Source organism: Pyrgilauda ruficollis, unplaced genomic scaffold, assembly GCF_017590135.1.
Source record: "Pyrgilauda ruficollis isolate IOZ18807 unplaced genomic scaffold, ASM1759013v1 scaffold84, whole genome shotgun sequence".
NCBI lineage: Eukaryota > Metazoa > Chordata > Aves > Passeriformes > Passeridae > Pyrgilauda > Pyrgilauda ruficollis.
Window position 1 is genome coordinate 1123 of NW_024530377.1, and position 71155 is coordinate 72277.

The following is a 71155-nucleotide window of genomic DNA, read 5'->3' on the forward strand; positions in this document are numbered from 1 at the left end:
ACAGCAGCAGCTTCTCCTGCCTTGGCTGAGCAGGTGAAGGCAGCAGGGGCACAGAGCCAGGGCCCTGCCCTGCACAGCCCCTGCTGCCCCGCAGGCCCCTCAGCTCCCCAGGCGGGAGCCCAGGCCCTGAGGGAGCAGCCGGCTCCCCCCAGGAAACGCCGGGCCCGCTGCAGGCGGGCGCTGCGGGCGCTGCTCTGCTGGCGCTGCCTGAGGGCACAGCCGGACAATCGGGGCCCGGAGCCTGCCCGCTGTCACACGGGCTGCCTCTGATGGCCAGGGGTCGGGGACATCAGTTCCTTGTCGGGAGAATGGCCTGGCTGAGGCCTGGGGCTTGAGAGGCACCAGCGATGTCAGAGCCCGGGGCAGGTGCACAAAGCCCGGGGAGAAGGAGCTCCTGCTCAGAGGGGACACCAAGGATGCAGGAGTGACAGCCACAAGGACACTCGGCACGACTTCCCAGATAAGGACAAAACTCATAAAGCTGCCTCAGCAACTGTGCTGAAATCAGCCACAGCTGGGGAAAAGGTGCTTCTGGCACAGGGAGATGGCGACCACCAACTCCTGGCCCAGTGACCCCAGAAACCCAGCGAGAAAAAAGAAGAGATAGACTGAGCACAGAGAAAGACTAGTTAGCATAAGAAGCAAGGAAATCTTTAAACCAGTAGAAGAAAAGTATCAATACTGAGATATTAATGCCAAGATACTAATATTAATTATTAAGTTATTGCAAATTAATATTATTCGATAATAAGATAAAATATTACATCAGTATTTAATACATACAGAAACAAAATACCATTATAAAATACAAATACTGATATTGTATAATATATAATATTTATAATGTCTATATATAATAAATATTGAGAAATAATTTATTTTGAATATCGTAGGATAATATCATATATGTAATACATTATATAGAACATAATAGTTACATACAATATAAATGTAACATCTAAATATTTAGATATGATGCTAAAATGATAATAGTTCATGATAAAATGAAAATAATTTAAACAAAAAATAATATATTCATTTAATAAGAGAGCCATATAACTGGTAGCCAATGAACACGAATGCCTTTGTTCACTAAAATATATAAATAGTGAAAAGTTTTGATAGTCTCTGTGCTGCCTTTGTGGATTTGCCACCCAGCAGCTCCTTCTGTGCAGAACTGTAAATAAAGGAAACAGCTGAACTCTGGGTGGGGATTGGTTTCTTGCACAGGGGTGAAAGGATCCGTTTGGGACAGCAGCTTTGCCATGGCCACACTGATAAAAGATGCTGCTTTTCCAGGCAGGCTCAGCTGTGCCTGGCCCATCTCGGGAGCCAGACGGGCGCAGGCAAAGCAGCAGAGATCTGAAACCCGGCGGCTGCGCTGTCGCTGTGGCCGAGACAATCCCACATCAGCCACGAGAGCCCCTCTGGGAACGAGCACCAAATCCCAGAGGGCACCTCTGCCAGCCGGCTCCCCGAGTCCCTGTGCTCCTGTTGTCATCCAGGTGTTCAGGGAATCTCCTGGGGCTGTTTGGACCAGCTGTGTGGTGTTCCCAGTGAACACCTGGCAAGCTGAATTCTCCCACAGGGATAAGGGTGGCTGATTTGGAGGTGTCCCCTCGGTTCCTTGAAGAATCATTTGTTGGGGTCAACCTCCTGGCTGGGTGGCCAAGAGCAGCCTCCCACAATGATAATGCACAATATTCTCTAACAGTAAGTTAGAGTCACAGTACAATCACTTCAGGTAAAGAAGTGTCACTTTTGGACAAAGTGATTTTGATGCAATATTCCATGCTGAATTGACATATGAGAGATGTTATACACTTTACTTTTTCTTCATCATCTCTAGAACATCCATTACTTTGAAGGCTCAGGATGTCAGATTTACTACAGATAAAAATCCCAACTGAGAAAACCAGGTGGGCTTTCTTCTTCACAGCCAAACATGGACCCAGCTCAGCTATGGAGAGGGCACATGGTCCAGTGGCTGCCCTTATTGCTGTGATCCTGAGAGGCAGCACTACAGAGCACACAACTTCCTCCCTTTCTCCTTTCTCTTCCCACCATCCTCCCACCCACTCCTGGGACAGACGGTTTTAGATGATATTAGAACCTCTACTATCTCTGTTGAGGATGCTCTTAAGTTAACTGTTGATATGAACACAACATCCATCTACTGGATATGATTACATGGAACAGATGAATCTTCCAGGGCAGGAGCACCTTTACATTTCCTGCTTTCTGTACAAGATCATTGATTTTTTGAAATGACCCAAAAACCTGAACTCATGACCAGAGCAATTGCCATGTAAATATCTGTAGTTTGATGCAATTCTCCAGACAGTGTTGTAAAGCTGTCAGAGGTGCAAACTGAACTGCTAGGAGGTTAATTAAAATTCTGCTTGTGAAGCCTGTAATTCTTCTTTGTTTGTTTGTCCTTCAGTCCTTCCCCAAGGTCTCTCTGGTGCCATCACCAACAGCAGCTCTGGACATTCCCACACCTCCAGTACATCCAAAGCTGACAGCAGTGTCTTGCACGCTCGCACACAACCCTCACAGTGACACACTGTGCACTTATGTCTGAGCAGGGACAAGGAACATTTCTGCTGCTGCCAGAAATTGTGAACTTCAGCAACTTCCCTCAAGGGTGTCCTCCTCCACTGCTCCACCCAGCACAGCCCCTGCAATCCTTCCACCTCAGTTTCAGGCTCTCACCTCTGCTGATATCCCATTTTCCCTCCTTAAAAGGGAGCAGTCTGCACACTTCTTCCTGCAATTCCTTGGACGTGCCACCAGGACCACCACACACCTCCCCCAGGGAAGGAGCCCAGAGCCCTGGGAGAGGCTCGGACACAGCCTTCCCCTGCCCAAACCCTGTCTAGGCTGTCACCAGCGTGGTGCCAGGGGAAATTTCTCCCGGGTGCTGGAGATCAGGCCCAGTGGTTCATCAGCCTTGGTGTTGCACAGTTGCCACTGCTTGGAGGAGACTTTCTGCCATTCCCCAGCACCCACACAAATTACCAACAACTCTGCTTGCTCTGCTCCCATCTCCCAGTGGGAGAGGCATCCTGACAGAGCAGACAAAGCCCAGTGGTCCCTACCAGCAGGCAGATAATTACTTAACATTCAGCTAATGCAGCTTTTTGAAATAAAAAAATCAAGAAAGCTTTTTTTTTTTTTTTTTTTTTTAATGCAGCTTTTTTAAATCAAAAAACCTGTCAATCAGGAAGTGGCTGGTGGGACACAGCAGCTGCAGAATCCTCCTAGAAGCTTCCAGAATCAAATGGAAAGACACAAATAGTAAATTAAAAGTACAGAGCAAGGCAGAGCTGCACAAAGTGTTGCACAAGCACTGAATTCCACTGACAGATGGTTTTCTCTCTTTGTGCAGGTGAATAAAGCTGCTCTGAAACTTTTTTCCCTGAGGGCCAGGGTCTCTCATACTTTGGCAATTTTGGTATGAATATTAACGGGCCTGGAGCCTTAGGTAGAGAGTTGCCAGCCAGTAGCAGTTTGCTTTTGAAGTGAAACAACAAGGTTGGGCCCATTGGGGATGAGATATTGTACTGGTATTGCTGAAACAGGACTGACATTTCCTAGCTCTTCACCTCAGAGCAAGAAATCAATATTAAATTTTTAGTTTAGCAGAAAGAGGAAGAAATTTTAACAATTTCCATTTCTCTACAACTCAGATTTCCAACAAAAATGTATCTTGAAGTTTGTAAGTTAATGATAAAAATTAATTAAGAGAAAGTGGAGATTGGGAAACCAGTCATATGAAATAGAGTTTATTACTTCTTCCTTGCAATTTTTTCTGCTGTCAGAAATTTCATAGTGATAAAATTCCCATACAATCTTTCTTGTCCTATCTTACATTTTGTTTGCAATTTCTTGTCACACAGATGTCCCCCAATGCTTACCCCAGTGAGCATTTTTAGATGAATTATCTTTTCCTATTTTTTGCTTTTTTTAGATGAAGAGTTGTGCTGCATTTCCTTATTACTGTAGCTAGATCAAAGCTAACTTGGTCTGCTAATGTTGTGGGGAGGGGTTTAGTCTTTTTATAAGAAAATTAAGATAATTAGTTTACTTGCTACTTTTGTTATAGTCTGCTGTAAATGTGAGGAATATCTGCCCAACGTAATTCCAAACTCACTTCCATTTTAACATCATCTTCAAGTCAAGCTGAGTTCATTCTTGGATAGTTTAAATTACTTTTTTCCCCTGCAGCACTGTGTGTTAGTACATGAGTGACCTCCAGTGGTATTCCTGAAAAAATAAAAAAGCCTCCTGCCTGGAATACAATCACAGAAAGCTGAGAACATCTGCAAATCTCTAGTGTGTTACAGGTTGCTCCTGAGAACAGGACTTGCTCCTTTTGGAGATCCCCCGTAAGTAAAAAAGATGTTAAAAAATCCACTCAACTGACCTGTAACTTAAAATTGTGCAAAGAATAGACATATCTACTTCTCTGACTCAGCAGAACTGTGCATATTCCTTGCACCATGCCAGCAGTATTAATTCAGGCACAAGGAAAAAAGCTTTGGAAAAATCAGGATCAGAGCATTCATAGCATGTTTTATCTCACTTTTCAGAAGAATTTGTCTCAGATGTCTTTCCAAGCTCCTCTGCCTAAAAGTAGTCCCAAACAATACAATTTTTGATGTTAATATCCTTTCAAAGGGTATGGAAGAAGCATTGTTGTTAAAAAAAAATTGCTGCTCTTCCTTCTCATCCCTCAATCACACCAGACTTTATTTAGCCCTATAAATCTGAGGTTGTTTTCCCACAAGGGGTCACCATAGATTAGCCTCACTGCAGGTCTTCATCAAAAGAATTTGTGTTCTCACATTTTAAGATACAAAGAAAACATTCAGATTCTCAAGGCAGTACCAAAAGCATCTATTGAAGCACATAACTTTATAATAAAATGGATCCAGTGAAAGAAAATTGCAATGGAGCAAAGCAACAACTAATTTTAGAAGTTGCATAAAAAACTCAAACCAAACAAATAAACAAAAACAAAAAAAAAATCCCACAAAAAATCACAAAAATCCCCCCAAGAAACTGGAAAATAATTTCCTATTTCCTTTGCTTACCACAAAAATAACTTGGAAGATTCCAAGGACATTTTCTTCATTTCACCTGTGTTTAGTGATTAGTCTTATGCTGTGTACACACCACATTAGGAATTCTCTCTCTCTCCCAAGCACCAGATTGTACAACCAAGAAACCTTGTATGTTAAGGGCATCATTTCAGCTCTGATTTTAAAAAGTGTTTAAAGCTGAATCTATGCTCATGGGGTCCCAGGAATGCCAAAAGCAGGGTCCTTGTGAGTAGAAGAGCTTGTCCTTGCCCTTCCATTATTAAGACTGAGATAGTTTCAATGGGTTCCTGAGTGTGCTGCCTGTTCTTTCTGTTCGTGTTCTTTCTGTTCAATTGACTCAAACGGCAGACATGGAGAAGTCTCTACAACTTTAGTACAGTATTTTGTGACTAAGCATTTGTCCTCACCACAAAAGAAAACTTAAGTTCTCAAACCCTCTTTTAAACATACTCTGAAGTTTAATTCATTGCTTTCACTGAAGAAAAATGCATTGGAGTGCATCTGTATAGAGAATAAAAGAAAAGCACAGTGGCATTCTGGTTCGAGTGCTTTAGCAATCTGCCTGTAAGTACATTCAGTTTGTCAATAGTGTTGTCCATGCACTGTGGGCATCTGATTAGATGCCAAGACTGGGTGGAGTAGTAAAATCCATCCCCTGTAAGAGACAGACAGACAGACAGACACTTCCCCCAGCCACATCCTTCTCCCCTCCTGTCACCTGCCTCTAGGGAGCTGCACACATTCATTAAGGATAGGAGGTGGATGGATAATAACAGGATTAGAGTGCCATTAACTGGCTCTCATTAACATTATTTCTGAAGACCAGAAGGTTAAAAAAGAAAAAGAAGTTTCATTGTTATGTTATACACAGTGGCAGTAGCATAGGAAAGCTGTTAAAGAAAGAAGATGATGCTGTTAAAGAAATGAGATGATGCTGTTCTTACAGGTTATTTGTCACCACAGACTCACCCTGACAATACATCTGATGCCATTGGGTGAAGGGAGAGATTGCACTTGGTATTTTATTTTAGTATTTTAAAGGAATACACAAATTCTTAAACCAAAGTGGTCTTTTCAGCCCAATCTAGGATTAATGTATAACAACATTATGGAAAAAAAACCTTGTTATCTCCAGAAAGGTAGAAGCAAATTTGTAATTTAATATCACTAATACATTAAAAATGACCAGTCTTTTAAGTCACTTTGCTGATTTTCTTGTACAATACAGCCCTTTCTCAGCCAGACCTGTGAACCACTGCCCTCCCTGCTGACCACAGAGGAACCAGGCCACCACCTTTAGAGGTCAGGGCAAAACCATCCCTCACCAAACCCGCCTCTCTTGGCTGGTAGCAAGTGTGTCCTGGGCTGAGACGTGGAGAAGTAGCCAAGCCACAGTCCTCTCAGCACTGCAGTGGCATCCTGCTTCCCCTGAATAAGAAAATGTTGTGGGGACCTTTGGTGTTTTAATCTTTTTCTAGGACTGCAGCTGCAGCCACCCATCTCCTGAGCTTGAGTCCTGTGCCCTTGCTCATTAAAGACCTCCTGTCTTAGCTCTGGGACATTTGACTTCCACTTTAAAATTGTAGCATTGTCAGAAAAATGAGAGTTCAAGCAACTCCACCAGAGCTGGAAAGTCAGAATGAATCATTGCAGCTGCACAGATGAGATAACAAAATATCAACACCCAAAGATAAAGGTGTCTGTCAGACTCTTCTCGGCCAAAAAATGCAATGTTGGATGGGCTCCTCTGCATGCCCCAACGGCTAATGGCATGCAGGGAGATGTCACATAGGAGCAGGTAGTGAAAAGTGAAAGTGAAAACATTTTTAGATATGCTCTGAGAGAAATATTTTCATTTTTTCCTTTAATAAATGAAACACTTGTACTTTCCTGGAGGCAGTTATCTGATAAAAAGAAAGAAAAGCAGGAGAAAAATGGACAGTGGAAAGGCATGTTCCTGTTTCTGCATAAAATTTCAAGGCTACGTTCTGTTAATTAGACAATATACTGGTTTTAGGCCTACAAAGCATTTTCCAATGTCTTTAGTTTGTACGAATCAGCAAATAGCAAGAAGCTGAGATCAGCAATTTCATCCCCTTTCCAGGTGTTCCTTGGCTTCCTGTCCTTTTGGTGCTCGTCTGGAGGGAGGCTTTACCCTGGTACCTGCTACCTGATTTTGTTAAGTGCATCAAGCTTTTTATTATACAGCAGCAATTAGTGGCTTTGTTGCAATATCTCTTAGCTTTACCATAACTTTTTCTATTTTAGTCTAAGTATCAGTCCTTTTGTTACTTCATCTCTTTTACTCTTCTAGGCATCTTTTATTTCAATGCTTTATTTTGCTATTGGGTCAGAAGTTCCAAGCTGCAGCTGGGACCACACCTGATGTCCCCCAGGCCTGTCCTCTGGGCTGGAGCCCAGCGGGACAGCTCCACCATGAACAATTGTTTTTCCTATTGCAGGAGTCTCCTTTGGTGTGGAAAAGACTGAAAGGAGAATTCCTGCCTTCCCCTCTCTCAGGGCTGCAGAAGTCCTCAAGTTTCGCTGCTGCTCGTCTTACAGAGAGGAACGCTGGCCTAGGGACTCTCTGCTTTTGGATATTTGGCACGGGAGGAGGTGGACACTTGCCTGTCCCTGTGGACAGGAGAAATGGGTGAACATCCAGTTCCAAATAGTCATGTGAGATTTGTCATCCTTCAGTGATTCTTATTTGGTTTTGGAAGGCAGAGAGGTTAATTGGTTGCCCGCAATTAAGGGGCAAATGAGTATATTGCTTTCAGTATCACTTCTTTTAAAAGAATCTCTATGTTCTTGGCTTTTTTGACCGTGTTTGCATTTCTTATTCCCCCCTGCTCTCTGTCCTACTTTTAGTTTCCTCTCTCTGTCTGATTCCCTCTTATACAACCCTCTGAGTGTGGGTATAAATCAAATATAAAGTCTCTGCAGAGGGATTATAGCATGGTCAACTTGTTCCTTTCATGAGGCTTTGGTTCCCATTATCCACTCTGGGCAACCTCCTCATTCCATATTTTGCCTTTGGAAGATCTGTTTTCCCACCAGAAAGATACTTACATTGAAAAAGGACCCTTATCTTATATCAAACACAATTTTATCACTTCTTAACAGAGTACCAGACACCACAAATCTGAAATCCCTGCAGCAGAGGAGTATTCCCATCTCTGTGCTTGCTCCAAGGGTGACTCTTGCCTCTGAAATTTGCTTCTTCCAAGAGTTCAGCAGAGCCAGACTTTGTGGGGCTGGAGGGCACCCTGGTGAGGAGCTTGGCTTTGGCAAGCCCTGGGCTCAGCTCAGCACATTGTCACAGGGAGCCATCCAAAATCAGGGAGCAAAGGAGCCTGTCGGGCCAAAGTGGAAGGTGTTATTCCCTGGGATTGCCAGGATGTATTTTTAATTATGGAGAAATGCCCAGAAATGGTCTGTTCTGTGCATCAAAAAGGTCCAACCAGGAATATTCATGTGTGTGAATAAATACACATTGCTATGTGGATATCCTGCTCTGCTTCCTGCTCAGCTTCTCCAAGAATGATTAAAAGTGAATGAGAAGGAGAAAATATTATTGTCCTGTGCCAATTGATCCATGTTAATTGATCTAAATCTCTGGGGTCAGACCTTTGGTACAGGGAATTTTGTTTGGGTTGAAAAGGACCTCAAAGATCATTTAAAGATCCCCAGGGTTGGGACTGCTTCATCCCTGGAAGTGTCCGTGGCCAGGATGGATGGGGCTTGGAGCACCCTGGCATAGTGGAAGGTGTCTTTGCCCATGGAGGGCGTGCAACTGGGTGATTTTTAAGTCACTCCCAACCCAAAACATTCCATCATTCCATGGAAAGAACTGGAGCACTTTACAGCACAAATTAATTTTTACTGACTTCTCCCAGGTTCATTTTCAGGGTTCATGTCCCGCTCCAGCTTTTCTTCAATCTCCTTTGCTTGTACAACAGCAGGAGCCAGAACCCTCAGGTGCCACTAGGTGCCATCCCAGCGACTCCGGGATGAGGAATAAATGGCAGGACTGGGAAGAAGAAAGCACCCACCCACATTTTCCAGAGGGAATGGAGACAAAAAGAAAGGAAATTGCTTTCCCAAGGCTGCCTGGGAAGCCTGGCAGGATGTCTTGCAGTGGCTGTACCCATCCTGCCTGGCTTCCTGCTCCTTCCTAAAGCTTTGACTGCATCCATCCCTTGGCTCCAGCACCTTTGGAAAAGCTTCCCATGGGATGTGTTCCTCTCCTGCCTTTTGTTGTTGCTGCTCCTGCTGCTGTGCTTTGTGTGTGAAAATGATTTTTCCAGCCTCTTTCGCTGCCCAACGAGTTCAGTTGCAACCACAAATCCAACAAAGGTCAGAATTTCACGGGCAGACTGCACCAGAGAAGAAAAGCCTTGTTCAAAAGCAGGATGTGTGCCTGGTATTTGCATGGTCACCATGCAAATGATTCCAAATTTCCAGCATGGATTCAAAACTATGCCACAACCAAGGGGAAAAAAAAAAGGAAAGAAAAGGAAGAACAATGGATAAATAGAATTGTATTTTATAATTTAATAATACTTTCAAAAATGATGTGAATATTTAAACTGGCTGATGGGGCAGGTGCTTCCCTGAATCACTTTTGGGGAGGTGAAGGCCACCCTGTCTCACATCTGAGCAACATCTTGAGCAGAAGGGAGCTCCTGCTCAGCTACAGCGACAATAATCTGGTTTTAATCTGCTCTCCATCCCACTAATTGCATGTGCAGGAATCTCTTCCAGCTCCCCAAGGAGCCCTGCAAAGCCCTTTGCCTTGTCCTCCCTCTCCCGCTCCTATCCTGGGGCAGCTTCAGCTCCAAAATCTCAGGGGACCCCTCTGTGTACAGGAGGCTGAAACTCGAATTTCCCCTCACCCCCAGCTTGATCCAGGCTTTAATAGAATTCCCTGATTCCTATAATGAGGATTTCTTGTCCTAAAGAAGCTTGAGGGGGGTCTGATGGTAGCAGGAAAATCCAACAGGTGTTTCCAGCCATCCATGGGGAATACCCAACCTCTACAACCCTGTGCAGTATTCCTTGGATCACCAGGGGTCACAGACTGGATGCTGAACCTGAGAGTGGAGGTGCTCCAGCAGGATCCAGACCTGGAAAGTATGCAGAGCTGTGGGAACCCTGGATGCTGAGAATTTGACACTTTCTGTGCTGCCAGGCATTGACCCCAAGAGAACACTGCATTGACCTGAGGTCCTGGAGAAGCTTCCAAAATGGAATGACAGAACTGGGATTGTGGCTGTGCAGTTTGAATAGAAGTGTGTAATAGATAATAAAATAAAAGAGGTTTTAGGGTGGAGGCTGGTCCTTCTTCTTCACCTTCTTCTCCATGGGTTTGGGTGGAATTGTGGAATTCGAGAGAAAAGTCTGCATTGCGGACTTTGAGTGATTAGTTATTGGGTTAAAAGTGAAAATACTTTAGGTGTCATTTCTTAATTGGGCAGCTTAGCCTTAAAAGACCTTGTTGAGAAAGACAGTTAGTCATTTTTGTACCTTGTTAGTAGAATAGTGCAGAACTCACAGTTTGTGAGACTGTAACATACACAAGAAAAATAAACATTTGAGTCTGAGAATGAACTATAATCTCAAGTGCCTTCATTCCCGACCTGACAGAAGAAAAACTAAGCCAAGAACTGGAACAAAAGCTGTGAAAGTTTTGGATGCTACACTGTAACCCAACCCTGCTGATGAGAAAAACCAGTTTGTGTGTGTCCTTCCAGTTGTGTTGCTGGGATCTCAGCAAAACACAACGTGGCTCTTGGATTTAGTCAGAGCTTTAAGAGACAATCCAGCAGTGGAGAATCCTGCCTAACCCTTCATCCCTCAAGTGCTGCCTGAGTCACTGAGCTTCAAAAGCTGGCTGTCCATCTGTGTGGCATCTCCAAACATTCCAAACACACCTTGGCCTTCTTTTGTGCAAGGACCTGCCTGGAAGAATCCTGGATACCCTGACCACAGCCAGGAAATATCTACTGCTAAATACGACTTAGTTTTAAGTGTCCTCTATGATCTGTAAAGATCCTGCTTAAGTCTAATTCAGGATCTGCTTTGTTGGTCTGGGTTTTGTTCTAGCTTCACCCAAATTCTAGGTTTGCTAGTTTTGCAAGTTGTCAAACTCGTGCTGGAGTATTTTGTTGAGCTGTAAAACTTTGTGTAGAGCCCAGCCTGGGGAAGAGAAGCCTCTGGGGTGACCTCAGAGCAGCCTAAAGGGGCTGTAGGGGATCTGGAGAGGGACTTTCCATAGGGAGAGCAAGGGGGAGTGGCCTGAATTGGAAAGAGAGCAGGTTTGGGTTGGATTTTGGGAAGAAATTCTTTCTGTCAGGGTGGTGAGGCCTGGCACAGGTTGTTCAGAGATATTATAAATTCTCCATCCCTGGAAGTGTCCAAGACCAGGATGGATGGGGCTTGGAGCAGGGTGGGGTAGTGGAAGGTGTCTCTGCCCATAGCAGGGAACTGGAATTAGGTGATCTTTAAGTTCCTTTCCATCCCAAACCATTCTCTGATACTTCAGTGGATTTCAAATTCTTCAATTAAGTTCTTTTTAAACCAGCTTCCTGCATGTCAGGGTGAGGAGGCAAAGTGGGAGGTGATGGCTGGAGAGCCACTGCCATTCCTAACAGGGGTGTTGATCCCAAACAACTTTGTGAAAAATAGAGTTTGCTCCTTAGAAATGTTAAACACTTAATAATAGGATTAAAAAGGACAATATTTCTAGCACTGGGATGCTTTTGATGAACAGCCAAAGAGAACCAAAAAACTTAAAATCATGTTTTCTCTGTACAGTAACATTGCTGGAGGTACATCCATATTCATTAGCTTATACATGATTTGAATATTCCTGAGAGTTTTTGATGCTGCAGGGGCTCTTTGTGTTTCAGTTTCCCATCCTGACTTATCTGTACGAGATCAAGTCAATAAATTTTATTCCTTCCTGTGGTTTCATTCCCATTGTTTCACATTTTCTGATAGGAGGAGTTAACGAGCTCTTCCCCAGTCTCCAGTGTCTTGTGTCACTGTTATCACTTGGAGAGCTCAGTCAGTGGATGGCTTTCACTGTTCCTTTCATTACAAAAAGCCTTTTAGCATCTTATGTTTTGCTAAGGTCTAGAGTACAATACATTCATCACACAACTATTTCTATAAGTGATACAGAAATATCATATTTATTACACTACTATTTCTATGAGCTATACAGTACATACTTAAGGTGATGGATTATATTATATTATATTATATTATATTATATTATATTATATTATATTTATTATAGAATAGTATATTTATTTTATTATCATTATATTTCTTATAGTATATTTTATATTATATTAACAAGCAGCTAAAAAAAGTTATAATTTGTACCATATCTAAATACTTATGATCAATAATAAAATGCAAAAGCTAATACATAAATGCAAAAGCCATTTATGGCTTCTTTTTTTTTTTTTTTTTTATTTACGACCATTATCTGGTCATTTTTATCAACCTCCCATGGGATGAACAGAAGGAAGGACAGGGCACAGATGTTTTGCAGCTGTGGTGGGGGACTCAGGGAAGGAGGAGCAGCAGCTGCTGCCCCTGGAAGAGGGAATGTGCCCTGGGATAGGGCACAGTGCCAGGGCAGGGCTTTGCACAGAACTTGCAATGTCCAACCCAAATTTATCAATTCTTTATTTCCTTTCTCTTTGTTTTTTAACTTCCTCCCCTGCTTCTCTCCCGGGTCTGTTGTGTGGGAATTGTTTTGTGCCTCTCAGATTCTGGTGCCCTTGCTGGCTGTGAAGTTTAAGGGTTAATAATAATAATAATAATAATGAAATAATAATGAAATAATAATGAAATAATCATGTTGGATTTACTGGTCTTTCCATGCCATGTCACTACCACAGAATCACAGAATATCTGGGTTGGAAGGGATCTTAAAGATCATCCAGCTCTACCCCTGAGAAAGTAATTGGAAAACATCCTAAGAAATGCACCATATTTTAGGACATAAATGTTGTGTCTTAATGAGATCATCACAAATACAAATTCTTGCTCAGTCAGACACATGCTTAGAAGTTCTGACCAGCATTTCCAAGAATAATTCTAAAATTTAGAAATTGAAATTTGAATTGGTGACATTGCAGTTTGGAAAGGTCAAATTCCTAAAATTTAGCAAGGAAGGGGAGAGACAGGTGGTACCAAGAAAGGAAAACAGTATATTAATGTAACACTCAATATATTTATTGTACTTAATGTAATTTTACTTAATACTTAATGTAACTTCTCAGGGGTCATTGCTGAAACAGTATCATCCAAATCTGAACAGTTTTCTTTTCTCTCACCTTGAATAACTGAATTAATGCATTTCCCTTGATTTTTTTTTATTCCAGCTGCTTTGAGCAACCAGGATTTTCTGGCTGCATGTTAAAAAAAATAAAAATAAAAAATTAAAAAAAAAGGCGGAGCGGCCGCAGCGGGGAGCGCGGAGGTGCCGTCCCCGCCCGCGTCGCCAGAGGGCGCACAGCGCCCCTGGCTGTCCGCCGGGCTGTACCATCTCCCTAAGGGGGGGGGGTGGGAGGCAAGTGACGTGCTGCGGACTGTGGCACGACACGACAGAGGGTGACACCGGGAGAAAGGTGACAGCGACAGCGCGTAACAACGACATCGGGTGACAACGTCGGCGGACTCGGCTTGTAGAGACAGCTGCAGTCCTCCCGCACTGCAATGCCTCGGCGCTCCCCGCACGGCGCTCGGTGGTGCGGCCCCATTGCGGGCCCGGCGGCGCGGGCGGGGGCGGCGGCATTCCATAGGGCCGGGCTTCCGTAGGCTGGGCTTCCATAGGGCCGGCTTTCCATAGGGCACATTTCCACAGGGGCGGCTCTCCATAGGGTGCGTTTCCATAGGGCCGGGCTTCCTTAGGGCCGGGCTTCCACAGGACCGGCTCTCCATAGGGTGCGTTTCCATAGGGACTGCGGGAGCCGCTCCTGCCCCGCCGCCGCCCGCTTCCCCACACGTCGCCGCCGGCCCCGGGAGGTGCGGGGGCCCTGCGCAGGTAGGCGGTGGCGGGGAGGGGACGGGAGGGAACGAGAGGGGACCGGCTGAGGGGGCAGCGCTGGCCCAGGCCGGAACGCCGGGATCGCAGAACGGGCGGGGTTGGAAGGGGATCGCCCTGCCCAGCCCTGCCCCGGCGCGCTCAGCTGGAGCAGGCGCCTCAGGAGGGCTCGGAACGGCTCCAGCCACGGACACCCGCGGCATTCCCGGGAATGGACACGGCCCTGAGAGCTCCTTGGACAGCGCTGCCAGGGATGTGTGGGGTGGGATTGTGGGGGGTCTGGGCAGGATCTGGGTGATCCTGATGGATCTTCCCCAGCTCAGCATATTCCATGGTTCTCCCCGTGCTCCGCCGCCTCCATGGGAAGAAGCTCTTCCTCAGGTTGAGGTGGAATTTCCTGTTTTAATTTATGGCCATCGCTCCTCGTCCTGAGCGCTGAAAAGAGCCTGGCAGCATCAGTGGTGGAAGGTGATGAATGATTATTTACATCGGGATTTGCTAAGGAAGTTTGTCACCTGGGATTTTGGTTACACGCCTAAAGGTCACTGGCAAGTGGCTTTTGTATGGTTTTTAATTATTTTATGTTATTACTTATTTTCCTGCCATTGTGTCCAAGCACAAACATGATCTATTTACCTTATTTCGATTATTGGATTTTATCCAACCTTGCTGGCATCTGGCAGCTGAGGTGCAGGAATATCAACCCACACTGAATCATCACTGCCATCCCTGCTTTCCTGGGTGGAAGTCAACCCTTTACCTGTCTTTTCACTGCAAAAATCCAGATTAAATACCTTGAGAGCTGATGTGTGCTGTCAGCAAAGCAGCTGCCTGATTCTGAGTGACCCAGACAAATCTCTTCTCCATGGAAGTGGCAGCAGCCCTGACTTGGCAGAGAGCTGCTGGAAAAACTTCCCAGCTCCTCAGGAGTGGAAACAATCCCATGATTAATATCCTTAGATGAGATGAGGGAAATAGAGTTCCATTTCTTGCCCAGTGTTTGTATCAGATTACTCCTAATTTTTGCTGACAGTATCTTGCAGCTTTTCCACTTTGTTGGCTTTTATGGGAGGATTGACTTTTTTTTTTTTTTTTTCCCTTGGAACACACAGAGCTGGATCCCAGATAAATGAAATGTTATTCCCTGATTTCACTCTCTCTGCTGTGAGCAGCACTGCAAACATCCTGATAAAAACAGAATTAAATCCTCTTTGTAGCCAAACAAACCAGCCCAATCTGGCCCTGATGACATTGTGTGATAATTTTATTTTTCCATGGAGGTGGATCTGGCTTGGCTGGCACAGAGTGATTTTATTGGCAATGCCTCAATCCTGCTCAGGGGAGTGCAAAGGTGCCTTAAACCTGCACTTAAAATACTTTCTGGTTTTTCATTTCATCCAGCATTTTTCTGGTTTTGAGAGTTTCTTACCAAATCCCATCTATTGATGGAGTTAAACTTGTTTATTACAACATATTTAATGTTTTAAAGGACATGGAGGGTGGCTTGGGTTTATTTTTATGTCCTAAACAGCAGGAGACTGAATGCAGATGTCCTTCAGAAATGTAAAATATTTTGTTCCAGAGCTGTGATTTCTTTTCTGTATCAGTGATGCAGCAGGGATTGACCTAAACCTAAGCATATTTGAACTATTCTAGAAGAATATTTTGATGTTTTCTAACAGAACTGGGGTCAGAGGTAGCAAAGGAGAGAAGGAAGAATTTTTGGAGTAGGGAAAATCCAACCATGCTTGGATTCCATTATTCTAAACCAGGTAGATTTGAATTTTTAACCTAAATACTTTGCAAAACACAGGAAAATCAAGCCTGAACAGCCGATCTTTAAATATAAAAATATTTTTAAATGGTTTGTTGAACTAGAGGGCGATTATAATGCATGGCTTGGCATCTTGGCACAACACCTTGGACTTCACTTGAGCATCTGCTGCTGCCAAGTGGAGCTGCAGAGCTCTGAGAGCTCCTTGTGCTGAGGCCTGAGAGCCCTTGAGCAGAATTCCCCTGGGGGCTGTGTTTGCACAGGGAATATTCCCCATTCCATGCTCCAGGTGACCTTGCAGAGCACAGGGATGAGTTATAAAGGCAATTCCCAACTCCTTGGAGGGAAACTTTGGGATCCTCCCCTTTGTTACTGTGTATGGAATGGGAAAACACCTTCCAGAAATAGGAAAAAGTGACTGAAAGTCTTTTGGAAAAGCCAGTAGGGAGTCAGAATTATTTTGGGAATTATTTTTAACTTTGTATTGAAATTTTGACCTGTTTATTGTGCTGCCAGTGCTTCTCCATATTTATGATCTCAGGTGTGGCAGAACCGAAATTTGGGTGATTTTTGTAACTCTTTGCATGTCTGAGTTTTCCAGGAGGCTCCACCTTGCTATGAGCAGCCAAGATGGATCCAGAAGAGCAGGATTTACTTGGGGATTACAGATACAGGAATTATTCTTCAGCAATTGAGAAAGCTTTGAGGAACTTTGAATCATCCAGTGAATGGGCAGATCTGATCTCTTCCCTTGGCAAGCTCAATAAGGTACAGAGGGGAATTTTTATCATTTATTTGTGATGTTTGTATTGCTATGAACTTTTCTGGCACTTCTAGTGCTTGAAAAACTTGAAAATTCATTCAAGAAAAATAATGGAAGGAGTTAAGTCAGTATTTTTTTATATTAGTGGGAGAAATTCTGGTGAATTTCTCACATTTATATAAAAGAGCTTTCCTGCAAATGGTATTTCCTGTCTTTATTCTGCTAATTTAATTTAATTTATTTAATTTTAATTAATTTAATTTTTGCATCAAAGAAACCCTCACTCTAGAGCAGCTAAAATAAAAGCTTTTCTAGAAAAGAGGAAATGACAAGTTTTAGAATATTTTCTGAGTCAAAGCTTTTATTTAAAGGTCACATTTCCTTGGCTGTGCCCTCCCCTTGGATTTGGGGAAATTTGGTTTTTGTATGACCATGGAGAGAGACAGAAATACTGTTTTGGAGCAGGAGTTCCACATTTCTGCCTTCAGTTTTTCATCATGATTCTGGTTCTCATCAAGAGCCAGAGGCCTTCAAAATGCTTTTCTCCAAAGGGAAAATATGAAATAATAAGAGAGAGAGGAAGGCTTTGATCTTTTCTCTTGACCTAGATAAATACTGAGCACCTACCTGAGCTCTTATTCAGGTACAGAATTGCCAAAATCTGTGGCAGCAGAGCAGAAACCAAAGGAAAAGCTCTCAGCTGATCCAGAGCCCATCTGCTGGGGGGTTTTAGGGATTTAATCTTTTTAGGAGCTTAAGAATTGGTGGAGCAAATCCTTCCCAGTGTTCATCCCTGTCTGTTGTCTGAATATTAGGAGGGATGTAGCAGGGGAAGCAAAATAAGATGTCAGTAACTATGGGGATTTTTGGAGGATTTAGGGGGATTTTTGAAGGAGTTTAGAACGAGTTAGAGACGGGAATTTTGAGTAGTTTTTGATGGTGTGGTTTATTTTTTGATTTTTGCATGGGTAGGAAGGGTGAGTTTGGCTGACATTGTTACAGCATGGTTTAGAAGGTCACAAGACCCTTAGTTATAAAACTTTTTCAGGAGTTATTGACTAATAAAGCACTGTTAATAAGGATATTTATGTTTTTGACTCAATCTTTAAATATTTTGTCTTATGCTACAGAGTAAGCTGTAGCTAATTATTCTTAGCTAATTGTGTTATGACACACAAACCTACAGTGCTGCATTCTAATTTCTCTGTTTACTTTTGTAGTTACTTTTATTTTTTTATATCTTGAACTTCAAAACTTCAAACTTTCCTTTACCTAGCTGAACCTTTCTCTGCTTTAAACTCTAAATTTACATTCTTGCTTCTAGCACTTAAGTTTGGAAGCCTTTTCCAAGGTCTCAGATCAAATCCTGGGTTTAATTCTAAGCTTTGGCTTCCAGCCCCAAAGTTCTGAGTTTTTTGCATTTGGGATTCCAACAAGTAACCATTCCCTGAACTCCTGGCACTACCTGGTCTCTGACAGCCTCAAATATAAATATTATTGTTGAGTTTTGTCAGGGCTGGGGGAGGTGGTTCTGACAGGAAAACCTCGGTGCTGCAGGTGGATGAGCAGGAAGGAGAGCAGTGATAAAATTGTTTTTACAATCTACACGTGGCTGTATTAAAGATCCTGGGGGTCACTTGTGTGCAGGAATAACTGAGATTAATCCCCCATGAAAATGCTGAGAAAGGGAAGGACAAAACACCAGAAATCAAGAAGTTCAGAAGTTCATTTCCAGAGCAGTGTGAAACCAGCATTGCACCATATGGGTGTAATATTTTTTGAGACTTTTTCTCCTGCAGGCACTGTTGAGACACAAACACTTTTATTTTCATAAAGCTCAATGGCATCACCCTCCAGGTAACCCAAGGTCTGGAAAAATCAAGATGCAAGATGTCCTTCAGAAATGTAAAATATTTTGTTCCAGAGCTGTGATTTCTTTTCTGTATCAGTGATGCAGCAGGGATTGACCTAAACCTAAGCATATTTGAACTATTCTAGAAGAATATTTTGATGTTTTCTAACAGAACTGGGGTCAGAGGTAGCAAAGGAGAGAAGGAAGAATTTTTGGAGTAGGGAAAATCCAACCATGCTTGGATTCTATTATTCTAAACCAGGTATATTTGAATTTTTAACCTAAATACTTTGCAAAACACAGGAAAATCAAGTCTGAACAGCTGATCTTTAAATATAAAAATATTTTTAAATGGTTTGTTGAACTAGAGGGAGATTATAATGCATGGCTTGGCGTCTTGGCACAACACCTTGGACTTCAGCAGCAGGGATTGACCTAAACCCAAACCTAAGCACATTTAAACTACTCTAGAAGAATATTTTGATGTTTTCCAACAGAACTGGGGTCAGAGCAAAGGAGAGACGGAAGGATCCCTTAAAATATCTTATCCCTTAAAAATGAGGTAAAAAATGGAGTTTGGTGAAGAAAAACAACTCTTCTGCTTCTCTGTTATTCCTTGATGATCTTAAAATTTCTTCCAACCCCAATGGCTCTACTCAGGATAAACTGGAGCTTGTTTCTGAGTTTCTCTGTTGCTTGTACAGCTTAAAATAATATTTCCTGGTGACTTGTAGAACCAGGGAAGCAACACCTGAATGCTCAGTTTGGAGATCTGCAGACATTTTATTTTATTTTATTTTATTTTATTTTATTTTAATCATTTAAGGGAGATGAGCTTTATGTGACTTGACATTTCATTACAGCCAGCTTCACCTTGAGTTGCTTTGAGGCAGGCAGAGGAATAAAGGGGTTTATTTTTTTGTTTTGTGACTCATCTCTTGCTTAAAGTAGGTCAGAGGAATGTTGTCCTAAGGTTGTGTGTGTTCCTCGTGGGTGTTCCGGGGAGCCTGAGGAGTTGCTGCAGTTTTACCCCATTTTTGGGGTGATTTTTGGGTTTCTGAGGTGAGGAGAGATGAATCCCCACTTCAGAGGAGTTAAAAAACTGCAGGTACCAGGTGTGAGCTTGAGAGAATTGACAGAATTTGCTCATTTATTTTACACCCCAAACTTAGAAGGGAAAGACTTTGGGGGGTTATTTTGAATAATTTGGGTGTAATAGACCATGATGGGAAATGAGAACCAGTGGAAAAGAATATTTCTAACAGGAATATAAATGGGCAGATGCAAATATATAAATATTACATAAATATAAAGGATTACAATATTAGAATATAAATATTATTTCTACAATATTTTTATCTAACATTTATATAAATATTATGTTCTACTATTAGAATATGTATTCTAATAAGAATATAAATGGGCAGATGTAAATATATAAATATTATATAAATATAAAGAATTAAAATATTATAATAAATATTATAGTATAATGTTTATATAAATAATATTTACAGCTAATATTTATAGCAATATTATATTCTATTAGAATATAAATATTATATTCTAATAAGAATAAAAATAGGCAGATGCAAATATATAAATATTATATAAATATAAAGGATTATAATATTAGAATATAAGTATTCTATTCTAATATTTCTATAATTAATATTTATATCTAACATTTATATAAATATTACATTCTGCTATTAGAATATAAATAGTATATTTTAGTAAGAATATAAATGGGCAGGTGGATGAAACAGGCAGTAAATATGGGTGTCAGTGTTTTAAAGAGGTTTCAGCTTCATTTTTCAGTGAGAAATAATTTCATACTTTGATTAAAAAGCTGATGGGGTGGAGGGATGTTTAATAAAAATTAAGTTTCAACTGAAAAATAGCTGCAGGTTCAGTGTAGGTGGGTTTGTCAATGCAACAGGTGCTTTTAACATCATTTTTATATCCAAAATGCCTGTCACTGTATTCAGAGTATAAACAAATAACAAATCTATAGAAAATGTTCATGGGTGGGGAATTTCAGGCAATGAAGAGGATAAAAATATGCTGAATATTTTTATAAAAATTTTTAATTTATAAAATATAATTAACAGCAAATGGTCAGTTTGCATTAGGGATTTTAGCCAGATTCTAGGCATGTGTTTTCCATCAATACCAACGCTGGGTGTAGGCAAGAAGTGGAGAAGTGGCACAATTGGCAACATGAAGAACTGAAAAATTAGATATATTGGAATATATTAGATATAGTATTGGATATATTATATGGTATATAGTACATATTATATAATATATTGCAGTAGAAGATATTGGATTTTGGTTCTGTAAGGAAATAAGGAAAGGAGTGGTTTTAGAAAAATCCCTGAAACTTGGGGTGCTGAAGCCCTGCACAGAATTCCCAGAGCAGCTGTGGCTGCCCCTGGAGCCCTGGAAGTGCCCAAGGCCAGCGTGGGGACAGGGGAAGGTTCCCTGCCATGGCAAAGGCTGATCTGTAATAAATAAATAAATAATAAAAATATAAAGGAATAAAATAAAAAGTAAAATAAAAATAAATTAAATTTATAAATTAAAAAAAATTAATTAAATTAAAAAATATTTTTAAAAATAAATTTTAAAATAAATAAATGAAATTATCTTTAATGGCCCTTCCAAGCCAATCCATTCAGGAATTTCAGTATTATTTGCTCTAAAAGTGCACTTTCAAACTGCTTTTTATCCTTGCCTAAAATTGTTTATATTGATTATATACCTTTTTATATATTATAAATAAATATATATTAAAATATTTATTTTTTAAAATATAAATTATAAACTAATTTTCTATATTTTTATATAAATTTCAAAAATTCAAAATGCTTTTTATCCTTGCATAGAAATTTTTATATTTATTATATAGATTTTTATATATTATAAATAAATTTTGATCCAGCTCCCTCTTTCCTTACAACCAACTTTAAAATTAATTCTCCTATTTTAAAATTAATTCTATTCATGGTATTTCTATAGAAGCTGGAGTTCTGTTTGGAATTTTTTTTAACTTGGAAAATGAATCAGTGGAAAACAGAATCACAGGTTCTTCTTCTCCCCCTCCCCTCACAACCACTGTTGTTTAAACAAGAATTATGTTATTAGGTATTTCCTAATTGAAGATAATCTTAGAAATTGATGCTGCTTTTTCCTGGAATTCTAGTGATGGAAATAAAAATATTTACTTGATTTGCGTGGAGTTTTTATCATTATTTTTAACGGATTTCTAGTGCAGAAGGAGTTATACCAGGAACTGAGGAAATGCAAATATTCCTCTGTGCTTGTGGTTTAATTTTAAGGCACAGATGCAAAAAATAGCAGATTTTCCTTTTGTAGATAATTCTGTATTTTTATGGCCCAATTTCAGAGAAATTCTGAGCACCCTCATGTGTTAGTGTTGGAAAAAAAGGTGTGGGATGGGGTCTGGAGTTTATTCACCTCTACCAGCCAAAGTTAAAATTCCAGCATTCCTGGATCCTCATTCTTTGCTCTTTTTCCTCTTGTGTAAGCGCAGGATATTTAAAAATCCAATTTTGCCTGTCAGCTGGAGGAGATTAATTATCATTTAAACATCTGTCCAGCATCACCTCACTCTTATTTCAGTGAACACCTGGAGATCCCTCTGCCAATGAATGCCTTTCAAACCTCTTAAAATCCTTGGAGCTGCAATTCTGGAGAAGCTGGGAAGAACCTGAATCTTCCAACAGAGCAGCAGGGAGGGCTCTTGGGACAACCACAGCCCAAAAATGTTGGAATGGAGTTTCAAATCCCTGAACCTTCCAGCAGAGCAGCAGGGAGGGCTCTTAGGACAACCACAGCCTTCCAAAATGTTGGAATGAGGTTTCAAATCCCTGAAGCTGCTGGAGATCAGGTGTTGCAGTGTGCGGTTTGGATGGTGGATGCTGCTAAATAATTCCCAGTGAGCATCTGCTGTGGAAAAGCTGCTTGGGGAGGAATTCAGGCAAAGGAAAAGCCTCACACTGTTGGGTTTTGGTTTGGTTTGAAGTTTTTGCTGCTGCTGTGGTTTCAGGTGTAGCAGCAGCACACCACACTCACCGTGGCAGAAGGGCCTTTGTGTGATAAATAAAGGTTTATTCCAGCAATCCCAAGGGAAATCAGGGACAAAAGACAAACAATGGGGTGTGCACAAGGTTAAGTATGAGGTGGCACAAAGGGCACTGCCCTGCAGGGAAGATGGGGTGGCCACCAGGGATACCACAACCAGTGAGGGAATAGGGAAAGGAGAAACCAGGAGAATTTGGAATAATATGGGGAAAAGGAACTGGGGTGGATCATGGTGTTGTAAGGCTCCATGGGGAAGTCTTCTCTCTCAGCTTAGGTGGAGACTTTATGGTTTATTCTTCCTGGGGCATTTCCCTGAAGGATTCAAAGGATTCCACAACTCCCCTAGTTTTTCTTACTGTGAAGACTTCCCCAATGGACCTCTGCAGACACTTAACTAAACAGGGAAACATGAGTAAAACAACAAAAACAATGATTGCAACCCAAAAAATTCCTTTAACAAAAGGTGAAACCCATCCTGTCAACCCCCATTGTCCAAAAATACATTGATCCAATTTGAGTTCTCAACTTTTAATTCCTTTATTTGTGTGGATGGATTCTGAGTGTGAGGAAAGGTTGAGGGAGCACATTCCTTCAAAGTCTTGGCAGCCATGTGTGGGAAATGAATTTGTAGGGAATTCTCCAAGCCTGACAGAAGGTTCACACAGTGCATCTGTGTGCAAACCTTGAGACAAGAAATGCTGACTTAGAAATGCCCTGGAATAGGACAGACATTGTTGGGAGAGAAATGGAGCTAAAACAAGTTTCAAAGGATGGCCTTGCAAATAAGACTGGATACTTTGGAGAAACAGAACTGTGAAAGATGCATTGTAGTGGGACCCACGAGGGGTAATTTTAGATGATTGGCTTTAAGGCATCTACAGCATGGTGTGGCTAAAGCTGATAGGCCAAGAATCAATTATAGTGTATTGTAATTAGGAAAGAATTGGCTTCTAATTGTGATGGTGTGAATTATAACATCTGTATTGTCTCACCCTTCTCATGAGACTGAAAATGGAATAAAAGTTTTTAAAACACCTCTCAGTTGGCCCATCTCTGGGTCAAGAAAAAGGCAACACCAATGCCATGGGCAAGCAATAAAAAGTTACAGCAATAAAAAGTCTGTCACTCCTCAGTTTTGCAATGTTGTGTGCCTGGAAGTCTCAGTGTCCCCAGGCAGGTCCCTGAGTGCAGAGCAGCTGACATTTGCTTGCTTGCTGAGCCAGCATTCCAAGTGAGAAAGCTCACCCAGACCCTGAGCTGTGGCCACCCAAGGTAAAAACAGTGAGACCACAACTCTCTTTTCTTTGTTCTAATTGTGAACAAAGTAATCCTGTGCCCCCAGGATTAATTAAGACTCACAAGATAATTGGTTTTTTTCCTTTTGTGGAGGTCTCCATAACATTAACAAGAAAAACTTCTCTCCCTAAGTAAACTAAATAAAGACTATTTTAAAAGTAGTAAGCTAACTGAAAATTTTAAATTTTATTTCTTTACATTATCAGTGAAAAAAGAAAGATTGTAGGAGAAAAAGAAGTGTTCTAAAAGGTTTGTTTTAATTCTTACTACTTTTTTTTTCTTTTAGTTACTATTAATAAATTTTTCTTTATACCCTTTTAAAGTTTTAAACCTACTTTACCTTTCTCCTAATCCTATCTTCCTACCTCACAACAAAAAAATAAGTACATGGCTAATTAACCAACACTAAAACATATCACACTCTTTAATACATTAAACCAAAAAAATCTTAAAATTAAAGAAATCTTAAATTAACAACCAAAACCACTCCACAAAATTCATATTTCCACCCAGTTTCAAACTAAAACCACCACATTGACTATAGAAATTTTCATCAAATTCTGTGTATGATCTCTTTTGGTGCGCCATTTCTCAGGGACAAGTGGGAATTTTTAATAAGATGGGATATTGGGAAGGAATTCCTGGCTGGGAGGGTGCCCAGAGAATCTGGGGATCCCTGGAAGTGTCCAAGGGGATTTGGGATGGGCTTTGGAGCACCCTGGGATAGTGGAAAGTGTCGCTGCCCAGCCCTGGATGATCTTTAAGTTCCCTTCCAAACCATTCCATGATTCTAAATATTCAGTTTATCATTAAATATCATTATCCCTCGTGTTTGGGGAAGGGAGTTCTTATTTCCTTCAAACCCTTAGGAAATGTTGGAGCCAAAGCTGAGGTGCCATTATTGCTGTGGTGGAGCTGATGCTCTGTGGAATAAACAGTGAATATTTCCATTTTCTGCCTGGTTGATATTTAAATTCAAACTGTTGGAATATTAAGATGATCTTTGTTCAGTCTGAACAGTGAGAGGGAAAATATTTGCTATTAGAATCTGAAGCACAAAAAACTTTCAGAATTTTGAGCCTGTAAACTAAAATTTAGAATTAAACATAAGATTTAATCTGAAACCTTGAAAAAGGCTTCCAGACTTAGGTGCTAAAAGCAAAAATGTAAATTTATAGTTTAGAACAAAAACACGTTAAACTAAGTTTAAAAAAAATTTAGAGTTTTAAAGTTTAAAATATAGAAAAAATAAAGTAACTGCAATAAGTAGACAAAGAATTTAAAATACAATACTATGAGTTTATGTGTTATAATTGACTAAGAAAACTTACACTGTAGTATAAGTCCATAAACCAGAATATTTCAAAATTAAGTTAAAAACATAAATACCCTTATTAACAGTGTTTTATTAGTCAATAACTCTTTAAAAAGTCTTATAACTAAAAGTCTTGTAACCTTCTAAACCATACTATAACAATGTAAACCAAACTCACCCTTCCTACCTGTGTAAAAAATTAAAAAATAAACCACATCATCAAAAACAACTCAAAAATCCCATCTCAAATTCCTTCCAAAATTCCCCACAAGTAAATTATCACAATTTACCACTGGCCTGCTTTTTTGTAATTAACTCCTTTTATATCTCTAAATAGACAGAGAGGGTGTGGGCAAACACATGCCAAGCAATATAAATAGAAAGTTTCAAAGTCCAGCTTTCCAGAAATCTCCACAGTTCTTACAGCTCTTAAGGATTTTAATGCTGAAATAATATTCCTCATGTACCACGTGAGTAAAAGGCCCAAATATAACAGGTATCAAAAAAGTAACTCCCGAAATATGTGAAATAATGGTTTATTTTTGGATTCTGGTTTTTATCATCCATTAAATGCAGCTCTGCCTGTGCTGGGGAGAGGAGGAGGGAAATGAAGTGGCTCTGAGTGACACCTGTGTGTCTGCCAGGATGGGCTGACTTTGCTGTTTGCTGTTGTTGTAAATTCCCAACCTTTTTTCCTCTTGAGTAAATTTCCTGCCAGCTGCTCTCACTAAAAGGGTTTTATCTCCCTTTCCTGCTGAGGAGTACTCAGGGTAGTCACCTGGTGTAGGTTTGTTCCAGGAAAGGTTATTCCACTTTCTGCTGCTTTTCCAAGCAAAAGAGAAGAACCTCAAGTTGAAACGAATTCCATAGAATAAAACCATTATTTCATTTTGGGGAGACAAGAATTTGCCTGATCCTGAAAATATCCCAAATGTCCACATGCTCTGGAACATCTGTGCTGGTTTTCAGCTTCATTTTTCTGCCTCTGTTGAGGTCTGGATTGAAGGCACTCGAGACCACAGTTCACATTCTGGCTCAGGTGTTCATTATTTCTTATCCATGTTACAGTCTCACAGCAGTGAGTTCTGCAGTATTTCACTAAGAAATCACAAAATGGAGCCCTGTCTCTCTCTCTACAAGGCCTTTTAAGAATAAGCTGTCCAATTAAGAGATGGCACCTAAATTATTTTTACTTTTAACCCAATAACCAACTACCTGTGCCTGCAATGGGGACTTTTTTATCCAATGACACAAAACCACCCAAACCCAGGGAGAAGAAGGTGAAGAAGAAGGAGCAGCCTCCACCCTAAACCCTCCATCCTGCTTTATATCTATTACTGTATTCTAAACCCTTAAACTCTGAGTTTCCCACCCTGTGATATCACACACTTCTATTCAAACTGCACACCCACAATCCCAGTTCTGTCATTCCATTTTGGAAGCTTCTCCAGGGCCTCAGGTCAATGCAGTGTTCTCTTGGGATCAGTGCCTGGCAGCACAGAAAGTCCCAAATTCTCAGCATCCAGGGTTCCAACACATCTGTTTGTGTTTGCCCATTGAGCAAAGCCTGCAGTGCCCTTGACTTGCAAATTTTCTTTTTGATTGTCTCTGACTTGAAGAGAAAACTGATTGATTTCCCTGCTGAATTGCTCTGGTGGCTCAAGGAAAGGAGTTCCTTTTCCCAAGAAGGGAGGCACAGTTTTTTCTAAAATTTTTCTAAATTTTTTTCGGGGAGGCCCTGGCACAGGTTTTCCAGGGAAGCTGTGGGCTCCTCAGCCCTGGAAGTGCCCAAGGCCAGGTTGGACAGGGCTTGGAGCAGCCTGGGACAGTGGAAGGTACTGGAACAAGATGATCTTTAAGGTCCCTTCCAACCCATTCCACAATTCCCATGAAGGGAGATATGAGGAAAGAGAAATCTTTAATTCTTTCTTTATTCCCTAAAAGCTGAGATGCTCTTCTTGTCACTTCCCTTTTTCCCCTGGAGATGGGATAATCTGGGATACCTTGTCCCAGTCCTGTTCTTTGACTTCCTATTCCCTCCTCTAAGCAGACTTACACCAGGCTTTTCTAAATTTTCCATGGCTGATCCCAAATGAAAACTCATCTGCAGAGTTCTGCTGTACCAAAATGCAGTTAGGAGTTCAAACTCTTCTCAACATTCTCCTCAAGCTTTAATAAACAGCTATTAGATATTTTATATTTCATATTATAACTATTTCTACTACTCTCCTTTCTCCTCCAGGCTTTGCAGAGTAACCTGAAGTACTCTCTACTGCCCAGAAGATTGATCATCAGTAAAAGATTATCCCAGTGCTTGCACCCAGCCCTGCCCAGTGGGGTGCACTTAAAGGCTTTAGAAACCTATGAAATCATCTTTAAAATCATTGGCACAAAATGGCTTGCCAAGGATTTATTCTTGTACAGGTAATTAGATTTTTTTTTTCTAAGGCACAAAATGGCTCACTAAGAATTTCTTTTTGTACATGTAATTTTAATTTTTTTTTCCTAAGGCATAACCATCTCAATCTATTCAAATTAACTCTCATTTTGTCTTTCTTTTGGATTCAAAGCTCTGGTTTGTTCCCTCTGCTGGCAAATGCAGCAATGTCAGTGAGACCTGTTCTCCTTGGCTTGTATGAGAAATATTTTCTCCCTCTCCAAAAATCCCTCCTGCCTGGTCTCCAGGCCTTTGTAATTGGGCTGCTGCCTGGCTTGGAAGAAGGATCAGAAATTTATGACAGGTAATATCAATTATTCCATATTCATTGAAGCAATATCCAGTATTTTGATTTTTTAGGGAATTCTCAAGACATTTCTATCAGATTTCTATAAATAAAAGAACTTCTAAAGGGGAATGAATGGTGGGACCTGGAAAGATGTTGAAGTAGAAAAACCCTTTCCTCTCTGTTTTCATCCTAGGAGGAGAAGATAAGAGGAACATGAGGGTTAAAAAAAAGAGGAAAAGAAGGGTTTAAAAAAAGAGAAGAGGAAAAGGAGGGTTAAAAATAGAAATGCTGAGAGAAAAGAATAAAAAATTTCTTAAAGCTCCTCTGACTCCTAAATAATTCACCTGACTCCTCAAACCACTGCTCTGGAGATAAATTCTATTTTAATTCTGTAACATGAGAGAGCAGCTGAATTCTTTCTAATATTTCTATATAATCTGGCAAAAATATGGAGCAGGGAGTTAAAGGGAATTGCAAATGAAATTTCAAGATTTTACCTCTGGTTTTGCACCTTTTTCCCTATTTTTGATGGCATCATTTTCCTCTTTGAACAAAGAGGATCTGACATGTATTTCATAAATCTTGAGAAATATTTATGCTAAAATTAATTTAATTGGGTTTTTTGTGAAATACCAATTTACATGAGGGAGTTTTTCTTTTGTTTACACATTGCAATGATTCTGTGTTAAGAATATCTTGTCAGAAGATATGTTGGGTTCATTTTCAATTATTTTTCATGAGAGGCTTTCAGTCAAGTGTTTTCAGAACCTTCAATATTGAGGACTAAAATTAATCCATCTCCTGCTGTTCCTGAAAGTGAACAAAGTGCTGAGGTTGTGCTTCAACGCAGACACCATTTCCAGCTCCAAATTTCCCTGAGTTTGTGCACTCACACAGAAAATGGAAGAAAAAAACTGCTTTGAGGGATTTTTTAATAAAGAAATGGAAAAAAACCCATCACACTGGGAGGTGTTTCCTCTTTGAGCTGGGCTTTTCCTCTTTTCTAAATCTTGCATTCCTCACGTGAGGTTTCAATTCCTCCTTTATGGTAAAATACCAAAGTGTTCCAGAGCAGGACTGTGCTCCAGTCACAGGAGTCTCAGAGGAATTCATTTCAGGGTGTCCTGTATTGCAATTTATTGTTTTATCTCATGGAATCCTGGTATGGTTTGGGTTGGAAGCGACCTTAAAGATCATCCAGTTCCACCCCTGCCATGGCAGGGACACTTTCCACTGTCCCAGGCTGCTCCAAGCCCTGTCCAACCTGGCCTTGGCCACTGCCAGGGATCCAGGGGACTTCACATCTCTTTTTTTCTTTATCCAGTCCCTTAAAAATTGACCCTGTTGGTTTGAAAGTAGGAATTTTTAGGATAACCTCCAGCTCCCAGATGGACAAAATTGGCTTTCAGATTTTAACATCTGCTTAAATGACTTCCAGTTTAGCTTTTCACACCTCTGACAATAAACATTCTGCAGTCACAGGTGCTGCAGTTGTTTGGTCAGAGCTAAATATTTGCAGATATTTCCTGAAGAACTTCACTGTGTGTGAACAGAGACTTTGTTTTAGTGACAAAGAATTCAGTGGATTTGATTTTTTTTGTGCAGTCAGATTCATCAATCACCACCTGGGATAGGAGAAGGTTCCCTGCCCATGGCAGGGGGTGGAATGAGATGATTTTTGGGTCCCTTCCAGCCCAAACCATCCCAAGATTCTGTGATAAAGGGAAATATTGACAACACAAAGCTGCAAAACATCAAATAAATTATATAAACTCTATATAATTCCATTTCTGTGGTATAAAATCAGCTAACAAAGGGTTTTTTTCTCTGGCTGTGTACAGAACAGATGCTCTGCTTGTGAAGCTGTCCCTGCTGATGGGCCAGGAGGTGTTTTATGGAGCTCTCTGGGGCAGTGTCCTGGGCAGCCCCTCCATCAGGCTCCCTGCTTCCCTCTTCGTTGTCAGCCACATCAACAGGGAACTCTCTGGCAAACAGCAGAAATTCATGCTTGGCACTGATTACAAACTCACTGTAAGTTCATTTTACACCCTTGTTTGGGTTTGAAAAGCCAGGTGTCTGCTAAGGAAGGCAGGAGTCTCCTTTGACATGGAAAATGTAAACCCTCTCCTCCAAATTATTGGCCAGGTGGAGATAGAACACACACCCCCAGGCACAGTTTGTAACCTGAGACAACCCCATAATCTCAGCCTTGTCTGGATTAAATTAGGATGCCATGCAATTAAAAATATTTTGAAAAGAGAGACTGAAAGATCCATACTCTAAAATTGCTCCATCCATTTAATTTGAAGGGCAGCTTTTCTGGTTTCAGTGTTTGATGTGCAGTTCCCAAATTGTTTGCTGTTCTGAGGTTTTGTGTCTTTTTATTTTTCCAGTGAAATGGAAATCTTCTGTAGGGAGTAATTTGTGTCGAGTGATGGAATAAGTGTAAGGCCAATTAGAGTATATCTGCATTTTGGGAGGTTTTACATCTTGTAACTCTGGGACATTCTGTACTCCTACAAACCCAATATTAACAATTTTTTAATAGCCACAAAAATTTGTTTTAACTCACTTTGGGTGGAGGAGTTAAATTGTAATTGTCCTCTTATTTAAACAGAATGTTATTCATAGGTAGCCAAATTTTCTTCCTTTCTATCCAGTGATTGTTTGATAGCAAAATCAAATAAAATGTTGTGTTTTCCTTCTCCAGATAAAGTCTTTGTGCGTGTCAGTGCTGGATTCCAATGTCCTTGTGCAGAGGAACACTCTGGAAGCAATCCTCTTCTTTTTCCCATTTTATACAGCTTTGGTAAGGGGATTATTTTGGGATTTTTTCCATGCTGGGCTGAAGGTCTGTTCTGTGCAATCAGCCCAGCTCCCACCTCTGGTTTTGCCAAATGGCTGAATTTTGAACCCTCAAAACCTCAAAATCCATTAATTTTGGGATTTCTTGTGCTTCATCAATTTGAGCAGTGGAGGAGACTCTGCTGCTTCTCAGAGTCTTTACAGCTTCCAAGGCTGAAGAAATGATTTCACAGGGGCTTTTGGGGGGTATTTGGGATGTGCTTGAACTAGTCAAGCGTGAGCAGCTCATGCAGAAAAAATACGGAGTTTATTCAAGTAGGATTTTAGAATTTAGAATTGTCCACATTAAGTGATTTCTGGTAAAGACCAGGAGAGAAAAACTTACTTAAAAGTTATTCCCATTGTTTCCTCACCTCCCTGTAGGACAGGCAGTATTTAGGATGGAGGAAGAATTTTTAAGTCTTAGGGAGAGGAGAAGCTTTGGGCTGAGCTCAGGGTGGACTTGCAGGGCCTGAAGGAGCCCCAGGAAACCTGGAGAGAGACAATTTCCAGGGAATGGAGGGACAGGACACAGGGAATGGCTTCAAATTAAAAGATTGTGGAGTTAGGTGGGGTATTGGGGAAAATCGTTCATCCCTGGGAGGGTGGGCAGGGGCTGGGATGGAATTCCCAGAGCAGCTGTGGCTGCCCCTGGATCCCTGGCAGTGCCCAAGGCCAGGTTGGACATTGGGGCTTGGAGCAGCCTGGGACAGTGGAAGGTGTGGGAATGGATGGGCTTTAAGGTCCCTCCCATCCTGTGACTCCATTATCCCACTTTTCTCAGATCCCTTGAGATTGTGTCACATTTCTTTGACTGATGACATGGATAAGGGAATTGAGTCTTTCATTAGTAAATCTGGAGACCACACTAAGCTGAGAGCTGTGTCCATCTGTTGGAAGGTAGAATGGCTCTGCAGAGAGACCTGGAATGGTTGGATGGATGGGCTGAGTCCAACAGGATGAAGTTTAATAAGTCCAAGTGCCCAGCCCTGCCTATTCCAACATGGTCATTCTGGGAATTCTGTGAATTCTTGACCTTTTTAGCACACAAACCATTTTCTTGTTGATGCTTTGTTATCTTTTCCCCAATACATTATCATTCCCAGTTCAAAAGCCCAGCCCATCACCAGTTTGACTCCTTTCAGTGCTCACCAGCAGCTGAAAAATCTTTCTTTTCCACCCTAGGACTGCAAGGAAAGCACCATCGTGCTCAGGAGGGCTGATCTGGTTTATATCCTGTCAGCAGCCACTCAGACACTGCTGAGGAGAGACATGTCCCTCAACAGGAGATTGTATGCATGGCTGCTAGGTACTGTGCAAAATCCAAGGATTTTCGATGTTCTGCATACTTGAACATCTTGAACAACTTGAAAAAAAAAATCTGTGTTTAAAATTGAAATACACTTCTTTAGCTGTTAATGAATGATGATAAAGTAAATTGGTGTTTATTTGCTGTTTATTAAGTGCCTTAATACAATTAAATATTTGGTAAACAGGGCTTCTCTTCAGAGGTGAATTTATTTCTCCCTGAATGCCAGGGTATCTGATAAATTCTGATTCCACCCCCAGCTAGTTGTGAAGTGGTTCAGTGGACTAAAAGGACTAAAAGTTACTATTTTAATCTTATTTTTCTGGAAGAAATAGTGATTCCCACTGTATTTGGCCTTGGTTTTGATTTATGTGTTTTGCTGAACATCTGGATGCCCTCAAACTGGGACCTGTGGGCTGTTGAAATACAAAAGATTAAAAATGCGGTGTAAATTCAATATAAATCCCTCAGTGCTCTGTGCTGCTCTCTGAACTCCTCCTGCCTCTGTTTTCTTGTAGGTTCTGATATTAAAGGTGGCACTTTTGCTCCAGACTCCACCACTTCTGAAGACCATGCTGTTTACTTCTTTGGAAAATACTCTAAAGATCTTCTGGTTGAGGTTGGTGTTCATTTTATACAGATATATTCCAGATAAATTAATGATCCTTGCAATTTTAACTCAAACTGTGTCCAGAATTATTCCCAATTATTGGTTTGTCCTTCTCTCTTTGTCCCTGTGGTTACATATCCATCTATCTCAAAGCCTCTGTGCTGTATTTATCCCAATATTGGATTGCTTATGGAATCTAAGGAAACCAAAGGGAAGCATCTTGGCTGAACTACCTGAATTATTTTAAAATGTTTCTCTGGATAAGATCAGCCCTTGAGTAGAGACGATGGGAGGATGGAATTGATTTGTTTACCCTGGATGGAAATTAGACTTCATTTATAGCCAGTCCTAGTGTGGTAAAACATTGGAAGGGGCAGTCCAGGGCAGTGCTGGGGTCACCTCCCCTGAAAGTGCTGGAAACTGTATGGATGTGACACTTGGGGACAGGTTTAGAGGTGAACACAGGGGTGGTGCTGGGTCATGGTTGAACTCTGATCTTGGAGGTCTTTTCCAATGTTAACAATTCTGTGATTTGGCCCAAATACCCAAGTTTGGTTTTTTTTACTGGAGTAGAGCAGGAAGTGGAGAAGCAGGGGAGGCTCAGGTTGGAGACTGGGAAAGAAAATTTCCCTGGCAGAGTGGTCAGGCCTTGGGCTGAGCTGCCCAGGGAGGTTTGGAGTCGCTGGAATTGTCCCAGAGGAGTCTGGATGTGGCCCCTGGGGACAGGGTTTGGGGTGATGGCACTGGCTGATCCTGGAGGGGTCTTCCAGCCTTTGTAATTCTGGGGTTCTTAGCCTTGAGCTGGCATCTCAGGGCCACTTTAAAAAAGCACTTCCAGCCTTGTGTCAGTATTCAGCTCCATTTGTTCCTTGGGTGGATCTGCTCTTCCCTCTCTATGTCTGTCCATGCAGCACCAGCAGGATGAGGCTCTGCCCATCCTTACTTCAAGGGCAAATTCAATTTTCTGCACTAAAGAATTAAACCAAAGTGACTTGACAATTTTTAAAAAATATTTTGGGTGGGGAATAATGTTGCCAAAGACGTTGTTTCTGTTAGAAATATATTGATTAATCTAATTTAGAAAGTAAATAAGAGACATTGCCTCTCATGTGGATGTGTTGCTTGGCTTCCTGACAATGGATTAATCCAAAGTACAAATAAAGGGATAATAAATCCTTTTTAAACCAGGGATATTTAGCTAAACTGCATTATCCAGTTTAATCTTTCCAGTCAGAACATAAAGTTTGATTCCTTGAGCCTTAAGCCATTAAGACTCTCGCTCCCTTTAGAAATGGATTTAACAATGCAACAATTATTTAAAGGTATCAAATCAAACATAACAAATTTTGACCTTTTCTGCTATTCTTAGTCACTTAAACTTCTATATTTTCATATTTGAAAGCACTCTTTGCAATGCTTTATACACTACTTTTATTTTTTTTTAATTATTCCAAGTTTAGGGCACTGAAATTATTATTTCTTCTCCTCCTCTGTAGACAACTCTTGGATTCTTTTTTCCCTTTCCTTGCAGGGCCACAGGTTGTTGGGGATCTCTTCTTGGAAGTTCTTAGAGCTTTTTATTCCTACTGCAAAGACACCCTGGGTTCTGATCTCAAACTCAGCTACAATCAAAGTGGCAACACCCTGGCAAGGTATGAAAAATTTCCAACTCTGAGCTGAAACTGGATCATTTTTTAAGTTAAATGGTTAAAATGAAGGAGTTTAATGAAGTTTTGGGTTGTTACAAAGTGACTTTCTGGCCAGAGGATGAAATTTTTCTCTGGTTTCCCCTTTTCTCTACACACAATGAATTTCTCTTGGATTAGCAGAGAAAAAATGAAGTTTGCTGCATGTGATGGGTGTTGGGTAACCACAATGACATCAGGCTGCTGACAGAGCTCAGCCTTGTGATTCCCATCATCTGAAAGATGCTCCAGCTATTCCAGAATGATTTAGCCTTTGATTAAAAAAAAAAAAAAAACAAAACAAACAAACAAAAAGCACCAACTTTTTTTAGCTTTTAGAGAAAAGGGAAAAGACATTTTCAACTCCATCAGCTCACGTGATGTGAATCCTCACTGACATCTGCTTTTCTTTTCCTTTTCTCTCCCTTCCAGTGCAATCAAAGAGAACAAAAATGCTTCAGAAATTGTCAAAACAGTGAATTTGTTGATCACATCCTTAAGCACTGATTTCCTCTGGGACTACCTGACCAAATGCTTTGAAGATTGTTTCAGGTGTTTATGTTGTGCTCTCAAAAATGCCACTTCAGAGCTGTCTGTTCAGGACAATAATATTTACTAAAGCTTTTAAAGGACATCACACGTAGTAGAACCAGCCAGGTCTGTAAGTTGTGTCCACAAATAATTCAGGAGTGCAACCAGGTAAACAACTAGGTGGGAATTTCAACCTGGGAACAAAAGAAATTCCTTTCAAATCAACAGAAGAAGGAAAAAGGGTTGGGAAGGGAGGTGGAGAGGTGTTTCTAGAAGAAAAATAAAGATACTAAATGGGCTTTAAGTTCTCTTCCAACCCTCTGATTAGATGATATCTCTTTTTTTATCATTTTCTAACTCTAAGAAAGAAGATTCTGCAATCTGAAAATTAGCAGCTCTTCATCATACCACACAGAGTTGAGGTTGTTTTGACAGAATATTTTCCCCTGCTCTGTTAAAAGCCCTTTGCCTCAGAGCTGTTCAGTATTTTGTGCTGATTTTAGCAAAGCTTTTTGCTTGTAACCAGAATTTTGCCATGAAAAAACCCCCTTCCATAAGAATGTTTCTTTCACTCCAGAAACAAATCCACGGGGATGAGGTATCCTCTGGAAAATGTGAGCACTCCTCCTACCATTTCAGAGCTCTGCACTCTGCTGGTGTTCCTGCTGGATGTGATTCCTCTGGTAAGGCTGGGCTGAACAATCCCTGCTCAGTGGTGGAGGAGATGGGATAACTCCTTTAAACATTCATTTTGCATTTCAGGAGCTCTACTCAGAAGTGCAGACTCAGTACCTGCCCCAGATGCTCAGTTACATGGTGCAGTCTCTCCTGGAAAACATGGAAGTCTTGGGACTGCCAGAACTCACTCATGCCTTAAAAACCTGTTTTAAGGTGCTCAGCAAGGTGCAAATGCCCCCTTCCTACCTGGACATCGAGACAGGCAGTGGCAATGGGGTAGGTGATTTTCACCCCCTCAGAGATGGGTAAAACCCTTTAAAACTCTTGGTTTAAATGATTTTGGGACAGAATTTAAAATGCTAATTCTCCTTCAGCCTCGATGACAATTGCACCTGAAGGAGCCACAGGAAAGATGGAGAGAGACAGTTTCAAGGGAATGGAGGGACAGGACAGCAAACTAAAAAAGAGTAGCGTTCAATGGGATATTGGGAATTAGGAATTCTTCCCTGTGAGGGTGGGGAGGGGCTGGGCTGGAATTCCCAGAGAAGCTGTGGCTGCCTCATCCCTGAAGTGTCCAAAGCCAGCTTGGACAGGAGCTTGGAGCAGCCTGGGACAGTGGGAGGTGTCCCTGCCATGGCAGGGGTGCCACTGGATCATTTCTAAGATCCCTTCCTACCCAAACCTATAATTCTATGAAATTTTTAAGTACAACAATAAAGATTTTTTGAAGCTTCCCTTTTTGGCTCCTTCCAGGGCACTCTGTACCCTTGTTACTCTCACTGGGTATTCAGTTCTGGCCTATTTGAATTATTTGTGGCACTCAAGGAGTTTAGTCTTGTCTGCCTCTGAGAAGGATGGGATCTAAATGGTTTTGGAAACAGAATGCAGTAGCTAAAAACTGGAGTTACCAAATGCAGCCCAGCTTCACAGCTGGTTAGGTCTGCAGGGCTTTCAATGAATATTTCAGTGGAACACAATGGGACATTGTTGGTGTGCAAAGGACCATGCTGAGGAATGAGGAATAAATGGAATAAAGCAGCCCCAGGAGCACAGCCTGCCAAATCTGCCAGCAGAGCAAATACCTGCATTTGAGCAGAAATAATGCAACAGATGGAGCACTGCTCTGGGGGGAAATGGGTTTTAAGGGAGCACATCCCTCTGTTTGATGAGTCAGTTGTGTGAGGTTTATACAGATATTTATATATGATAAATATATATCTGTTATATATTTTATGTTATATATTTATACAGATATTGGGTTTTAAAGGGAAATTAATGGAGCTGTTTATAAACAACTGTGATCCTGAAACTGGGAATCACAAACAGCAATTTTTCCTTTTTCTGTCATTGCTGTTCTCCAAGTGAAACCTGTGTTGGCAGTGCCACATTAACCATATCCCTGCTGCTGTTGCAGAGTCCAGTGCCAAAGGAAGATCTGGACATAACCCTGGAGACCAAACCTGGGCTGCCGGAGGAGGAGGAGGCTCCATTCCCCACCCTCAAGTCAGAGGACAGTGGCATTGGCCTGAGTGCCTCCTCCCCAGAGCTGTGCCAGCACCTGGGGGTGCCCACGGTGACCCTGGAGAGAGATGATGTCTGGAAAAAAGGAGGGAGCATCCAGAAAACTCTGCACTGCATCCAGGAGCTGGTGGCCAAGTTTGCCAGCAAATACATTTTTGGGATGCAGCTCCAAGAAATGAGTCCTGAAGGGATTGCAGCAATAAATCTGAGCGGGAAGGAGAAAAAGGAGAATGGCTACAGGTTACCTGAGAGTGGCAACAAGAAAAAGAGTCCCTGGGATGGCAAGCAAATCACTGTGCCTCAGGTGAAACAAATGCTCTCAGAGCTGTTCTCAGCCCGGGGCTCGCCCTTCAGGAGCAAGAATTCCACTGCTCTCCTCTCTGAACACAAAAAGGAGAAGGAGGAGGAGGAGTGGGACCTGGAGCTGGTGCTGGGACCCCTCAGAGGGGACTGCAAGGAAGCTTTCTCTGCAGCTTGTCACCTGCTGCTGGATTGTACCACATTCCCAGTTTACCTGTCTGAGGAGGAGATGGAACACTTGTACCTCTCTCTGTTTCAGGACCCTGGTAAGAGTTTTCCTTTCCTGAGGATTTTTAGGATGGAAACAGTGAGAGCTTGGCTATTTTCAGGACCAGAGGCACTAAAAACCCTTGGACAGGGCTGAAAGCAAATTGGGAATTAAATCGTCACCCACCTCAGCATCTCGGGTGTGCCTGGCAGCTGAGTTTTGCCAAGCTTCTTAAATTCAAATTTTTTTTTTTTAAATCCACTGTAAAATTTGGAGCTGAAGGGATACAAAGTCATCCTGGCCTGTACAGCCTTGCATGGTTCAGGATTTTCAGGATACCCATCCCTGTTGTGCCCTGTTATGCATGGGTTATGCCCCCAAAAAAGGATGTTGTAGAGGAAGATGGATGTAGGTGGAAAATTTGAGCTCTAAACCATAACAGAGGCAAAATCATCTCTTATCCCAAACCCTCAGCATTTAAAGGAGTTCAGTGTAACAAATAAGAATAATTTTGTGCAGCCAGAGGCCTGTTTGTTCTTGGATTTCCAGTTCATTCCTTAGCTTTAGCAGGAGCTGCTATTGACCTGAAGGTTAACTCACAAACAGGTTTGTGGGGAATGGAGAGGTGGGAAACTGAAAAATTAGGTCCTGTTCCTCACCTCACTCCATATTCCTGCTGTCTGATGATATTCCCATCATCTCCATGGCTGAGCATGGCATGGACATGGAATACTTCCATTGCTCCCTCAGGAAAAGATGGCTTGGATTGATGTCAGCTACTTCAGTTATATATAATTTATAAATCCTGAAAGGAGGGGCCTCAGTGCTACTGGAAGAGCATCCATGGATCCTGAGCCCTCTGGAACTGGTTGTGACAATGGCAGCTGGAAAACAAACCAGCAGCTCTAAATAATAAACATATTAATTGGGAATATTATATGTTATTGGATTGGGAATAAACATATAGGGCAAAACAGAAATCCTGGAAGTTTTGGGGTCCTGCAAGAGCTTTCTGCTGGGAGAAGTAGGGAAAGCATGGAAAGGTTGTGGCTGCCTCATCCCTGGAAATGTTCCAGGCCAGACTTGGAGCACCCTGGGAGGGTGGAAGGTGTCCCTTCCAACCCAAACCTACTGTGATTCCATGAACTGTTGATGACAGGATCTGGGCAGTCATTTTGGTCCTGTGACCTTGCTTAAAGGATTTTTGGGAGTATGACCCCAACCCTGAGGTTGTTTCATGTGGATTCTTTTGCTTCTTTCTTTTGCCAAGGTCAGGATTAAAGATGTGAGAGGGTATTTCTCGTTGGGACTCAGATGTTTATCAGTTCTTGTCTCTGTTACAGTCTCACAAACCCTGAGTTCTGCAGCACTTCACTCTGACAAACTAAAAATGGAGCCCTGTCTCTCTCTCTACAAAGCCTTTTAAGGAAAAACTGTTTAATTAAGAAATGACATCTAAATTTTTTTTACTTTTAACCCAATAACCAACCACCTGTTCCTGCAATGAGGACTTTTTTATCCAGTGACACAAAACCACCCAAACCCAGGGAGAAGAACATGAAGAAGGAGCAGCCTCCACCCTAAACCCTCCATCTTGCTTTATATCTATTACTTACTGCCCAGCTACGCTGACCCTCTAATTCATAGAATCCTGAGATTCTGAGGCCATTTGGGAATGCCTTCTGGCAACAGGAAGCCAGGAAGGAAATGGCTCTTATTATGAATATAATTACGAATATATTCATATTTAGTTGTTTGCTCTTTTTCCCTAGAGAGTTGCCTGTGTGCTCTGGAATCAGCTGAACAAGGAGACTCGGGAGCACCACATTGCCTGTGTGGAATTGTTCTACAGACTTCACTGCCTGGCTCCCTCAGCAAATATCTGTGAGGACATCATCTGCCAGGCCCTTCTGCACCGGGATAAAGTAGGTCCTGTGTAGCTGCAGCTCTCTTCACAGAGAGCAAACAAACACAGCTTCTCAAGGATATTGCTTGGGAATTGCAGTGAGGAACTTTAGAGAAAGAGAAAACAATTCTTATCTTTGTTTTCTGTTTTTGTTGTTTTTATACATGTGGAATGTGTTAAGAAGATTGTTTACCTGAAGGGATTTGGTAATTATATTCTAGTGATAATTGTTTATATTAACTAACCAATCACTCGAAGCCGTGTCCTGACTGTCTGGAGACAGTCACGAGTTTTTCTTTAGTATCCTTTTAACAGTGATAATTGTTTATATTAATTAACCAATCACTCGAAGCTGTGTCCTGACTGTCTGGAGACAGTCACAAGTTTTTCTTTAGTATCCTTTTAATATCTCTTTAGTATAGTTATAATATGGTATTAATGTAATATAGTATAGTTTAATAAAGCAATTGTTCAGCATTCTGAATCAGTAGAGTCAGTACCAATCATTCCCAGATGTTGGAATCATCCTGACTCTGCTATAGGTCTGCATGCACTGAATACCCTCCAGCACTGTAGAATTGTTCCAGTGCTTCCCAAAAGTCCTGCTGTTCCCTTCTCCATGTGTTCACTCCCGTGGTTGCTGTGTTTTCCAAGAGTCTGGCAGGCTCTGTCCATGCTTTTACAATTCCCTGGGATTTGTTCATCATGGGATTAGTGCTGGACTTAATCCCTGGGTACAAAATCTAGCACTAGATATTAGCTGGAATTTTTAGTTCAAACTCAAATCCTGTCATTTTTGTCAGGATTTCCCACTGCCCCAGCTCTACCAGTATCTGTAAAATCACTTTATTTTTACAGTATTTGGTCTCACAATAAGCTGTATTTTAAGAGAGCCAGTTATTAATTATTTTCCTTTTCTAATATAATGACAGCACAGTTCTTTAACAGCTGACAGAGCATTTTGCACAATAAAACTTTAACCAGTCTTTCCCATTGTTTTCCTGTCCTTGCAATATTGCAACATAAAAATTTGCAAACCTTTTTAAAGCTTTTCACCAGTAACCACTGCGTGGATACCAATGTATTCCCATTTTCATCCAACTTGGAAACCTCCCTAAATCTCCTTTTTTTCCTTGCCAAGGGAACAAGGCTGGAAGCTCTGTTCAGATTCTCTGTCATGTGGCACCTGACCAGAGAGATCCAAGGCAGCAGAGTGACTTCCCACAATCGCTCCTTTGATAGGTATTTCCACTTCCATTTGCATTTTTATATTTAATTATATCATGTTTTATTCTTTTTTCTGAGCTGGGGAGGTGTTCTCTGTAGGGAGAGTAAAAAAAATGAACAAAAGGAATATTTTCTACTTCCTTGGAGTTTATCTTTGCAGGACACTCTGTGCATGCTGTGGTTTCTTTTGGGTGAAGGAAGTTGCTGTAAAAATAGAAAGACCTTCATTAAGGAGGAGTAGAGATATTTTTTAATCTTGGAGTGAATTAAATTTGCCTTCCAAAGAAAATAACACCAACTCCTTGTAAAAACAAAAATCTTAGTTTAGTTTTACTTCCTATGAGATAAAATGAAATAAAAGCAAATAAGTATGGGAAAGAATTTAAAAAGTGGGAGGATTGGTGAGGCCTTGCTTGTACAATTCCTGAGCTCAGTCCAGGAAAGCTGCTTGGCCAAAGCTGTTGGGAGCAGACCTGAGCCATTAAGCACGCTCTGGGTGTGCTCCCTGCCCGGATTTTATTGCTTAATTTAACTTTTTTTAGGGATTTCAGCTGTCCTTGGTGCTGGTGATGCCTTGGAGTGGCTCCCTAGAACAGAGGCTAGACAAGATTAAGAGAATAAGAGCAGGTATTTATTAAAGGCCTCCACAGACACACCTTGGGCACTCAGAAGCCTCCCAGAGGCCTCACCCAACCTGGATAATGGTCACCAGTGTTTCACACAATTATCACTTTGGTCCATTTACATATCAGGGGTTAATTCTCCAATTACAGCTTGAGATAATGAAGTCATTAACCCCCAGTTTGCTTCCTCCCAATTCACTTTTTTTTTATATTTTCAGGTCCTGAGGCTGTAGGGTGTCCTTGGGTGTCAGGCCTAGCGGGATTGCTTTGTCTGAGCAAAATGTGAAGACAGTGATGCCTTGGGAGGCTGCCTGGAACAGAGGCCAGGGAGTGCTAAAGGAATAAAGCAGGGATTTATTAAAAAGCCTTTAAAGGATACACTTTGGGCAGCAAAACAGCCCAGCTGAGGCTACACCCAAGAGGGACCCAAGGTGGACCCTGGGTCATGAGTTTTCACACTTTTATAGGTTTTGGTCCATTTCCATCTTGGGGTTAATTGTCCTATTACATCTTCAGGTTATGAAGTCCCATCCTCTCAGATTGCTCTCCTCAATTTGCTGTTTGTACTTTTTTGGGGCCTGGAAAAGGATCGTTTTGTGTGAGTGAACTCTGAGGAGAACTTGCTGACACTTCATATGAGGTTCAGAGTTATACACTAATGCAGTGCAAAATCTGGAAAATATGAAATCTAAAACTTAAGGCATCAACAGTAACTAACACTTCATGAGGACTTTAGAGGTGTGCACTAATGTGTGAGAAACGGACTTCTAAGGATCCATTGTAAGACTTGTAGATCGGATTTGTAAGAATCCATTGTAGGACTTGTAGATCGGATTTGTAAGAATCCATTGTAGGACTTGTAGATCGGATTTGTAAGAATCCACTGTAAGATTTGTAAGAATGGATTTGTAAGAATCCAGGCACTAATCCATACACTAAAGTGTAATGTGTGAGAAATCCATTTCTCACATCAGCGCAGTGGAGGATTTAAACCCCGGACAAGCCCGAGTGCCGAGTTATCCGTGTTTTCCCGCAGGTCGCTGTTCGTGGTGCTGGACAGCCTGACGTGCTCGGACGGGGCCATCGGCGCGGCGGCGCAGGGCTGGCTGCTGCGGGCGCTGTCGCTGAGCGATGTGGCGCGGATCCTGGAGCCCGTGCTGCTGCTGCTGCTGCACCCCCGCACCCAGCGCACCTCCCTGGGCTGCCTCAGGCACCGCGCCTCCCCAGGTACCGCCCGGGCTGTGGTAAAAGGCAGGGAGAAATGATGAGGAGGACTCTGTTGGTATCAGAAGGCTAATTAATTGTTTTATTGTACTGTATTATTGTCATTCTTGCGCCGAGAATAACACAGGAACAGGCGGGAGGCGGTATTGTAGAAAGAGCAAGGAAGGCTTTATTCAAGAGAACAGCACAGTTTTATAGAGTGATACAATAGATTCTGTTTGATTGGTTAACAAAAACATCTTCCTCATACACTGTCCTTGAGAAGAACAGAAAGACGAAGTAGAAAAACACCACCTGCAGATTGCTTATACTTAACAAGTTATCACATTCTTACAACTCCCTAAAAGTTCTCACAAGCCAGTGTGAGAAGCACTTGCTGTTTCTCTCTCTCTGTCCCATTGGAATGCACATATTATTCTATACTCTATTACACTACATCTAAACTGAAACTGCACAAGCACTCAACTGCACTGAAGAGAATCTCGTGACTGCCTGCTGACCGACAGTCTGCACATGTGCTTGGCCCTGACAGGCCGAGGAAACACAGCACCATCACTGGGTGAACAGTCTGCATATTGCATTCTACTTTGGCACAAACACAGGTGCAGCAAATGAGATAAGAATGGTTTTGGTCATTCTTTGCTCTGCTTCTCTCACTGCTTCTCTCAGGTTCAGAGAATGTGAATCCCTCAGGGCCCTCTGGGGCACTGCCTCATCCATGAGATGAAGCCAGCGGGGTGAGGGCCAGCCCTGCCCTTGGGTCACAACAACCCCAGGGAGTTCCAGGCTGGGCAGAGGGGCTGGAAAGCTGGAAAAGCCCTGGGGGTGCTGGGGACAGGGCTGGACACGAGCCCAGGGGTGCCCAGGTGGGCAAGAGGCCACTGGCAGCTGGGCTGGATGAAGAATTGTGTGTCCAGCAGGAGCAGGGCAGGGATTGTGTGGTAATAACATATCCTCTGAACAGAGAGAGACATAGTTCTCTGCCAGGATTTTCCTGGGAAGCTGTGAGAAGCTGCACAGAAGCTTCAGAAAAATTCAGAGAAGAGAATGAAAAACAATTCTTCTCTCCATTTGCTGCAACTGTTGTTGTGTACATGTAGAATGTGTTATGGATATAATTTACCAACAAGTGATTTCTTAATTAGACACTGGATGGTGTTTAGAGGGATTGACCAATTAGACTGTCAGTAAGGGTTACGAACTTCTTAGTGAGATACTATAGTATACTATAATCATATAGTACAGCTTAATAAAACAATTGATCAGCCTGCTGCAATCAGAGTCAATATTAATTATTCCCCATTCAAGGGACCATTACCACAATAGGATTGTCCCTCTGTGCTGGCTCTGAGAGGCCCCTCGAGGGCTGTGCCCAGTTCTGCTCTTGCAGGAGAGACCTGGAGGGGCTGGAGCGTGTCCAGGGCAGGGAACGGAGCTGGGAAGGGGCTGGAGCCCCAGCAGGGGCTGAGGGAGCTGGGAAGGGGCTGAGCCTGGAGCAAAGGAGGCTCAGGGGGCCCTTGTGGCTCTGCACAAGTCCCTGCCAGGAGGGGACAGCCGGGGGGTCGGGCTCTGCTCCAGGGAACAGGGACAGGAGCAGAGGGAACGGCCTCAGGCTGGGCCAGGGCAGGCTGAATTTGGATATTAGGAAAGATTTCTTCATGGAAATGATGGTAAAACATTGGAAGGGACTGCCCAGGGCAGTGCTGGGGTCACCTTCCCTGGAAGTGTTGGAAACTCTGTGGATGTGACACTTGAGGACAAGTTTAGAGGTGAACAGCGGCATGGTACTGGGTGATGTTGGACTCTGATCTTGGAGATCTTTTCCAATGTTAACAATTCTGTGATTTGGCCCAAATACCCAAGTTTGGTTTTTTTAACTGGAGCAGAGCAGGAAGTGCAGAAGTTTCTGGAAGTTCCTGTCCCCTGTCCTGTTACCAGGCTGTGCTTTCAGCATCATTTCTTGGTGTCAGTTGACAAATAAATGTCCCACAATTAAAGCATCCACAGGGCTGCCATAGAAACACTGAGCTAATCTATTCCTTCCTTGTTCCACAGCATTTAATTAAGGAAAAAATTAGCTCTTTAATTAATTAATTAATCCCTCTGTTGCCATCCTTCTCATTGCCCTCCCGATCTCCACAAATATTTATTGTTCAGGAAGCATAAAAAAAGACAATTGTCACTCAGGGTGTCTCAGCCTAAAAGTGCTCTATGTTTTGATCCTGTTCTTTTTGCAGGACGTTAGCACTGCTCTTTAACCACTTTAAAAGTGAAACAATTCTTGCCTTAAGAATAATTCTTGTTCATTTTTTTAGTCACACTCATTACAATTAATACTGGACTGGAGCAAAGCAGCTTTCTAAACTTCTAAAAAAAATATTTATTAAATATAAAGCATGATGTGTTGACTAAATGAGCCTTAAAGGTCCCTTCCAAGCCTGACTGTGATATGATTTTATGTGTGAAATAGCAATCAAATTAATAAAATCTATTTTTCAGACTATGTTCGTGATTGGCTTTGCAAGAAAAAGGCCCCTCTGAAAGAGTCTGGCATCTCTGAGAGCAATTCTGAGGAAAACCTTCCCTTGAGCCAGTTCACTACTGTGGACAGAGAAGCAATTTGGGCAGAAGTGGAAAATGATCCAGAGAAAGCAGAGCTAAAAGCTGAGCAGCCTGAAAATGATGGCTCTTCCCAGGACACAGAGGGCGACCAGGACAACAGCGAGCACACGGAGTCTGCAGACACCAGCACAGGCCATGACAGTGACAACACCTCCTCCTTGTCCCCTTCCCTGGAGCTGCAGGAGGTGAGCAGCGAGGACAAGGAGGCTGCAGCTGATGGCAGAGAGGCTCCAGGCCACGGGAATTCCCTCAGTGCCTCCGAGAGCTCCAGATCCAGCGTGGGGCTCAACCTCGTCAGGGCCGACTCCGAGAGGACTCAGGCCTCGGAGTCTCTGTCCAGTGACGAGGAGGTGGAGCTGGAGCTGCAGGAGATGGCTCACTGCAGGCTGCTGAGGCAGCAGAAGGAGAAGCAGGAGCTGGCAGAGGCCCTGTTCAAGCACATGCTGCTGTACTTGCAACCCTACGACTCCCGGCGGGTGCTCTATGCCTTCTCCGTGCTGGAGGCCGTGCTCAAAACCAACCCCAAGGAATTCATCGAGGCTGTGGCCACCACCAGCATGGACACCAGCTCCACAGCGCACCTGAACCTCATCTACAACCTCTTGGCTCGCCACCAGGAAGCTCTGGTAGGGCAGAGCTTTTATGGGAAGCTGCAGCCTCAGTCCCCCACGGCGTGTCCGCACTCGCTGCTGATCGAGCTGCTCACCTCGCTGTGCCTGAGCTTCCTGCGCTCCTACTACCCCTGCTGCCTGCAGCTCAGCCACAGAGACCTGCTGGGCAACAGGGACGTGCAGGTGAAGAGCGTGGAGGTGCTCATCAGGATGATGGCCCAGCTGGCCACCACGGCCAAGGCGGCCGAGCCCAGGAACGTGGAGTTGATCCGTGATCTGCTGGGAAGGTGCCAAGTGCAGGAGCTGGTGCTGCTCTCACTCTCGGCCTCCATGTACGTCAGCCACAAGCGCTACCAGCTCCTGGCTGATGGGGCCAACCACCAGGAGCAAGAGCTCTTCGAGGAGAGCCTGATCAATTTTGGCCACGATCAGATCTGGAGCGAGCACCCTCTCCAGATTGAGCTGCTGAAGCTGCTGCAGGTGTTGATTGTCCTGGAGCACCACCTTGGCCAGAGGCCTGAGGAGCAGGAGAGCCAGCCAGACTTGTCCAAGGAGTGGCAGCAGGCTCTGAACTTCCAGCAGGCCATTGGGGCCATGCAGTACGTGTACCCACACCCCATCACCTCCCAGGGCTTGTTTGTCTCTGCCGTGGTGAGGGGGCTCCAGCCCGAGTATGGCCATGGCATGCATCCCACCTGGGTGGGCTTGGTCACCAGCTCCCTGCCCTACTTTGGGAAGTCCTTAGGCTGGACCGTGGCCCCATTTGTGGTGCAGATCTGTAAAAACCTGGATGAGCTTGTCAAGCAGTATGAAAATGAAGCTGTGAAGACTTCTGCCAAAACATCTGCCAGGTAAGAGCCACCAGCGGGGATTTGTTATTCCAAAAATTCCCCTTTCCACAGAGCTGGGAGTGTGAAGGAACTCCCTGGGTCAGCACCGTGGCTCCCAGAGTTTGATCCTTAATTCCTGCTGCACCTGGAGTGAGCTGGAGGCAGGATTGGTGCAGCAGCTGGAAGAAGATAGGAGAGAGGAGCAGCAGCAACTCTGATATTTCCTGGCTCCCTCTGCCTTCCATCCAAGTATAAAAGCTCCCAGTTTTATGGATCCCTTCATTTTGATATTCCTGATCTGATATTCCTAATATTCCCTCCAATTTTAGCTGTTGAATAGAAACAGGAATTTTTAATCAAGGGAATACCACTTGGCTTATTAACATGTTTTGGTTTTTTTCCCCCTCCCAAAGCTTCACTTCTAAAAGAGAAAATGTGACTCCTGATTACCCCCTCACCCTTCTGGAAGGACTGACAACCATCGGGCACTTCTGCCTTCTGGATCATCCCCATCCAACAAAAAAGGTACGTGGGAATCCCCTGACAGCAGGGTCACATCCACCTTCCTTCCAGGTGAAGAGAAACAGGGAATTGTACAAGAAAATAACCTTAGAGAGGCCTCAGAGCACACCCAAAGAACTGAGCTGACTCAAAGTGAAAGGACTGAGCTCAATTTTTCTGTGTTTGAAGACTGCAGAGGGAATTTGAAGTCATTGTTCATGAAGATCTTGGTGATGCAAATATCAGTCCTTAACAAACTGGCTTATTTTCTTTGGGCTTATAATGCTTTGATGTGTTCCCTACAATTTTTAGGTTCTTTTGCATAAGAAATCATTATAACATTGATATTTTGGGGTTTTTTTTCCCAGTCATCCTGTTCAGCTGAACCTGCCAACCTGAGGAATGCCAGGAATGCCATCCTGGAGGAGCTGCCCCGAATTATGAACACCATGAGCCTCCTCTGGAATGTCATCAAGAGGGAAGACTCCCAAAAAAGACCAACTGACTTCTTTGGGACAACTAAAGGCTCCTCTTCAGTCTACTTTAAAGCAACCAAAGTAGGAGCTCTTTTAAAATGATGATTTTTTTTTTTAATCTCCTCATCCTCCCCAGTGCGTTTTACATGGAGCTCTTTTATTGTTGTTTATTTTCTGTATATCCTGGGAAAAGAAATAATACTTTATAAAGTAGGAGATGGTCTTTGCCTTACATTGATAATTATTTTCCTCCCTTTACAGACACTAAGAACAAAAATATTGGACTTCCTGAATCCCTTGACAGCACACCTTGGAATCCAGCTGATGGCAGCAACTGCTGCAGTGTGGAACAGCAAAAAACCTCACAGAAGTCACAGTAAAACCAAGGTGAAGCTAAAGAAAAGCACCTTTTTATTTCCTGTATAAAGGCAAATGTTACATTTATGTGGTCAGTTCTTAACTCTGTTTGTAGATTCTTTGGGGTTTTTTTAAATAGGAGTGAAAAATCTGAAATCCTCTTAGTTAGAAAAAGCATCAGAACTACAATTAAACCTCAATAAATAATCAAATAAAACCCACATTGTGGGTTTAAATATGAGAGTAAAATCCATTTTTTATTCAATACTGTATTGCCAAAATATAATTGGCCAATTATATTTTAAAGCTCATGAATCAGCTCAGTTTCCAGAGAAAATGAGAGCTGTGTTCTCTGGAACTCATTATTTATCCTGGGGAGAACCTTTTCCTTTCCTGCTTTCACTGGGGCAGAATCCAGTTGTGTTCATGAGGTGTTGGGAGATCTTTAAATGGCAAGGGCTGTGTGTGGTTATCCACTGTAATTTACATTTCATTTTGAGGGGTGTGTGTTCTGCTTTGTTTTCTCTTGTCAGATTCTCCCGGTGGCCAGTGCATCCCAGCTCGTTCTCGTGGACTTAATTTGTGCCCTGAATACATTAAAAATTGACACCATCTTGTATCTGGTCAAAGAGGTGGTGAAGAAACCAGCACAGATCAAGGGGGAAGAGGTATTAGGTGTTCTATATTTTTTAAACAGCTCTTTTACAAAACCAAATTCACCAAGCAATAAGCATTTTTCTAATAGTACACAAACAAAAATTTTTAGAAATCCTTTAATCCTAATCAAAAACCCAAAACAAATTAAAAATCCATTTCCATTAATAACCTAAAGCAAAAAGTGTACTTATATCTCCACAAGATCAAAAACAAACTAAATTCCAAAAAAGATCACAAAACCGTATCAAACAAAAAGTGTTAAAAACTCTAGAAACAAAAAGGTGAGCACACAAACAAAAACTACAACTAAAAACAAACATCTCTTACTTCACATACAAATACTACAAACATAAAATTAAATCTAATATCACATTTATATATTTTGATTTTATTTACTCTCAACAGTACAGTTTTACCCATTAATCAACCAAAACCCAAAATTTAAATAACCTTAACCAATACATCAAACTTAAATACCATACATTTAACTCATTCAAACCCTAAAAAACCATTTTCAAATTATTTAACAAATTTATCAATAACTACTAAACCAATACCAAAAACTATTCCTCCACATCCTTCACAATTCATTGTAAATCCCTCTAATAAAGTTTACAGCACATTCCTTCCTAAAACATCTTGTAAACACCAAAAATTTAAAAATCCTGAGTTCTATAAAAATAAATTTTTACATCAAATTCAATATTTTTATACTTAAAATATAAAGATATAAAATATATAAATACAAAAATAAATATAGAAAATAAATAAATATCATAATATAAATATATACATATAAATATACAATTATTTAAACTATAAAATTATATTACAATCTATTATATATTTTATATTATTTATATTGTTTATATTTTATATATTAAAATATAATTATTTTTATATCTATTTATTTAAAAAATAAATATATAATATAACAACAAAAACAAAACTTCAAGCAGGTTTCTGTGAAGAGGATTTTCCTGATAGATTAAACAGGAGTGCCAGTCTTTTGGGGGCTATTCAACTACACACATTTCCAGCCTGAACCATGGCTGGAACACTTGCCACAGTGCCAGCCGTGGGTGTGCAGAGCTCTGTGTCCCTTGTCAGGTGCTGGCCTCGCTGCTGGACGTGGTGTACCGCAGTGATGAGAAGGACAAGGCCGTGCCCCTCATCTCCCGCCTGCTCTACTTCGTGTTCCCCTACCTGCGGAACCACAGGCCAGTCTCTCCCTGCTCCTGCCATTTCCCTGCCTCATCTTTTTGTTTTCCCTTGTTTCTCCATTCTCTGTTCCCATTCTAATGGATTTGAGCTGGGTTTGAGCACTGTTTCCCCAGGAGCTGAACCGTTGTTGTTTGAGCTCTGCTTCCCCCACCTGGGATCTTGGGCTTTACTCAATCTCCCCTTTCTGTGCCTGTCAGGGGATGGGGATGGGGCAGCAGAGCATGGGAGGTCCCAGGATCCACCAGGAAGCAGAAAAGCATCATCTCTCCCTATTCTCTCCCTAGTTTTTCTCACAAATGTGGGAGAGATGGATGATATCCAATGGGGACACAGGGCATGGAGTCCTGGAATGGTTTGGGTTGGAAAGGACCTCAAAGCCCATCCAGTGCCACCCCTGCCATGGCAGGGACACCTTCCACTGTGCCAGGCTGCTCCAGCCCCAGTGTCCAACCTGGCCTTGGGCACTGCCAGGGATCCAGGGGCAGCCACAGCTGCTCTGGGAATTCCATCCCAGCCCTGCCCTCCCCACCCTACCAGAGAACAATTCCTTCCTAAAGATTGCATTCAAACCAACCCTTTTGTGAGCTGGGATCTGTTTCTGAACTTTAAAAAAGCCCATATTGATAATTTTTGTCCTCTCCCGTAGTGCCTACAACATTCCCAGTTTCCGCGCTGGTGCTCAGCTGCTGAGCTCCCTGAGTGGATACGCCTACACCAAGAGAGCCTGGAAAAAAGAAGTGCTGGAATTGTACATGGATCCATCTTTTTTCCAGATGGACACTTCCTGCACTCAGTAAGATATGGAATTGCAGCACTCCAAGCTTGTATTCTGAATTTATAAGGAAAGGTTTTAAAGGAGAGGAGTAACATTGGGAAGAAGATTCCACTTAGTGCTTTCTTATGGAATAGGATAATGTTAAAAATGGGTCTCAGCACTAATTCTGCTCCAGACAAGAGTCTGCACACAAATCCTGCCTGGAAACCGTTTTCTTGTATGGAAAGTTTGACCCAAATTATTTCTGAGGTGAATCCACACCACAGCTTTCCCTGGATATCTAATTCCTTCCTTCTCTCCTGCAGCTGGAGATCCATCATTGATCATCTCCTCACACATGAGAAAACCATGTTTAAGGATTTGATGAGTAAGTATCAGCTGCTGATAATGTATTTCTACCTCAATTTGAAATCTATTTGCATCTGAGCCATTTGGGTGCATTTTTATTACACTGATTTATCCATAAAGTGCTGACTGTGCATAATTGACCATTTTGGGAACTTGATTCCCAGCTAAAGCTGAGTTAAATCTGGATTTTGATCACGTCTAAAACACACCAGAGGAGATTTTGCTGTAGAGGTGCTTCTGTTGGGCTCCCACATTCACATTTTGCTCTAGTTTTGAGGTGTCCAAGTGTGACCTTTCACAGGAGGAGACTTTGGCAAACTCTGCAGGTGTCTGTCATGAGCAGTGCAGCAAACCTTCCTTTGCTGTGCTGTGACCTCTAATTCAGGCTCAAGGGGAGTGTGGAAGAACAAATCCTGGGGAAGGGGTGGGATGGGACCCCTTAGAGTGGCCTCAAGCACCTTTAGTCTCTTTTTCATCCTTGCTAAAAAAATAATTCAACAGTTAGAACACAAGACAAATTTTATTACGCAAGACAAATTCACAGTCGCTGACCCAAGAGAGTTCTTTTACTGGAAGATTTCAGGACCCAGGGATTATCCCCAGCCCCAAAGGCAGGCAGTTCCTGTGGGGTGGATAACTGTGCTGTGTGTTGCAGCCATGCAGAGCAGTGCCCTGAAGCTGTACCCCAGCTTTGAGCAGAAGGCCATGCTGCTGAAGCGCCAGGCGTTCGCCGTCTTCAGCGGGGAGATCGACCAGTACCACCTGTACCTGCCCCTGATCCAGGGTGAGCCTCCATCCCTGCCCTTCCCTGCAGCTGCAGCACAAATCCCTTGGGCCACAGAAGCCCCTGGATCCCTGGCAGTGCCCAAGGCCAAGCTGGATGGGGCTTGGAGCAGCCTGGGGTAGATGAAGGTGTCCCTACCCCTGGAGCTGGCTGATTTTTAATGTTCCTCCCAACCCAAACCATTCCATGATAGAAATTCTGTAAGAAAGCAAAGTCACCTCTTTTCCAACAAGTGCTTCGGGTTTTTTTTAATTTTGAATAAAATTGATGAATCTCTGAGTTCCAACAGAGAAATGACCTCAGCAGGGAAAGGCAGGAATCTTGGTTTCAATGCCTTTGGTCTGGAAATGGGATTATTTCATGGCAACCTTCCAACCACTCTTGACCTGCTGTTGTTCTCTTTAAATGCCAGTTTTGATCACATTTTGTGCACCACAAACCCACTTGGGCTTTGTCTGAATTACAATTCAGTTAATAGAATGCAAAGAACTTGGCCCAAAACTGATGATCAAATAAAAATTGTGATTTGCCACCTTCTACAAGGTGGAGAGGGAGCTTTCACAAGGGCTGGAGTGACAGGACAAGGGAATGGCCTTAAACTGCCAGAGGGCAGGGCTGGATGGGATCTTGGGAATGAGGAATTGTTCCCTGGCAGGGTGGGCAGGGCTGGGATGGAATTCCCAGAGCAGCTGGGGCTGCCCCTGGATCCCTGGCAGTGCCCAAGGCCAGGTTGGACACTGGGGCTTGGAGCAGCCTGGCACAGTGGAAGGTGTCCCTGCCATGGCAGGGGTGGCACTGGATGGGCTTTAAGGTCCCTTCCAACCCAAATGATTCTATAATTCCACACTTTAATTCCCAAAACAATAGAAATTCGGGAAAATGCTGCTTTTATTTTGCCTTTTCCCTTTTTTATGCTTCCTCCAGAACGCCTGACTGAGAACCTCCGCGTGGGCCAGACTTCTCTGGTGGCTGCCCAGATGTTTCTCTTCTTCAGAGTTCTCTTGTTGAGGATTTCCCCTCAACATCTCACCTCGTTGTGGCCAATCATGGTCACAGAACTGGTAAGAAAGAAGTTTTGAACATTTTTTTAAAAAAAATATTACATTTGAAAAAAAATCAGCCTGTGGTTTTTCCTAGTTTAGATTTTTCCTCTTCCCTGCTTGGAAATGTTTCCACAGTTTTAATCTGATCATGTGTGGAGGAAATGTTAAATTGTGATTAGGAAATTCCTTTTGGATTAATTTTGGTGTTGTTAACAGAATCTGTTGCCTGAGTTATTAATTTGTTACAAGTCATAAAGGTTCCTTTTCAGTGTCAATCATCACTTTTAGATGGGATTGAGTTGTATGAATATTTCAGCTTCTCAATAATTATTTCTTTAAAGATCCAGACATTTCTACAGCTGGAGGAAGATTTAACTGAGGAAGAGGAACCAGCAAAGTAAGAGCTGCCATTTGAGAGATTCTTTAAAATTAATTAATTTAATTAATGCTCTGGGATAGGGAGGAGAGTTTGAGAGATTTCTTTAAAATTAATAAATTAATTCTCTACAATAGGGAGGAGCCAACAGGACATTTTGCTATTGGATTTTTATTTTTCTATTACTGTTAAAAAAATTTAGATTTTTTTTTTTTTTAGCAGCTTAAATAGTGATATGCTTAAAAATATATGTACTAATTATTAGTTGTGTACAAAAATAAATGCTAAGTTGGCAGTCCAATATTTTAACATGGTGCCATTTTTTGGTATGTTTTAGATTATTTTGCTCCTACAGAGCAAAAATAAAATGAAAATACTTGTACAAGAGCCTCTTACAGAATAAAAATAATGGTCCAAGAGCTCCTTTGTGTAAATATGGGCATTCCTCTTGTGCTGACTGAAAAACCTTGGGTGGATTGGAGTTTGAATGGACCTTTTTTTCAATTGAAACACAGGAGCAACAGCAAAATCAGCAAAGCCAAAGGCTCGGGGGATGGCAGCGGGGCTGAGATCCAGCCCAAGGAGCTGTGCCTGTACCTGGCAGCCTGCAAATTCCTGGACACAGCGCTTTCCTTCCCCCCTGACAGGATGCAGCTCTTCCAAATGTGAGTCTCTCTTCTCCTCCTGTTCCTTTATCCTTTAAAGGAATTGTGTTTCCCTCACGATTTCATTTTGCCTTTCATCAGTTCCTTTTAGGAGTGCTGATATTGGATATATGATGATAAATATGGTGATAAATGGGATTTGGGAGAGAAGTTTGGTCTTGGTATAGGAGGATTTCCCCATCCTCTTTAGGATTCCTTAACTTGGAAAACTGGGAGTGGAGAAAGGTGAAGATTGTTTTCCATCTGCACATACCTGGGAATGTTTTGGACTGGTTGTATTTAAATGTTGGCAAATTAGTAATGTAATAATTCATTAATAGCAACAGAGAACACTGATGAGAGATTTTTTTAGAAACAACCAGTGCTGCACTAAAATAGGCTTGATCCAATCAAGGATTTTTATCTTTTTAAGGAATCAGTCCATTTTTTCCAGGTACAAATGGGCCTTTGTGCCAGAGGTGGACACAGAATCATCTCCTGTCACCTCCCACCTGGTGGAAAACCACCAGGAATGCCAACCACACATCGTGAGGATCATGGATCTGCTCAGGATGAAATATGGGGTAAACAAACTTCTCATTTTTTTAATACATTAATTTACTTTTCCAAACAGAAAATTTTTAGTTATTCAGAGGATTTTTAGATATTCCCTGTGAGGAAGAGGAAGAGCAGCTGTGGCTGCCCCTGGATCCCTGGCAGTGCCCAAGGCCAGGCTGGATGGGGCTTGGAGCAGCCTGGGGTAGATGAAGGTGTCCCTACCCCTGGAGCTGGCTGATCTTTAATGTCCCTCCCAACCCAAACCATTCCATGATTCTGTAAGAAAGCAAAGTCACCTCTTTTCCAACAAGTGCTTCGGGTTTTTTTTAATTTTGAATAAAATTGATGAATCTCTGAGTTCCAACAGAGAAATGACCTCAGCAGGGAAAGGCAGGAATCTTGGTTTCAATGCCTTTGGTCTGGAAATGGGATTATTTCATGGCAACCTTCCAGCCAATCTTGACCTGGTGTTGTTCTCCTTAAATGCCAGATTTTAAGTTATTGAAGGGATTTTTAGATATTCCCTGTGAGGAAAAGACTGCCCAGAGCAGCTGTGGCTTCTTCTGGATCCCTGGAATGTCAAAGGCCAGGTTGGACACTGGGGCTTGGAGCACCCTGGGACAGTGGAGGAGCTCATGGATGAGCTGGATGATCTTCAAGGTCCTTTCCAACCTTTACCTTTAGTACATCCCCGCTTTTTTTCTTTTCAGGACCCAGAGCACCCCGAGGGAGCTGCCAGGAATCCCAAATTCCCCCTGCTGAGCCTGCGCTCCGTGTCCAGCATCACCCAGCTGCTGCCTTTCTTCCAGACTCTGTGCTGGGCCTTCACAGCCCGAGGCAGTGACCCCCACAATTCCCACCCCTCTGCAGCTGCCTCCGTGGATTCTCTTGGCAGCAACAGCAGCAGGATCCTGCAGCAGCTGGAGGACAGTGTGGAATGTGATTTCCTGGAAAATATGGAAAGTTGAGCCTCACCTGGGACACTCCTGCTGGATCAAACACAGGGAAAGCTTGGCTGAAATTCCATTTTTTTCCCCCCAGATTTCCAGCTACGTTTTGGGATTTCTCTTCAATTATTCAGGAGCCGGTGGTAAAAAGCAGGAATCTCCTGTTGCTGTGGTGGGAAAAAAGGGCAGTTTGGTGGGAATTTCTCAGAGTTCCTGTGTTTTATTTGTTTTCCATGGGAAGGATTAAAGACATTTTGTAAATAGGGGAAGAATATTTTGAACTTGGTGGAAGCAGCTGCTGTCCTGGGACTTCTCCAGGACTTTAAAGTGCTTTTGGAACTGTGTCCTGAAGGAAAATTGAAGGAAAATCCAATATTGCATGTTAGTGTACAATCAGTTTGCAGTGAGTCATTTCCTGAGGTGAAAGCCCTTAATTTGACCTAAATTGATCAAATTCCAAACAAATGCCCCAAATTCCTCACAGATGGATTGGCTGAGTCTCATCATTGTGCAAGGAGCTGCAGCTTTTCCCTGGCTGTAATTTCAGCTCTCTGCTAGAACAGCATCTTCAGGCGTAGCAAATCCTTAGAAATGTGCATAAAACACAAACCTTTGCAGGAACATTTTGTAATTTGCATTACTTGAGGGGGTTTTTATTTTAATTAATTGATTAAAAGATTTAAATTAATATTTTTTAAATTATAAACTTTTGTTCTTTCAGTGACTCAGGTGGCTGCAGCTTCTGAAATGCAACTAAATGAAGATAATGCTGTAAAAATAGAAATTGCTTAACTAAAATGAAAATAATATTCTTTTTTTTTGTTTTTGTAAGAACATTTTTTGTACAAAAGAATGTATTTGGCTGTTCCTGGATGGTGAGAGACGTAGGGGGATCATCCCAGTGCTTTTCCTAAATTAAAAAGGACATGGGAAAAATTTGGTTGGGAATCAAGGATTTCTTTTTCCCAAACTCCCATAACAACGAGGGAGGCTTCTCTGCCGTGGGTTTTAGGTACAGATGGATGAGATTTTCATCTTGGGTTTATAAACTAAAATAATGAAACATCCTTTACTCTCACACTGGAATACTGTACAAAAATAACAGCACAAGAGGCTTGTGCTAAACTTATTTAAATCCTTTGCATTTTTACAGTGAACGAAAGTGGTGGATTGAAGTGTGGTCATTAAGAATGTGAATTGTTTCTATTAATATAATTTATTAATGGTCTCTAATGCTGTTGGAATGAGCACAAGTGAAAAGTTACCCTTTGAAAGCATTACTTGAATATTGGAGCAGGCCACTGTTAAAATGTTGGTGTTTATTTCCTACCTGTCTGCAATAATTGTTATGGATAATCTGAACACTCAGGATGATTTGGTACTTTCAGTTTCCTGCTGGTTGCATTCCATGCTTGGATCTTGCCCTTAAAATGCTCAGAAAGGAGAGCAAGGTTAGATGGGGTGTTGGGAAGGAATTCCTGGCTGGGAGGGTGGGCAGGGGCTGGGATGGAATTCCCAGAGCAGCTGTGGCTGCCCCTGGAGCCCTGGCAGTGCCCAAGGCCAGGCTGGAGCAGCCTGGCACAGTGGAATGTGTCCCTGCCATGGCAGGGGTGGCACTGGGTGGGCTTTGAGGTCCCTCCAACCCAAATCATTCTAGGATTCCATGATTCTGTTATTCCATGATTCTATCCAATGGTGTTAAAATCTAAGAGAACTTTTTGTCATTAAACTGCTTTCAGTGGCATCAGACATTTAAGGAACTTGCAGAATCCTTCCACTTCAGAAGAAAAAGTTCTTTAAAATTTAGTATCCAAGTAGATCTTTTATAAATAGCATGTGAAAAAGGAGGAAAGGGCTTTAACTAAAAGTCCTGCTTGAGTGCTGGAGGGACGCAGTTCCACAGGTCAAAAGGGGAGTATTTTATTCCTTTATTCCATAATTTTATTACTTTTCCATGGGGGACTAACTGTGGTTGTTTTCTCCTACTGATAAATCCACTGAGGAGCCACTGCAGGGCTCTCCTGCTCTGAGCTGGTCCTACCAAAGCAGAGCAACCTCGCTGTCCATGAATCTGGAAACATTTTTGCCTGGAACTCCAGACATCCTCTCCTGTTCCAGGACAGGAAATGCTTTTGCTTTGCTGTGATTTTGCTTTTCAGTCTAACCAAGCTCAGCTTTGTCTTTTGGACACTTCAGCTCCAATACAGCAGAAAGTGCTCAGAGGGAGACTTGGAAATATTCCAAAGGATTTCATTGTCCTGAAAGAAAAAAATCAGGAGGTGCGACCAAGGTAAACTGCTGAAGAGCAGCAGGACTTGAAGTGTAGAGCATTAAGTGATGGTTGTGTATCCCATACCATACATGAATGTAATTCTTCTATTAATATTAAATGTTATTTTGCAATGCCTTTTCAAATGCAGTTCTTATTTTTCAACCTGCCTTCACTGCTCACTCACCAATTTTAATTTTTATCTGGCTCTGGAAAAGCTCCCAAATTCAATCACAGAAAAGATCTCCAAGATCTTCTCCAAGGTCCCAGCTGTGCCCCATGCCCACCTTGTCCTCAGCCCGGAGCACTGAGTGCCACCTCCAGGGGACACCTCCAGGGATGGGCACTCCAGAGCTCCCTGAGCAGCTCCTTCCAAGGCCTGAGCACCCTTTCCATGGGGAAATTCCTGCTGAAAATCCCACCTCAGGGGATGAGGGCTGTGGATCCCAGGAGCAGAACTCTGCTGCCCCTGCTTTGGGAGAGGCTGTGCTGCTCCTCTCTTCCCCTCTCATCCCACAGCCCTGCTGCTCCACCTCTTGCATCCCTGGCCTTTACAGCCCTGGAATTGGCGCACTGAGATCCCTGTCCCTGCCTGGGACAAGCTTTGGGGAGCTGTGTCTGGAACAGGGAGCTGCTGCAGGGATCATGGATTGACCCTGGATGGAGAGAGAGACTTCCCAGGAAATCAGGAGCTGCTGCTGCACAGCTCCAGCCTGAACATTTCACATAGCCAAGGGAATGCCCTGGAAGAAATCTCTTTCCTCTTCATCCAGAGGGAAGAAAACTCTTCTGTACCATGATCTTTAACAGCTCAGGCTGGAGGAGTGTGGTTTAAATGACTGTGTGTGGTACTTTTAGTTTGAAATTGGGTGGAAATACTGATTTTGTGTAGTGGTTTTGGTTTGTTGAGATTTTTTGGTTAATGTACTAATTAGTGTGGTGGGTTCAGTGTTGGTTAATTATTAGTGTACTCACTAGAATGTATTTACTTAGTTTTTGCTGTGATATAGGATTAGGAGAAAGGTAAAGTAGGTTTAAAATTTTAGAAGGATATAAAGAAAAATTTATTAACAGCAACTAAAAGAAAGAGTAATAAGAATTAGAATAAAATCTTTAGGATACTTTTCTTTTTCTTACAACTTTTTTTACTGACAATGTAAAGAAATAAAACCTAAAATTTCAGTCAGTTTACCGACTTCTAAAATAGTCTTTTTTTAGTTTATTTAGAGAAGTTCCTCTTGTTAATGTTATGGAGACTTCTCTATAAGAAAACAGTTTTCTCGTGATTCTCTTTATGAATAGCAGCCACCCGGGGAAATTGGTAATTGTGAATTCCTTCTCATTTTTTGTAAGTTTTCTTATAGTTGTGTTTATGGGCTATGCTAACTTATGGGGTACTGTTTTAAAGAGGAGTTGTTTAAAGGTAAAGGTTCTCATTATCTATCTCTGAAATCCTCTTCTTCTTGGGGGTACAGCATCTTTACCACTCTTCTTTCTCTGTTTAAAGTTCTCCCAGGATCACAGTTACTTCACCATCTGTTTATTTTAGTGTGGAGGCTACACTGAGGGAAAGCTGCTGCTCCCATTTCACCCTTCCCTGTACCCAGGGCCTCCCCTGGAACATTGTGAGGGGCTGATGTGGATGTGCCAAACACCAAGAGCTGTGGAGCCATCCAAGGTTTGCTGTGAGGAACAACAGGATGTGGCTGGGGAAGGGGCCATGAGGAGGTGGGGCAGTAATTTCTGGGACAAATGTCCTTGTTCTGGCACAGGGATGAGGTCAGGGAGTGTCAGACAAAATTCCCAGATGCTCCTACAGAGTCATCCTGCTCTGCTCCAGGAGACAAGCTTGGCTGCTGGGGTCAAAGTAGAGAATCCCAGGATCACCAAGGCTGGAAAAGACCTCTAGGCTCTGTCAAGATCCAGTTATTAAAACTATTAAAAATGTCTCTGCCTGAATTCAGGTGCAAACAAGACCATATGCCATGACAATAGTATGGGTTTTATCTGATAGTAAATATGAGAGACAGAAAATAAAGAGATAGAAAAGTGGTGGGCGGGAACAGAAAGAGAGTGGCAGGGACAGAATAAAGAAAATGTCACCACTCCACGGATCCCAGTGATGTTGTATGGATCTTCTCCAGAGCTCTTGGTGTGAGGATCCCACAAAAGCACAGAATCCCAAGGGTTAATGTAGCTCAGGCCCGGGGGGGGAATGCCCAGGGCTGTCTCTTGCAGCAGACTCCAGATCTGTTGCATCCTGTGCAGTCCTGAGGTGCAAGACTTCAGGAATTACTCAGGGGGGCATTTTGGGATGGATTCTGACACCCCCTGAGGTGTCCCTCATATGAATGTCCCGTGGGTGTGCCCTGTGGGCTGGGGCTTTGTGTAAGGGAGGATGGATGCTCAGTGCCTCTGAACTTGGGGTGAACCTCTGAGGTGACACCCAAAAGCTCCTCCCCTCCTCCTTTCAGGGAGGCTGTGGAAAGCTGGCCACTGTGGGCTGTGCTCTCCACACCCCAAACCCTGCCAGGCAAGCATCTCTGCTGGGCTTGGCTCTTTTTTTCCCTCTCCCTCAGTCCTGTTTGTCTGTCCCTAGGCTGGGATGATTGAACAACAGTGTATCTAGGAGTTCAACTTACAGTCCAAAGTCCCAGTCAGGTGGAGGCTTCTGTGGCTGCAGTTTCTTTATAGAGTTTTTGTTATAATGGGCAAAACTCTTTCACAACAACGCTCAAGGCGGGAATCATTTCAGTCCCTGAAGGCTCCTCACACCCAGCCGTGACCCCAGCACCACCACCACGTTCACCATTAAACCCCAGCCTCAAGTGCCACAACCACAAGTTTCTTGAACGTTTCCAGGGATGGAGACTCCACCACAACCCTGAGTGTCCTGTTCCAGTGTTTGACCATCCTTTCCAGGAAGAAATGTTTCCTAACATCCACCCTGAGCCTGCCCTGGGCCAGCCTGAGGCCGTTCCCTCTGCTCCTGTCCCTGTTCCCTGGAGCAGAGCCCGACACCCCCGGCTGTCCCCTCCTGGCAGGGACTTGTGCAGAGCCACAAGGGCCCCCTGAGCCTCCTTTGCTCCAGGCTCCAGCCCCTTCCCAGCTCCGTTCCCTGCCCTGGACACGCTCCAGCCCCTCCAGGTCTCTCCTGCAGGAGCAGAACTGGGCACAGCCCTCGAGGGGCCTCTCAGAGCCAGCACAGAGGGACAATCCCTGCCCTGCTCCTGCTGGACACACAATTCCTCATCCAGCCCAGCTGCCAGTGGCCTCTTGCCCACCTGGGCACCCCTGGGCTCGTGTCCAGCCCCTGTCACCAGCACCCCCAGGGCCTCTGGGGCACTTTACCACAGCGCTCCTTCTCTCCGGGCACTCGGAGTGTTCCTGTCTGGATCCCCAGAACAGTTTCTACTTCGGCATTTCTGCTGATTCCAGGTGTCCAGGGCAGGGAACGGAGCTGGGAAGGGGCTGGAGCCTGGAGCAAAGGAGGCTCAGGGGGCCCTTGTGGCTCTGCACAAGTCCCTGCCAGGAGGGGACAGCCGGGGGGGTCGGGCTCTGCTGCCAGGGAACAGGGACAGGAGCAGAGGGAACGGCCTCAGGCTGGGCCAGGGGAAGTTTAGGTTGGATACTGAGAATTTTTTTTCCTGGAAAGGGTGCTCAGGTCTTGGCAGGGGCTGCCCAGGGAGGTTTGGAGTGCCCATCACTGGAGGTGCCACCTGGAGGTGGCACTCACTGCTCTGGGCTGGGGACAAGGCGGGGCTCGGGCACAGCTGGCCTGGATGATGTCCAAGCCTCATCCCAATCTAACCCATCCCCTCACTCCGCCCCGCCGCCATCCCCTCACAGCGCCCTCAGCCCCAGCCCCGCCCACTGCGAAGGGGCGTGGCTCCACAGCAAGCCCCGCCCCGCGTGCGCGCGCCCGGCGCCGGAAGCGCGAAAGGCCGCGGGGAGGCGGAAGCGCGCGCGGCGCCGCGGCCTGAAGATGGCGGCGAAAACACAGGGCGGGATCCGCCTGAGCGCGGTGAGTGCGAGGGGGCGGCGGGGCCGCGGCCGACCGGGGCAGGACACCTGAGGGACCGACTCGGGACCGGCTCGGGACCGGCTCCTTCCAACCTGCTGACATGGCCAGAGACACCTTCCACCGTCCCAGGCTGCTCAGAGCCCCGTCCAGGCTGGCCTTGGACGCTTCCAGGGTCACTCCCTCAGCGAGCGCCGCCGCGTCTCTGCTGGGGACGAGGGACCGGGGGCTTCCCCGCCCTCATCCTGGCTCAGAGCCGGGAAAATTCCCTGCTCTCGGTCCGGCCGGGCTGTCCGAGGGGAAGGTGAGGGCTGGGGGTGGGCTCGGTGTTGGGGGCGGGATTTCTCCGCCTCTGGCGAGCGCCGTGACCTCTAATTGCCAACTTGTAATTTCAAATCTTAACTACTTTTATTGCAAGCGGTCTAATTACATTTTAACCCTAATTGCGTCTGAGAGGGATGAGTGTTCACGCAGTTCAGTGCTGCTGTGTTGTGTTTTCAGTCGCAGTATTGTTGCTGAGCTGTTGTGGCAATCGGTCGTTCGTTTGTGCCCATGGAAATGAAGTTAAAGCTGCTTTTTCAGGTGAAACAGGAGGGTTTTTTCCAAGTCAATGCTTCTAAATCTCACCTGTTCCCATCACCTTGCTTTAGAACAGTGAAAAGAAGCAGGAGTGCTCTGATGAGTAACTTATGAAATATTTGAGTGAAAAAGGTGTGTTCGAATGCATTCAGCACTGCTGGAATTACAGAATCGTTTAGGATGGGAAATACCTCCCAGATCCTTGAGTCCAACCTCTGGCTGAAATTTTATCACCTAATATCGATTTATGTTACCCTAGTATCCATTTCTGGTACTTTAATATGAATTTATATTACCCTAATAAAAGTTGCTAAAATAAATTATTCTAGAGATGAGCCATAAATACAATCTCCTTGAAGTTCCAAAATTGCATTTTGATTTTGATTTCAGGCCTTTAATTCTTGGAAGTGTTTGAAATCTACAGTTGCTGTGATGTTTTATTGCAGCAGCATTGTCCTGTTTCTTTAGATAAAGATTTAGATTTATTATTATGTTTTGGACATATAATTGGTTGTCTTGAGAGGAAAAAGTATCAAAAATCAGCCTTTGCATGTGGCAGTTCAGAGTTTAAAATCATTCTCAGGTTGAAATCACTTTGCCAAGCTGAACTCTCAGAAGTACAAACGAAACAAGATGCGCTTGGTAACTTTCTGAATTATTTTTAGGCTGCTCTTTGGTTTTGTCTGCTGCAGGCACAACTGAGAATTTGCATTCAGTGGCTTTCCAGTGAAAGCTGTAGGTTTTGTAGGGTTTTTCTTTTTTTTTTTCTTTTTTTTTTTTTTTTTTTTTTTTTTTGCTCAGGTGAAGCAGCTGATGCAGTTTTGACCAGGTCTGTAAAAAGCTTTGTAATGCAGAGAATTGTGGGGAGAGCCGATAGTCACAGCTCTTTGGGATACAAAGTATTTCCCGTGGATTCAGAGGCACTGGGAGGGCCTGGCAACTCATTCCCAGCCTGGAATTTATCTCCTGCTGGTGCTCTGGCAGTATTTTTGTCCAGCTGAACAAAGAAGCAGCTCGGGGAAGTGATCCAGGTTAATATTTTAAGAGTGATTTTTAATTTGGATCGGTCCCTTGATGTGGTTCATTGAACAGTGCTGACCTGGGATTGTGTAGCTGGCAGGAGAAATTTCAGGAAGTTTCATGAGGAATTTCTGTCTGGAAAGGGTGCTCAGGCCTTGGCAGGGGCTGCCCAGGGAGCTTTGCAGTGCCCATCCCTGCAGGTGTCCCCGGAGGTGGCACTCAGAGCTCTGGGCTGGGGACAAGGAGGGCATTGGGCACAGCTGGCACTTCATGGACTGGGAGGGCTTTTCCAGCCTCAATAATTCCATGAAAATGGCAGAGTTGTTCCCAATAAGTTGTTAAATAAATGCAGGCTAAACCAAGATGTATTTTCCACTCAAATGCATGAATTACTGTAGTGATGATGGGTGACACATAAAAAAAACCCAAAAATTTATTATGTGCAAGTAATAAGTTCCTGAGATGAGGTAAACTCTGCAGGAGTTTGGGATTTGTGCACACCTGAGGATCTGCAAGGGGTGGGAAACTGAAATTCCCAAAGCTACCTGTCGTTTTTGAGAGACAAACTGCTTTATTAAATTGTTGCTGGTTATAACTGCAGGAGATGCTGTTCTCAGGACAGTTCAGTTTCAGATGTGCAGGTTTGGCTGCACAGAAAAAATGAAATTACTAAACAAAACCCACTTAGTAACGAAATATGTTTGGCTGAACGAGCAAAACAGCTGGATTGGCAAAGTGAGTGTTCAGCTCTTACTGAATCTCAATTAATTATGAGCTAATTAAAGTGGTGCATTGATGAATGAAGTGTAAGGACAAACGGACTGAAATATTTCCTGGTGAGTTCATCAGGAATTAGGGAGTGGTTGTTGACAGCTGGATTGCTCTGGAGGAAACTACAAAACTGATGGCCTTAAACCACTGTTCTGCTCTTTAATCTGGTTTTGTGCCCTTGTCTCAATGAGGAAGACCAAGCTGGATGTGGCTTGGAGCATCCTGCTGTGCTGGAAAGTGTCCCTGCCTGCGGCAGGGGTTGGGACTGGGTGGTCTTCACAGTCCCTTCCAGCGCAGACCAGTGTGGAATTCTGTGCTCAGGTGGTGCTGTGTGCTCTGAGGTAGCTTTCCCATGAATTCCCCGTGGCACACTTGCTGAGCTTTTGCTGAGGGATGGGAGATTGGTTCCAGTTCCCACCTTCCCCTTCCTTCACCTGTCACAATTCCCAGTCCTGTGAACCACTTGCAGCCTTTCTCAAGCCCTCCCCCAGGCAGCGATCTGGGGAATGCCAGCAGGATTCCTGTGATGTTGTTTTCAGAATTCCCACTGGTTCACAGCAGAGGAGCTGTTGTGTTACACAGGCAAGGTTTGATTTCTGTGCACACAGAATGGTTTGGTTCACAGGCAAAAAAGGATATTTATTGGTGGTGATGCCACTGTGGGTGACACTGAGGTTCTTTCTGTCCTTCCTCAGCGTTGTCTGATGGTCAGGGGAGGTGCTGCTTCCTTTTCAGAAGGAATTTCTTCCTGGAAAGGGTGCTCAGGCCTTGGCAGGGGCTGCCCAGGGAGCTTTGCAGTGCCCATCCCTGCAGGTGTCCCCTGGAGGTGGCACTGAGTGCTCTGGGCTGGGGACAAGGTGGGCATGGGGCACAGCTGGCACTCCATGGGCTGGGAGGGCTTTTTCAGGCTCAGGGATTCCATGAGACTCCCAAATGTGAGTTGATGCCTCTGACAAAACCACAGTCAGGACTTCTTGCCAAGTCCCTCTTGCTGAGATTCCAGGGAATCCAGCAATGAATCCAGCAGGGAATCCAGCATTTCCAGCCTCCTGTGTGGCTGGAGTTGTTCAGTGTTTCAGCTGGGAGCTGAGCAGATGCCAAATCCCTGAATGTGCATCCCTGTGGTGGGTTGGGATTTTTAAATACAGTTTTGTTTTGCTAGGGAGGGATTTCAGGTGGGAAAAACCCCACAGTTGTTTCTGGTGGATTTTGATCCAGAAGTTTAGAAAACCAAGGAGCAGATGCTGGAGAATCAGATGAGGAGGATCACCCAGGGCTCTGAGGATCCCCTGAGCTCCTGCACAGCAGCGGGAGAAATCCAAAGATCCTTTTGCCCACGTGCCGTGGCACATGTGAGGTTTCCATTAATAGCCCAGAGGAATTTTCTTTTGGATTCAGAATTACTTGGAGCGTTTGTTGGGAGCACCCTGGCTTAGCCTGACTCCATGCACCAGATTCTGTAAACCTGGAGCTCTGCAGCACAGATGGCAACGAGGAAGGGGCTGTCTCCTCCCTCTGGTGCTCCATGGAGAAATGCAGGGATTAGGTTGCAGTTGGAATTGTGTCATGTGCTGCTGTGACCTGAGAATCGAGGTGATGGCTCTTGGCACGTTCTGTTGCTCTGAACCAGGACTGCTGCTTCTCCCTGTGCCTTTCTCCTGCTCTGGTGCCTGGTTTGTGGCTCTAGGATTTGCTTTTGCATCATTCCTTTTCACCTTGGAGCTCTGAAGTGGCTGCTTGCTTTTATTTGCACTTTTATTTACACTTGAGTTTTATTTATACTTCATACCTTGATAAAAGTGCTTGACAACGAGTAACTCTGTAAAAATTATGCAGTATGGATATGTACACAGTATTTATAATCTCTCTCAGATTTTCCCTGTATAATAATGTGGATTATGTTGTGGGGTTTTGTAACTCAGTGGTACAAGGGCTGTTTTCAGTGTTTTGTGTTCATAGGTGCTGCTTTTTCTGCCATCACCACGACTCTGGCAGGGGGGCTTGAGCAAATCTGTGCAGGGGGTTTGTGTTAAAGGCTTTGTAGGAGTGTGTAACCATGGATTTCCTCAGGGATAATGCAAACACAAGAAGCAGCTGCAGCCGTTAAAATTTCTCCAAGTGTTGCGTGGATGGGTCCTTAACTTACATGGATTTTTAGTTCTGCTTTTCCAAGTCTTGAAGTGAATGTATGTGAGACTAGGCATGTATGTGGCTGCTTGGCAATTCTTTTGGCACTGACATCTCCAAATTATATCCCATAAAGAGGTGCTTTATTTGCATATTTTCATCTAATTCTGGGAATGCCTGTGCCTTTGGGTATGTGAAATATGTCAGATCCAACCGCTAAAAGTACAAAGCACCCCCTGAGAGGGGATTTTGGTCACTGTGGGCCCAGACTGGGTGCTGCTCACTCTTCACATGAAGTTTGAATCCTCCTGGTTTAAAATGTGAGTTTTTAACATCTGAGAGCTTCTGTTACTGGGTTTGGACCACGGCTTTGATGTTTTCTTTAACCTCTGGCATCATTAGATAGAAATAATTCCTTATATTTTTATAAAGGTAAAGACTGTGAGGATGACAGCCCATGCTCAGAACATGCTGAGCCTGTGCTGGATTTCCTCTGCAAGAGCTGTGTTAATGTTCCCTGCCAATACCCAGAAACGGATTCAATTACAGCCTTTTGGTGGTGTTGTCCAACCAGCCTCATGAAATCTCCTTTATTTAACAGCCTGGTTTCTGCCTTGGAGAGCACAAACTAATGCCCTGCTTGTGCTTTATTCCAGCTGTGTCCAAAGTTCTTGCACACCAACTCCACCAGTCACACCTGGCCCTTCAGTGCAATTGCAGAACTCATAGGTAGGTGATCAATAGCTTGGAATAATTCTTGTGACAAACCCTTTTTCCTTCCTTTTAGGGGAAGACCTGGCTGAACATCCTCAGTGTTTTGCTCTTTGTTCTGGTCCTGTTACCTGCATTACCTGGGACTTGTGCATCTGTCTGTTAACTCCTATTGATCATCTTGCCTTTGATTTTGAGCAGAAATTAATTGGACATCTCCAGTGTTCCTCTTTTCAACAGTCAGGGAATGATGAGCTGGTTCCTCAAAATAAAGGTGTGGCTTGGGACCCCAGCCAAGCTGATTGAGCACTTTGCTGCTGCCAATGGGAGCAACTCCTCTGGTCACTCCTTTTCCCCCCCTTTCCTTTCCCCCCCCCTTCCTCCAGAAAATTAACCTAACAGAAGAAAAGAGTGATTTTTCAGCTGGATGAGGCCAAAGCTGTCCCAAAGGAGGAAACCAGAGCCCTGTGGCTGTGGAAAGGCCTGGCTGGTTTGGGAGTGCAATCTGTTCAATCATCTCAGCTCTTTTCATACTCCAAATACTTCCAGACTTTCAGCTGTACCTGTATGTCCTCTTTTGTGATGCTGAAATACATTTTATTAAATACTTCACTGTGATGTAATTTGGACTTAAAGTTTATAGGAAGAAACCTGCCAAGGTTTCAGTCACCAACCTGTGATTGCTTTTATTGGCTTGAGCTGTTTTCTGTCTCTCAGCTGAACCTGCAGAGCAGGCAGTGAGGCAGAGGTGCCATCACATCCCACCCTTCTTCCCCTCACAAATCCCTGGGGATGAGGGGAAAAGATGGACAAAAGTGATGTTGGGGCAGCTGAGGTGGGCCTGGCTTTGCTGCCGGAGCCCTGGTTTCTTTTTCACTCGTGTTTGATTTTCACATCCTGTAAACAGAAAGTTGAGTCTAAAGCATTTTGCACTCCCCTCTCTTAGGGCTGGGAGAAAGCAGGCATTGCACCAGCTGCTCTGCAGGCAGGAAACGAAACTGGAATCTTGACTTGGTTTCATTTTCTGTTCTCGTGTGTGCTGCTCACCTCCAGCTACATCTTTGGTCCCTATTCTGCTGTCATTGATAATCTGGGGAGTTTTGTGTTGGTTTGGGTGAGGTTCCTCTGGGTTGGATGCAGCTGTTCCATCCTAACACTCTGAATGACTTTAAAATGTGTTTGCACTCAGTTGAATTTTTGTTTTCTGGTCTCCCACACTGCTTTCCTTGCCTTCAGACAATGCCTATGATCCAGATGTGAGTGCCAAACAGATCTGGATCGACAAGACCGTCATCAATGACAACATCTGCCTGACGTTCACCGATAACGGCAACGGCATGAACTCCGAGAAGCTGCACAAAATGCTCAGGTGGGAGCCTCCTTATCCCTGTCTTGTACAAATTCCACCTCTGCTTCTGGTGTTGCTCAGTGCATTCCTGTTTCTCATCCATAATTCACTGATTTTGCTGATAAATTCAGCATTTCTGAAGGTCCAGGTGAGACTCCAGAGCAGGCAGATGCTGCTAAAGCTTCCCTAACTTTGTCAGGGAACTTTTACCTCATAATTTCCTTTCATCCTTTCTCTCAGCCTTCCCTTGATGCTGTGGAAACTCTCTGTAGTGGCTGCTAGTGGAGTTAAAGACAATTCAAATATTTTATTTTTACTATCATCATAATCCTTATTATTATTATTATTATTATTATTATTATTATTATTATTGGAGATAAGGAGAATTCAGATATTTTATTTTTGCTATCATCATCAATAATAATAATGATATTGATAAGAATAATTTGGTATGTGCAGTGTGTGAGATCCAAGTGCTAAAAGCACAAAGCACCCCCTGAGAGGGTCTGAGAGGGGATTTTGGTCACTGTAGGCACAGACACACTTGCTTTAATTTAAGTTAGTGAATGAGAGAAAAAGGGATATTCAGCTCAAACCCACTGACATAATAGAATGTACTGTAGAAAAAAGAATGGATTTTCTATATTTTAAATAATTGTCTATTTATCTTTAAATATTCTGTAGGCTTGGAACTAATTTTTCTCTTATTTCAACAGTAGCAAGAAGCTTCCTGTGCTATTTCTCTCTTAGTGCAAAAAATTGCTCTGCCTGCAGATTTAAATTTGAGCAAGCTTGAATTCAAACTGTTATTTTTCTTTTAGATACCATCATAAATCCTAAATTCCATGACTTTATTTGAAGTGTGATATATTCTATATGTTTTATTTGAAGTGTAATATAGAAATGGAAAACTTGTGAATCAAACTTTTTCTAAGAAGTTGAGAGAGGAAAAAGACAGGGTTAGAGATTTTATTAGTATTCCTTTCTCTCAGCCTTCCCTTGATGCTGTGGAAACTCTCTGTAGTGGCTGCTAGTGGAGTTAAAGACAATTCAAATATTTTATTTTTACTATCATCATAATCCTTATTATTATTATTATTATTATTATTATTATTATTATTATTGGAGATAAGGAGAATTCAGATATTTTATTTTTGCTATCATCATCATCAATAATAATAATGATATTGATAAGAATAATTTGGTATGTGCAGTGTGTGAGATCCAAGTGCTAAAAGCACAAAGCACCCCCTGAGAGGGTCTGAGAGGGGATTTTGGTCACTGTAGGCACAGACACACTTGCTTTAATTTAAGTTAGTGAATGAGAGAAAAAGGGATATTCAGCTCAAACCCACTGACATAATAGAATGTACTGTAGAAAAAAGAATGGATTTTCTATATTTTAAATAATTGTCTATTTATCTTTAAATATTCTGTAGGCTTGGAACTAATTTTTCTCTTATTTCAACAGTAGCAAGAAGCTTCCTGTGCTATTTCTCTCTTAGTGCAAAAAATTGCTCTGCCTGCAGATTTAAATTTGAGCAAGCTTGAATTCAAACTGTTATTTTTCTTTTAGATACCATCATAAATCCTAAATTCCATGACTTTATTTGAAGTGTGATATATTCTATATGTTTTATTTGAAGTGTAATATAGAAATGGAAAACTTGTGAATCAAACTTTTTCTAAGAAGTTGAGAGAGGAAAAAGACAGGGTTAGAGATTTTATTAGTATTTATTGTGAAATTACAGGATAACTATCAGATTCTCATAAAAATGCTTTTTCACCTAATTCCAAACTTTCTATTCCATACTTACTTCTAAGTATGAATATTTCTGTTCCATACTTAAAAGCTGAAAGTAGATTTTCCTGAGTTTTTGCTGTGTGGTTTTAGCAGCATTGTCTGGGTGATATTAGGCTTTAATTGTTCAGGAATCCCTGACCTCTAAAACAAGAGGGTGGGGTTAAATAATTTGCCAAGTCCTCTACTTGTATCTCTTGAGCCCTCAAGTTTTGCAGGGATTTTTTCCCACCTCTAATGCCTTGAGAAGGCTGAGCTAGAACAGAGGCTGCACAGAACTAAAGAGACCCTCCTCGTGTTTTCCCTGTTGCAGCTTTGGTTTCAGCGAGAAGTCGGTGATGAACGGCCGCGTTCCCGTGGGGCTCTACGGGAACGGCTTCAAGTCGGGCTCCATGCGCCTGGGCAAGGATGCCATCGTCTTCACCAAGAACGGGGACACCATGAGCGTGGGGCTGCTGTCCCAGACTTTCCTGGAAGTCACCAAAGCAGAGCATGTCATGGTTCCCATCGTGACATTCACCAACCAACATATCCTTTCAGCATTCCTGTGAAAAGCTGTGGCTACGGCCCAGATTTGGGGAACAATGTCACCCAAAGGAAATCCTTGGCTGCTTTCGTGGATGTTTCTATCAAGATTTTCTCCCTGGAGAGGAGACAATTTTCTAATTTATATCAAAATTTCAAATTTCGATCAAATTTTCAAATTTTATATCATTTATAACAAAAATGGATTTATATGAAAATTTATATCAATTTTTCAAATTTGATATAATTTATATCAAAAATGAATTTATATTAAAATTTATATCAACTTTTCATATGTATATATAGATGTTTATATCAAAATTTTCAACTTGCAGAGGAGAAAATTTTCAAAATTATATCAAAATTTCAAATTTGCTATCATTGATATCAAAAATTAATTTATATGAAAAATTCATTTTTCAAGTTTATATATAGATGTTTATATCAGTTTTCTCCTTGGGGAGGAGAAAATTTTCAAATTTATATAAAAATTTCAAATTTGATATAATTTATATTAAACTGAAGTTATATGAAAATTTATCTCAAATTTTCA

General features: G+C 42.8%; 2 protein-coding genes across 2 annotated transcripts in view; both read left to right on the top strand.

Moving 5' to 3' along the window:
• The first annotated feature begins 13729 nt into the window (after positions 1-13729).
• DOP1B (DOP1 leucine zipper like protein B) lies at positions 13730-57845 on the top strand. The gene is made up of 31 exons (XM_041487772.1): positions 13730-14175; positions 16551-16717; positions 27528-27709; positions 27856-28026; positions 29853-30042; positions 30722-30820; positions 32041-32164; positions 32683-32783; positions 33686-33761; positions 34306-34426; positions 34892-35011; positions 35568-35673; positions 35753-35944; positions 37083-37796; positions 39470-39622; positions 40745-40845; positions 42490-42680; positions 45177-46761; positions 47154-47265; positions 47610-47798; positions 47979-48104; positions 48608-48853; positions 49842-49951; positions 50602-50748; positions 51036-51097; positions 51734-51862; positions 52787-52923; positions 53247-53302; positions 53797-53946; positions 54380-54509; positions 55194-57845. The coding sequence occupies exons 2-31, from the start codon at positions 16580-16582 to the stop codon at positions 55449-55451; spliced, it is 6216 nt and encodes a 2071-aa protein (XP_041343706.1). The 5' UTR covers positions 13730-14175; positions 16551-16579; the 3' UTR covers positions 55452-57845.
• Positions 57846-61612: 3767 nt separating this feature from the next.
• Positions 61613-71155, top strand: part of MORC3 (MORC family CW-type zinc finger 3) — a 21548-nt gene continuing 12005 nt past the window's right edge. The window contains exons 1-4 of the mRNA XM_041487758.1: positions 61613-61723; positions 66874-66946; positions 68165-68297; positions 70391-70605. Of these exons, the coding sequence (XP_041343692.1) occupies positions 61685-61723; positions 66874-66946; positions 68165-68297; positions 70391-70605 (460 nt within the window). The 5' untranslated portion in view covers positions 61613-61684. The remainder of the gene's footprint in view (positions 61724-66873; positions 66947-68164; positions 68298-70390; positions 70606-71155) is intronic.

What these genes read in the sequence shown, in the direction of transcription:
- DOP1B (XM_041487772.1), top strand. Translation starts at nt 16,580, where the DNA reads ATGGATCCAGAAGAGCAGGATTTACTTGGGGATTACAGATACAGGAAT. An exon ending in GGATCAGAAATTTATGACAG is followed by an intron (nt 28,027 to 29,852) that starts GTAATATCAATT and finishes GGCTGTGTACAG; the next exon opens with AACAGATGCTCTGCTTGTGA. An exon ending in GAGGAAGAGGAACCAGCAAA is followed by an intron (nt 53,303 to 53,796) that starts GTAAGAGCTGCC and finishes ATTGAAACACAG; the next exon opens with GAGCAACAGCAAAATCAGCA.